The sequence below is a fragment of the Salmo trutta genome, chromosome 18, assembly GCF_901001165.1.
Source record: "Salmo trutta chromosome 18, fSalTru1.1, whole genome shotgun sequence".
Lineage (NCBI taxonomy): Eukaryota > Metazoa > Chordata > Actinopteri > Salmoniformes > Salmonidae > Salmo > Salmo trutta.
This window is the reverse complement of record NC_042974.1, coordinates 17,842,984-17,914,606: the sequence shown is the minus strand read 5'-3', so window position 1 is coordinate 17,914,606 and position 71,623 is coordinate 17,842,984. Positions and strand designations below refer to the sequence as shown.

The window sequence follows — 71,623 nt, the reverse complement described above, 5'->3', positions numbered from 1 at the left end:
CTACAGTCCCTGGTTCGAATCCAGGCTGTATCAGATCCGGCCGTGATTGGGAGTCCCATAGGGCGGCGCACAATTGGCCCAGCGTCGTCCGGGTTTGGCCAGGGGTAAGCCGTCATTGTAAATAATAATTTGTTCTTAACTGACTTGCCTAGTTAAATAAAAAATTATAAAAGAAATAGCAAGGTGAACAGACCATGGCTCTGGTGGTTGATGTTCTTGATGATATTTTTGGCCTTCCTCTGACATCGGGTGCTGTAGGTGTCCTGGAGGGCAGGCAGTAGGCCCCCGGTGATGCGTTGGGCAGACCGCACCACCCGCGGTTGCAGGCGGTGCGATTGCTGTACCAGGCGAAGATGCAGCCCAACAGGATGCTCTCAATTGTGAATCTGTAAAAGTTTGTGAGGGTCTTAGGGGCCAAGCCGAATTTCTTCAGTCTCCTGTCTGTGTGGGTGGACCATTTCAGTTTGTCTGTGATGTGTACACCGAGGAACTTGAAGCTTTCCCCCTTCTCCACTGCGGTCCCGTCGAAGTGGATAGGGGCGTGCTCCCTCTGCTGTTTCCTGAAGTCCACAATCAGGTCCTTCATTTTGTTGACGTTTCCTGGCACTCTGCCAGGGCCCTCACCTCCTCCCTGTAGGCTGTCTCGTCATTGTTGGTAATCAGGCCTACTACAGTTGTGTCGTATGCGAAGTTGATGATTTGAGTTGAAGGTGTGCATGGCCACGCAGTCATGGGTTAACAGGGAGTACAGGAGGGGGCTAAGCATGCACCCTTGTGGGGCCCCTGTGTTGAGGATCAGCGAAGTGGAGGTGTTGTTTCCTACCTTCACCACTTGTGGCGGCCCATCAGGAAGTCCAGGACCTAGTTGCACAGGTCGGGGTTCAGACCCAGGGCCCAAAGCTTAATGAAGAGGTTGGAGGGTACTATGGTGTTGAAGGCTGAGCTATAGTCACTGAAAAGCATTCTTAAGTAGGGATTCCTCTTGTCCAGAAGGGATAGGGCATTGCGATTGCATCGTCTGTGGATCTATTGGGGCGGTAAGCAAATTGAAGTGGGTCTAGGGTGTCAGGTAAGATAGAGGTGATATGATCCTTAACTAGCCTCTCAAAGCACTTCATGATGACAGAAGTGAGTGCTACGAGCTGATAGTTATTTAGTTCAGTTACCTTTGCTTTCTTGGGTACAGGAACAATGGTGGATATCTTGAAGCAAGTGGGGACAGCAGACTGGGATAGGGAGAGATTGAATATGTCCATAAACACTCCAGCCAGCTGGTCTGCGCATGCTCTGTGGACGCGGCTAGGGATGCCATCTGGACCGGAAGCCTTGCGAAGGTTAATTAACACGCTTAAATGTCTTACTCACGTCAGCCACAGAGAACGAGAGCCCACAGTCCTTGGGAGCGGGCGGTGTCGGTGGCACTGTGTCATCCTCAAACGGGGCAAATAAGATGTTTAGCTTGTTTGGGAGCAAGACGTCGTTGTCCGACTTGGCTAGTTTTCCCTTTGTAATCCGTGATTGTCTGTAGACCCTGCCACGTACGTCTCGTGTCTGAGCTGTTGAATTGCGACTCCACTTTCTCTGTACTGATGTTTTGCCTGTTTGTTTGCTGTACGGAGGGAATAACTACACTGTTTATATTCAACAATATTTCCAGTCCCCTTGCCATGGTTAAATGCAGTGGTTTGCGCTTTCAGTTTGTGCAAATGCTGCCTTCTGTCCACAGTTTCTGGTTTGGGTAGGTTTTAATATTCACAGTGGGAACAACATCCCCTATACACTTCCTAATGAACTCAATCACAATGTCTGTGTATACATCAATGTTATTTTCAGAGACTACCCGGGAACCATTCCCAGTCTGCGTGATCAAACAATCTTGAAGCATGGATTCGAAGTGGTCAGACCAGCGTTGAATAGACCTAAGCACGGGTATCGGCTTGAGGGTGAATGTACACGGGAATCATGGGATGTTCTTTTGTATATTATTGCTGTGAGAGCGAGAGCTAGCATGCACTAATTGTAATGGTCACATTAGCTTCCTGCTAATTCACAGTTATTTCCATTCTAACAGACAAAAGACCAAACTACAGCCATCAACATCCTGTTGTCCTGCACATTTAATGTGCTTCCTTTCTTTAAAAACACAAGCCAAGATTAACGAAGTACGATCACATCTGTTCCACTGGTGCCCAGAACAGTCTCATCTTGTCTTCACTGGACAGTGGTTACACATGCCCATGACTGGCAGCAGACTCAACAACAGCGGTTGAATAGTTGTGAGAATCGGTTCATTGACAGAGAAATCAGATTGAAACCCTTGGCAGTGATTCACGGCAGGGCGGGGAATGTTGATACATTTCAGTGGAATGTGATGAGTCAGAGTCAGCTGAGTTTAGGGATGAACCACCTATCTTGTTTCAGCCATCCACATCCACACCAGATCAAATCAGTGTCTTTTTACACTGACCACTGTGTCTTATGTCACAACATTCAGGCAAACTGCTCATAGCTCAGACATGGGGAAAAGCATGTCCATCTACTTTCCAAGAACTACTGTACTCCACGCTAACCGAACTAAAACACAGAAATGTGTGAACGCACAGTGAAGTGAATGTGTGTGCGTGCAGCTTAAACACAGTGAAGTGAATGTGATAAGCCTCCTTTCTCACAGAGGGAGGGAGAGGGTGAAGCGGTCAGACGAGGGAGTGGGACACAAAGCTGGAGGGAAAGGGAAATGTGGGGGACATCCTTCCTTCTCACAATGACTGATTTAATATGATGACCTTAGACCTGATTATAGAGCAAGGCTGCTGGTCAGGACACCTCCCATCCCTCGCCATACAGGAACATTCATTCTACTGTACAATTTAATTCTTATCTGATTTGTATTTGAGATGTGTTGATACGTAGCACAGTGGAGATGTGTTGAGATGCGTAGCAAAGTGGAGATGTGTTGATACGTAGCACAGTGGAGATGTGTTGATACGTAACACAGTGGAGATGTGTTGATACGTAACACAGTGGAGATGTGTTGAGATGCGTAGCACAGTGGAGATGTGTTGAGATGCGGAGCACAGTGGAGATGTGTTGAGATGCGGAGCACAGTGGAGATGTGTTGAGATGCGGAGCACAGTGGAGATGTGTTGAGATGCGGAGCACAGTGGAGATGTGTTGAGATGCGGAGCACAGTGGAGATGTGTTGATACGTAACACAGTGGAGATGTGTTGAGATGCGTAGCACAGTGGAGATGTGTTGAGATGCGTAGCACAGTGGAGATGTGTTGAGATGCGTAGCACAGTGGAGATGTGTTGATACGTAACACAGTGGAGATGTGTTGAGATGCGTAGCACAGTGGAGATGTGTTGATACGTAACACAGTGGAGATGTGTTGAGATGCGTAGCACAGTGGAGATGTGTTGAGATGCGGAGCACAGTGGAGATGTGTTGATACGTAACACAGTGGAGATGTGTTGAGATGCGTAACACAGTGGAGATGTGTTGAGATGCGTAGCACAGTGGAGATGTGTTGATACGTAACACAGTGGAGATGTGTTGAGATGCGGAGCACAGTGGAGATGTGTTGAGATGCGGAGCACAGTGGAGATGTGTTGAGATGCGGAGCACAGTGGAGATGTGTTGAGATGCGGAGCACAGTGGAGATGTGTTGATACGTAACACAGTGGAGATGTGTTGAGATGCGGAGCACAGTGGAGATGTGTTGAGATGCGGAGCACAGTGGAGATGTGTTGAGATGCGGAGCACAGTGGAGATGTGTTGAGATGCGGAGCACAGTGGAGATGTGTTGAGATGCGGAGCACAGTGGAGATGTGTTGATGCGGAGCACAGTGGAGATGTGTTGAGATGCGGAGCACAGTGGAGATGTGTTGAGATGCGGAGCACAGTGGAGATGTGTTGAGATGCGGAGCACAGTGGAGATGTGTTGAGATGCGGAGCACAGTGGAGATGTGTTGAGATGCGGAGCACAGTGGAGATGTGTTGAGATGCGGAGCACAGTGGAGATGTGTTGAGATGCGGAGCACAGTGGAGATGTGTTGAGATGCGGAGCACAGTGGAGATGTGTTGAGATGCGGAGCACAGTGGAGATGTGTTGATACGTAGCACAGTGGAGATGTGTTGATACGTAACACAGTGGAGATGTGTTGAGATGCGTAGCACATTTGAGCAGGATGCATGACCGAACACTATGGTAAATGTTTATAGTTTAATTTCTTCTCACTGAAAGTGTCCTGGTTGCTGATTTTTATAATGCAACATCAAAGAATACTGCTGCTGGTTGATGAATGAATGTGCTTTCATTCTTCATACAACTCATTACAAAGGAAGTTTCTGACACAAACAGCCTTATAATCATGTACTTTCATTTGTAGGTCTATTTTCATTCAGGAAGCCTCACAGCAAGAGCCTCTGGGTTACACACACATTAGGGAAGCTTTTCTGACACCATCAGAGAAGAGACAGATATGGTTTATGACTATAATGGCATTATGAACTAACCAGGGATGGATACCTAGAGGGGATTTGTTAGAGGAAGAAAACATGGAGATGAGAAAAGTTAATTTACGATTCAAAGACAATATTTCCAGTACAGATTTACAGCACTGTTGAGCTTCAAAGTGTTGACACAGATGTATACAGCTTTCCAGGGGGCAGCAATGATATCGAGGAAGTGTGTGTGTTCTGCTAAGTGGGGGGCTTGGCTTGACAGGCTCATGGACTGACGGGTAATATCCTTTGGTTAGGTTTTGAATCATACAGTACACCAGTAAATCATGTACATTTATAATGGTTTACTCAAACATACACGTGAAAATACATCAGAAATCCTATACGACCTACACGACTGCTTAGTGAGTTCATTGTATAGATGCACCATATTTTTATGTGACCACATGTATTGATCTCTTAGAGACAATGTAAGTCAAGTAGAAAACAACACACACACACTCCCGACAAAAAAATAAAACATTCAGTCAGGCAACTGGTATCATATGAACACACAACCTACAGTAAGTAAGCTGGTATCATATGAACGCACATAACCCACAGTAAGCTGGTATCATAGGAACGCACATAACCCACAGTAAGTCATGGCAAAATGTGTAGATTTTTAGGAAATTAGCTTTAAAACTGCAAAATGTTCTCTCTGCCAACGAGGGGTGTGATCAGTTTGGGGTCCCAGAGGTTGCGAGGTGGGAGTTTGTTGCTACGCCGAGAAATTATGATGTCCATTCCGACCTTTTCCACCTAGGAAATGTTTCTGACCGGACGTTCTCAAATAGTACATGTGTAGTCCTGCTCCACAGTGCATTCTGAAAGTATTCAGACCCATTTGATTTGATTTGATTTATTCAGACCCATTCCCTTTTTCCACATTTTAATGTTACAACCTTATTCTAAAATGGATCAAATATGTATTTATTTTCATCAATCTACACACAGTTGACAGTGCATGTCAGAGCAAAAACCAAGCCTTAAAGTCGGAGGAAATGTCTGTAGAGATCCGAGACAGGATTGTGTCAAGGCACAGATCTGGGGAAGTGTACTAAAAAAATGTCTGCAGGATTGAAAGTCCCCAAGAACACCATCATCATTCTTAAATGGAAGCAGTTTAGAACCACCAAGACTCTTCCTAGAGCTAGCCGCCCAGCCAAACTGAGCAATCGGTGGAGAAGGGCCTTGGTCAGGGAGGTGACCAAGAACCCAATGGTCACCCTGACAGAGCTCCAGAGTTCTTCTGTGGAGATGGTTGTCCTTCTGGAAGGTTCTCCCATCTCTGCAGCACTCCACCAATCAGGCCTTTATGGTAGAGTGGCCAGACGGAAGACACTCCTCAGTAAAAGGCTTGGAGTTTGCCAAAAGGCACCTGAAGGACTCTCAGACCATGAGAAACAAGATTCAATGGTTTGATGAAACCAAGATTGAACTCCTTGGCCTGAATGCCAAGCGTCACATTTGGAGGAAACCTGCCACCATCCCTACGGTAAAGCATGGTGGTGGCAGCATCATGCTGTGGGGATGTTTTTCAGCGGCAGGGACTGGGAATCTAGTCATGATCGAGGGAAAGAAGAATGGAGCAAAGTAAAGAAAGATCCTTGACGAAAACCTGCTCCAGAGCGCTCAGGACCTTAAACTGGGGCGACGCTTCACCTTCCAACAGGACAACGACCCTAAGCACATAGCCAAGACAACACAGGAGTGGCTTCAGGACAAGTCTCTGAATGTCCTTGAGTAGAACAGCCAGAGCCCAGACTTGAACACGATCGAACATCTCTGGAGAGACCTGAAAATAGCTATGCAGCAACGCTCTCCATCCAAACTGACAGAAATTGAGAGGATCTGCAGAGAAGAATGGGAGAAAAAAAATAAAAAATACAGGTGTGCCAAGTTTGTGGCATCATACCCAAGAAGACTCGAGGTTGTAATTGCTGCCAAGGTGCTTCAACAAAGTAAAGGGTCTGAATACTTATGTAAATGTGATATTTCTAAACTGTTTTTGCTTTGTTATTATGGAGTAATATGTATAGATTGATGGAGGGGGGGAAAAATCCGTTTTAGAATAAGGCTGTAACGTAGCAAAAAGTCAAGGGGTCTGAGTACTTTCCAAATGCACTGTATATGAAGGCTCCAGTTGAGCTCAGCTGTTGGTGGAGCTTACAATCCAGTTCTGCTTCAAAACACTTAGAGGAAAGGAAACGCATGAGAGCAATAATATGACCCTCCATCAACTAAATTAAAGCATGACAGAGGGTTCTGTTATCCTACAGAATATCAAAACAATGTCATGTTCCATGACTTCCTATTTAACATACTCTGGAGTCCATCAGATTGTTCCATTGACTCCTCCAGCATTTTAAAATGTCCTTTAGGCATGGTGTCAATTACATGATGATTCCCCACAGATGGGTGATCAGGCTGTTATGCAAATGCCCTTTGCGTTATGATGGCGGTCCATTGAGAGATGATTCAGAGACATCATTGGAAACATAATTACCCGGTCTCAAAAACACTCAAATCCTGAGCTTGGAGAGAGAGAGAGAGAGAGACGGAGCTATTTCCATTCATTAACTTAGATCATTTCCACGCTGCTGTTATGTACCGTGAGAAGGAGACTCCATAAGTTGTGCATTTGCTCTACTTTCTATAGCTCTAGCAGAACATTAGCATCTGGGCAATACTGTCGTGCAGTGGTAGGCAACCCTGTTCCTGGAGTGTCTCAGGTACTGCAGGATTTTGTTCCAACTAGGCCCTTAACCAGGGATGTGTTCAGTTCACTTGAAAGTTTGCTACGTTGCAGAACGGTTTGTACTGAACAATGCATTTTCCCAAAATGTTCTTGAACAGACTTTGAGATACGTTTGCTCCATTCAGTTGAAAACGAGTGACATATTTAAAGGGCTGCGATGCATTTTGAACCCACAACCCAACCCTTCCCCGTTTTTTTTTCAACTGGTTTTCAGTGCAGCATTGTTTCCGTTCAATTGAACGTTCTATTAAGTTATGTACTGAACGCAGCCCTGACCAACTGAGCTAAATGATCAGTTCAGTGATTTGCCTAAATTCAACACACCTGGTCTTCCAGGTTGGTTAAATCCAAAACATGAAGTGCCTATAGCACTCCAGCACCAGGGTTGCCGACCCCTGCTTTAGGTTATGTGATCTCATTCATGCTCTCTCTCTTCTCCCTGATATGCATGCCCTATATTCAGTAGCTTTCCATAGCTTTGTCAATAATTCTGAATCAGAATCACCTTTATTCACCAAGTACATTTACAAAAACCCAGAATTTAACTTACCCAGAATTTAACTTGGTGATATGGTGCTGCTAGCAATACAACATGTAGATGCAGAAATAGACAGAAGAATTTACAAAAAGTTTACATACATTATATACAAAATCAGGGCCACAACTTTTACTGGGGACATTCTGAAATTGCATTTTTCACCCCACCAGTTTTAGCATTGGAATGTGATCAAAAAACGAGGCAACAGTGTGCTTTAGGACCATGCGGACACCTCCGAGCAGTCAGGTAGGCTGTTTGGAGTGTTTTTCTGACTGGATAAAAAATATAAAAATAATAATACAATTACACCCCCCCACTTCTAAAACCAAAGTTGTGTCCCTGTACAAAATAGATAAGTCGTCAAAGAACTGTAGAGTATGAGGGAATTTTCAGTGAGGAATATACAGTATAAATAAGCGGTAGGGAGGCTCTGTGATGTAGTGCATCTAACAGGTCTTCCTGAAAAAAAAGTGACTAACCCACTAATTCACTTCAAACTCCACATGTCCACACAATGACTCTTTGAGCATCTTCCATGTCTCCAACGCTCCACATTTTCCATTTGCACACATCTGTGTGCTACTGCTGGCCCCTAGTCTCTGTGACGAGCATGTTTATACTGCATTAATCCCTTTCCTCTGCTTTTATCCACTACTGTTGTTGTTTATGCTATGAATGTGTCTTTCCCTTCAAAATCCCCCAATAGCATAATCCTTCTTGCTCTATTCTGGGATGAGGGGTATAAATACATAGGGATCAGGGTTTGAGTTACCATGGAGACACTGATTAATTAACAATGAAGACACTTTAATAGTTTTGCTGATGAAATGAGAAGGATGAAGGAAGGGAAAGGGGAAAGAGAGCGAGAACTCAATTACATGGCATTTTTTTGCCTTTACCTCCCTTATCTCACATCGTTTGCTCACATTGTATATAGTCTTATTTTTTTCTACTGTATTATTGACTGTATGTTGTTTACTCCATGTGTAACTCTGTGTTGTTGTATGTTGTCGAACTGCTTTGCTTTATCTTGGCCAGGTCGCAATTGTAAATGAGAACTTGTTCTCAACTTGCCTACCTGGTTAAATAAAGGTGAAATAAATAAATAAATCATCTTAACTGGTTTTATTCTGTTTTTGTTCGGATGTTTTGGATCTGCAGACAATCTGTGTCATGCCGGGGAGCAGGTAGCCTAGCAAGTACCCTTGCTGGTTAAGAACATTGGGCCAGTAACCAAAAGGTCACTGGTTCGAATCCACAAGCAAATGGGTGAAAAATCTGTCTGTCTCCTATTGAGCAAGGCACTTAACCCTAAGTTGCTCTGGATAAGAGCATCTGTCAAATGCCAACTTAGATAAGATGCTGTAATGTGGATAAACACATACTTTTTTTAAGGATAAAACACGGGACAACCATGACAAAGTCCCCGGATGAATGAAATCATAAGACCCTAAGTATTGACTGACTGTCTTGTCTCATGATGCCTGCCTCTCTGAAATGGTGCACCACCTTGGAGCGACTTTACAATATTCAGCTGATGAGGGAATACTGCCCTCTAATGTTCAGAAACTGAAAGTGGCTGTAGAAATGTTCTACTTGCCGCTAGGTGGCGTCGCTTGACAGCTCTTTGAAAATTCCTTTATCCAATCTACGGTAAACGGAAATGACTTGTATGGAATGGGAGCTACAGCTTCCGTTGTCTGAGGGCGTTTTTTCAAGCTTAACACCAGAGATTTTTGGGGTGGTGGCTGCTTGGTTTACAAGTTTGGAGTTCCACCAAGTTCTTTGAAGACACTGATTTGAAGGAATTTTCCTAATTTCTAAACTATCGCAACTTGGGCCCTCCAATCGAGGCTTCAAACCTTGTTTTTCACCTTTTTGGGAAAACAAGTTCACGCATCAAAAGAGTGGTTTACCAGCTGACCAATAACCTACAATTTGAGCTAGCTACTGTAGCTTGATAGCTGAGAAAGGCGTCGATGCAGGCCATCAAGTGTGTTGTAGTGGGGGACGGGTAAGTTAAACCTACATTTATGTAGCTAGTTAGGTATGTTTATAAAATGACGTCTTACAATATAAGTTATGATCTAGAATATAGGTTGTCAAAGTGAATTGTTTCTAGTAGCCCACAGTTTGAGCGTTAGCTTACTAATTGGTGAGAACTGTCAGTTTCCAACACTAACGTTAACTAATTAGCGTTAGCTAAGTTAGCTTGCTAACATCAGACTGCAAACTTGTTGTGGCATACTAACTAATTGTTACTTGACGGTAACTGTTATGTATTCTCGTTTGCTGTTAGGACCACACGTTTCTTGTTAGGTTAAAATGAGTAGTGGCTAGCGAGTGAGACAAAGCCCACTGTATGCACTGTAGTTATTATAAATGATCCATTCCCAGCAACACTTTAGTGTCCGTCCTATCATTTAACTCACTACTTGTTACCGCCTTGTATTATAAGTGACAATTTGCTACACCATTGCGTTTTAGATCATGTACGTCCCTTTGCTTTATTGAGAACTTATTATAAAGACTTGAGAAGATGACCCACAATCTAGCAGATATTTATCAGAACCTCTTAGTTTGTCTTTAGAAAGCTTCACACTATTTATTATGGCCCTTTAATTTAAATATGTCTGGGAAGGAGTAGTTAACGGTCTGCTGCATGTTAATGAGCTCCACCATCAACCTTATTTAGGACATAGGGACATGGTACTATGTCCTAAATAAGGTTGATGGTGGAACTCATTAACAACAGGCAGCAGACAGTTAAACTACTCTTTCCCAGACATATTTAAATTAAAGGGCCATAATAAATAGTGTGAAGCTTTCTAAAGACAAACTAAGAGGTTCTGATAAATATCTGCTAGATTGTGGGTCATCTTCTCAAGTCTTTATAATATGTCCCAATTGTAGAGCGAAACCTCAACATTGGAACACTACTGGATAACAGATGCACGATATATCGGTGAACATATCGGAATCGGACGATATTAGCTAAAAATGCCAACATCGGTATCGGCCGATGTCTAGTTTAATGCCGAGGTGCAAAACCGATGTCAAAGCTGACGTGCATACCAATATGACGTAATGACGCCACATAAAATTTGCGCATTATGCTATAACACAGCATTCCTAACCTAACCCACAATGTCTGCTGTGTGGATCGAGCAGTCATTTGAAAGAGTAACACAATTTCAGAGAGACAACTCAAAGGCAAAATCCATTAAAGCCAAGATAATGGAATTCATTGCCCTTGACAATCAACCATTCTCTGTCGTGGGTGATGTTGGCTTTCGCCGATTGGTTGAGCACCGATACACACTACCAAGTGTGCTATTTTTCAGATGTTGCCCTACCGGAGTTGCACAGTAATAGCATCACTGCTATTAGCTTCACAACATACATACTATGGAACACCATTTGGGTCTTTGCGTGTCAAAAAAGATACAGTAGCATTGTCAAAGCTGTACAAAAGTCTGCAAACACCGGCCACGAACGATGTGTTTACAATACTGCATTGGTAATAAAGCATAATTTGTTCGACCGCACCTTCTGAGGTAGCTAGCTTTAGTTTGGTACCTAGCTAGCACCAATACAACCAGCCTGAAAAAAATGACCAGTAGAAACTGCAGTCATTTTCATTTTTAGCAATGATCTAGGTTGCCTCATGTTGTTCGCCTATTGAACTTCAGTTCATGAAAATAAATGGCTAGCTAGCTACTTAACCCTGTTGCCCAAAGCTAATGTTATAAGCAGCCATCTAGCTTCATCTGGCTAGTGATGCTCGACCAGACCGGGTTATGTGCTGTGAAGCTAGCCACCATAAGGATTAGGCACAATGGTGGAATTTGCAGGTTGCCTTCAAAATAGAAGTCTGTAATTGACAGTGACGCTAATTAATACAAATAGTAGAATTATGCCATACTTTTATTTTTAAGGCTATCCGCGTAGTCCACTATTGTGGCTAGCTTTACATAGATGGGTCAGACCATTAATCAAATAAGAACTGTCTTATTAATGATTATTATTTTAGATGACACCTAGCTATGTAGTTAGCTAGCTAACTATAGCTACTGAAACAGATTGTCGTTTTGCTATGTTTTTGGGGAAGAACATTGTTTGCGTCCATGAGCTAGCCAGCTCTTTCTTTTTAATGACCAGCACTGTAGGTGCGCGAGACAACATTACCAGCATCATAGCATATGTATCGATGAATCGTTGTGACATATGAAATGAGTGAGTGTAATGAATGTGTTATATTTATTATGTGACATGCAGTCATATTCAAGTCCTGATTGGTCAACAAGCTTATTTCAAATCAAAGTTTATTTGTCACGTGTGCCGAATACAACGGGTGTAGACCTTACAGTGAAATGCTTACTTACAAGCTCTAACCAATAGTGCAAAAAAGGTATTAGGTGAACAATGAGTAGGTAAAGAAATACAACAACAGTAAAAAGACAGGCTATATACAGTAGCGAGGCCACATACAGACACCAGTTAGTCAGGCTGATTGAGGTAGTATGTACATGTAGATATGGTTAAAGTGACTATGCATATATGATGAACAGAGAGTAGCAGTAGCGTTGACACATTAAATAGTGTCTTTTCTGACACGGAAAGACCCAAACAGCGTTCCGTAGAAATCCTGTTTGAGAATGAAACGACTGAACAAATGAACACGGGCGATGCCTGGCCAATTGTGCGCCGCCCTAAGGGACTCCCAATCACGGCCGGATGTGATACAGCCTGGATTCGACTAGGGACTGTAGTGACGCCTCTTGCACTGAGATGCAGTGACTTAGACCACTACGCGTGTGTGTGTGTGATAACCAATATTTTTGCGAGTGAAGTTAAATAGTTATCGGTTTTATTGGCAAGGAAAATATCGGTATCGGACAAAAATGTCATATCGGTGCATCACTACTTGATAATGCAGACATTTATTCATAGTTTAACTCATTGTCTCAAGTTGGCCACTTAAACCCCTCCAACTTCTCCTTTCAGTTTTGAAATTGACATAAACAAAACTAAAGTTGTTTATTTCTCCTCATCTCTCCTTTTCTCCTCCAGAGCTGTGGGTAAAACATGCCTGCTCATCAGCTACACCACCAATGCGTTCCCCGGGGAATATATACCCACAGTGTAAGCTCTCTCTCTCTCTCTCCCATTACAGCAGGTGTCTTACGAATGGCATGGAGAGTTTTGTCAGCAAAATAAATGCCGTGCCAGGGTCTAAGTTATAATGCTTAACCCTTCTCCCCTACACTTGAAACATAGTGCTGAATGTTCATGTTAGCATTCTATGTTTACATTTTATAAGAGGTGTGGTTGTAAAAGTTTTTCCTGATGAATCAGGAAATGATATATTTAGCCTGTAGAATCATTGACATTTACTGGTTGATATTATTTCCTGTTTGTGTGCTAATCACTTCCCTGATGATGTCATTGTGGCGTAACAACATGCATCTCTCCCTGCAGCTTTGACAACTACTCTGCCAATGTGATGGTCGATGGGAAACCAGTGAATCTGGGTCTATGGGATACAGCAGGACAGGAAGACTACGACAGACTCCGACCACTGTCCTATCCACAGACGGTAAAACAACAGGAGAAATGCACTGTTGTCACTAGTGTCATAATTAGTGATATTCTTCATTTCTATCAGTGCATTGCTGTCAGCGGGGCATAAAGCATCAATTCATACAACTGGTAGGCAACTAGATTCAGCCACGGGTTGATTTTAGTTGCAGTGACTGGTCGGGGGGCCAGAACATAACTTTAGTAATTTCTACACTGAAAATTGACCAAGACTAAGCCCAAAGAGTGTGTTTCAAAGTAACAATTTCATACCTTGATTTACATTGAGACACAATCACTTCTCTTTTATTCGTGGGAATACTTGGGAACAGACTGCCTAAATTTGTCATTTTTAGCTGAATTCTTGGTGTTAGCTGAATATCCCCCTCAAAAAAAATTTTGCGTTCCGTTTTCGATAACATAAGTTATTCAGGGCGTTAGGGAAAGGCATATTGCGTTGTTGCCAACATTGAGCATTTATTATGTCAGTCTGCATGTATGGGGAAGAGAGTACAGTTCTCTGCCCATAGTACCTAAACAATGTCTGGAGCAGGCATTAAGTGAAAGAGTGCTCTGTCTGCCCCTTTGTCTGCCCTCATTCTGGGCTCTGACTCCACCCACCAATTGACAGTGGTCAGTGTTCAGGGAAACTTTGTCCTAGATTGTGGACTGGTTCATGAACTCTGTCTGTGTGGATGATTCATGTATCTCCATGAATTGCAACTCAGTTTTTCCTGGTGGATCTTGTATAAATTATGCAGTTTGTTTCCTCCCAACAGGATGTGTTCTTGATTTGCTTCTCCCTCGTGAGTCCTGCCTCCTTTGAAAACGTCCGTGCCAAGGTGAGCCATAGCCTCGGCTTTGTTTCTATCTAGTTCTGTGTTAACTTAATGCTTTATCATCAAGGTCATTGCTTGAAAGGGTGGATTTTATCCACATACTCAAAACAACTGATGTATAGACCTGATAGGTAGGCCTCTAGTTTACAGTAACATCCTGATCCTATCCTGACTGTCTTGTCCCTGTCCTCCGTAGTGGTACCCAGAGGTGAGACACCACTGCCCCAACACCCCCATCATCCTGGTGGGCACTAAGCTGGATCTGAGAGACGACAAGGACACCATCGAGAAGCTGAAGGAGAAGAAACTCACCCCCATCACCTACCCCCAGGGCTTGGCCATGGCCAAAGAGATTGGTTAGTTTACTAATGGTACTTAGTCCTGTCCAGGGGGTGTATTGGTACATCAAGGTGCCTCAGTACAGAAACAGGAGAGGGGCTAGTGTCCTGTCCAGGGGGTGTATTGGTACATCAAGGTGCCTCAGTACAGAAACAGGAGAGGGGCTAGTGTCCTGTCCAGGGTGGGTACTGTACATCAAGGTGCCTCAGTACAGAAACAGGAGAGGGGCTAGTGTCCTGTCCAGGGGGTGTATTGGTACATCAAGGTGCCTCAGTACAGAAACAGGAGGGCTAGTGTCCTGTCCAGGGTGGGTACTGTACATCAAGGTGCCTCAGTACAGAAACAGGAGAGGGGCTAGTGTCCTGTCCAGGGGGTGTATTGGTACATCAAGGTGCCTCAGTACAGAAACAGGAGAGGGGCTAGTGTCCTGTCCAGGGTGGGTACTGTACATCAAGGTGCCTCAGTACAGAAACAGGAGAGGGGCTGTTCTGGCTTGGACAAGGCTTACTTAGTTCTTAGTAGTACTTTAGGGGCCGGTTTCCTGGACGTAGAGTAAGCCTATTACTGGACTCTACACAGCGATGTCAATGCAGTTTCTCCATAGCTTAACCTGGCTCCACTCAGGGTAGTCATAGCTATTAGTCTATTTAGGATTTTAATGAATGAAATCCCTATTTGCTGTCCTGTCTCTCTACAGGAGCAGTAAAGTACCTGGAATGCTCAGCCTTGACACAGCGCGGCCTTAAGACAGTATTTGACGAAGCCATCCGGGCGGTCCTGTGTCCCCCACCCGTCAAGAAGAGGAAGAGGAAGTGCTCACTACTCTAAATTCCGCAGACAGGAAGTCACGCTGCAGTCTGAGCTCACCTATTGGTTGGGGGAATGAATAAGAGGGCGGGGGAGTGTCTTAGGAGGAGGGGGGAGGATTCTACAAAAACCATATGTATCCAGATATAATTTTTTTTCTCTTTCATATTGTAATTGGTACATACTACTTAAATATGATTGATTTTATTATACGAAGCTTAGAATTAACTCTTTAGCTCTAGGAAGAAGGGGGTTGGACAAGCCCTACATGTTTCCCCTACACTAAGAAATTCCTGCTGCCTTCAAAAATGTTCCTTTTTTTATGTTCCTGGAAGGTAATACTAATTGCGCTTTTCAATTTCGGTCTCTTTCCACTCTTCTCGAGTCCATATTGTTTGTTTACAGACTTCAATGAATTGTGTAGAATTGAGGTGTTGCCAAAATTCCTACTTCATATAACGGTCATCACTTTCTAGGAGCTCCGTGTACACTAAATGTCATTTCTTGTTTTTTCTCTTCTGTACAATGTTTGCGACCATAATTTTCTTAATCTTGACAAAACGGTTTATAGCTCAAGAGAAATCTAAATAAACAAAAAAATTCTAAGCATTGTACTAGCTGTTAAGTTCTATAATCATACTCTATGTAGATTTAGATCAATCATTTCTCCTCGGGTGCTTTGAATACATTGTCAAAACAACTGATGTCAGTCATGGATAATAGCTATCGCTTTATACCTAGGTGGATTTAAATACATATTAGATCAATCTAAATATCTACTTGTTGTACTTGGTGCTCCCCCTTGGTCTGAGAAAAGATCCAGTATTTTACATTCTAAAGGTGTCTAGACTAGGAATGCACCTGACCAGGTGTATAGGAGAACCTATTGGTCAGAAAGAGGATGGAGAATGGTTATTTTTATCAGACCAATTTAGATGGATCCCTCTTGTTGGATTAAACAACAGTTTCAAACCATGAGTGTTACTGTACAAAAATACATCCATTGTACGAGTATTGTCAGTAATGGAACTGTACTGTGTAGTCCGCCAGCTTTACACTCCAGACACCTGGTGCATCATGACCTTTTTCTTATAGGCCTTGTTTGTTTTATGGTAGAATCTAGGCCTGTATTTGACGTTATTTCCTTTTAACGGGTTCTGTCAGCAGTTGCCATCTATCCAGTCCTTTAAAAAAGTATCATACAAGTGTGAAGAATCTGGAGTTTGTTTGCTACTCGAAAGGTTGTCATTGACATGATGCTATGTAAACGTTACTATTACTGTATCACTAAACTATTTTAATAGCATTCAGAAGAAGTCGTAACTGACCATGTCTTTGGTTTACAGTAGCTTCTAATGGCTGTATTTACAATATACAGTAGTTCAGTGATATTCAGTTCAGTGCTCTTTATTTTTGACTGAGAGGCTGTTGCTCTGAGGTATTACCAGTGTACTAATGAATGGCACAATGAAAGAGAACTCAATTTTTGTTCTGCTTTTATTTGGACATGATAGTGGTTAATCTGCTGAAAGTTTAAAAAAAGCAAATAAATTCATTTAAAATCTCTGCCTGTTGTCAGCTTTTTAAGTTCTATTGTGCGGCTGTAGTAATGTTTAAAGATCTTTCCACCACTCCCTTAACAGAACTGAAGGGTATACTAAAACAAGTAGTTAGCCAGCTGACTTAACTAAATATTCTGAAATCACTTGTTTTTTTGATGAGTTTAAAAAGGGGCATGGTCTACTTAACTCCACAACTAAAAACATATCTACGTTTAGCTTTCTTTTATGAACCAGAAAATAAACTATTTCTGGTTGTTTATCAAGGTTAGCTGGCTAACTAATTGATCCTGCTTTGTAGTATACCCCCCCCCAGGTAGGGGTACAGTGTATTCCGAAAGTATTCAGATCCCTTCACTTTTTCCACATTTTGTTACGTTACAGCCTTATTCTAAAATGAATTAAATTTGTTTTTTAAATTGTAGCCAATAAATAAAGTACAATTAATACCTTATTTACATAAGTAAATTAGACTTGAAATTGAACTCATGTGCATCCTGTTTCCATTGATCATCCTTGAGATGTTTCTACAACTTGATTGGAGTCCACCTGTGGTAAATTCAATTGATTGGACATGATTTGGAAAGGCACACACCTGTCTATATAAGGTCCCACAGTTAACAGTGCATGTCAGAACAAAAACCAATCTGAGGTTGAAGGAAATGTTTTTAGAGCGCGAGACAGGAGTGTGTCACAGCACAGATCTGGGGAAGAGTACCAACAAAAATTCTGCAGCATTGACGGTCCCCAAGAACACAGTGGCCTCATTCTTAAATGGAAGAAGTTTGGAACCACCAAGACTCTTCCTAGAGCTGGCCACCCAGCCAAACTGAGCTTTGGTCAGGGCGGTGCCCAAGAACCTGATGGCCACGAAGTTCCTCTGTGGCAATGGGAGAATCTTACAAAATGACAACCATCTCTGCACCAATCCACCAATCAGGCCTTTATTGTAGAGTGGCCAGATGAAAGCCACTCCTCAGTAAAAGGTACATGACAGTTCACTTGGGAGTTTGCCTAAAGGATTCTCAGACCACGAGAAACGGGATTCTCTTGTCTGATGAAATCAAGATTGAACTCCTTGGCCTGAATGCCAAGTGTCACATTGAGGAAACCTGGCACCATCCCTACAGTGAAGCATGGTGGTGGCAGCATCATGCTGTTGGGATGTTTTTCAGCGGCAGGGACTGGGAGACTAGTCAGGATTGAGGGAAAGATGCTTGATGAAAACCTGCTTCAGAGCGCTCAGACTGGGGCGACGGTTCACTTTCCAACAGGACAATGACCCTAAGCACACAGCAAAGACAATGCAGGAGTGGCTTTGGGACAAGTCTCTGAATGTTGAGTGGCCCAGCCAGAGCCTGGACTTGAACCTGATTTTGAACATCTCTGGAGAGCTCTGAAAATAGCTGTGCAGCGACGCTCTCCATCCAAACTGACAGAGCTTGAGAGGCTCTGTAGAGAAGAATGGGAGAAGCTCCCCAAATACAGGTGTGCCAAACATGTAGTGTCATTGTCTCTACCTTGCCCTTTGTGCTGTTGTCTGTGCCCAATGTTTTGTGCTGCTACCGTGCTGTCCTATATTTTTAATCCCCCGTCCCCGCAGGAGGCTTTTTTGCCTTTTGGGAGGCTGTCATTGTAAATAAGAATTTAACGGACTTGCCTTGTTAAATAAAAATACCCAAAATGATGAGGCTGTAATCGCTGCCAAAGGTGCTTCAAAGTACCGAGTGAAGGGTGTAATTTTTTATAAATTAGCAAACATTTCTAAAAACCTGTTTGTGCTTTGACATTATGGGTTATTGTGTAATTTCTGGGATCCTTTATTTCAGCTCATGAAAACACTTGACATGTTGCGTTCTATATTTTCACACATATCTTAAGTCAAGGCATAGTACTGTTTTCAGTCAGTCTCCTCACCTGCCTTTACCCACTGGTTCACTGGCCCGTCGGTGACTGACGTCTGCCCCCCTTCACTAACCGACAGTGTAACAGGACCCTGGGCGGACTGGGTAAAACGCTTTCCTTCTCCACGCACAAATCCAATGTGATCCCTCTGGTCTTCCATATTGTCTCATGATCCACAAGATATTTCTAACCAGAACCCATTATGTCTGGAGGTAGGTTTGAGTTTATTTTGAGTTTATTTTATTTTTACAGGGACAGTGCACATTAATCAACGTTTCAGTAAAAGTGCCGGTTTTAGCCAGCCGGCTAATTTTCAACCGCAGTCCCTGGGCAGGTTATTAAAAACAATTACAATATAGACAATCATAGAACAGTGAGCACACGCAGAGTAACATAGGACAAGCAAGACATAGCATACAGACAGTGCAACATAGAACAAAAAGCAACAAGACAAAATCCATAAAAACAACAAAGTGTTTCCACACCTCACAAGCTACAGACAACAGACAACATGGAAAGCGGCAATACACAGCTAGGGATTATGTTCACAAATCTGATTGACCTTTAGCCATGTCTTCATGCATTTTGTGAAAGTGTGATATGTGGTGCAGTTATGTGTGTCTGATGGCAGTGTATTCCAGACATGGGACGCTCTCACAGAGAAAGCGGATTTACTAAAGGTGCTTTTCCTTAAGGGAACTATACAGTCACCTCTCATGACAGACCTTGTGGATCTGCTGCCATATGTTTGGGTTTTCTGTTTAACAAAAATACTGAGTGGAGGGGGAGCTAGGCCATTTAGGATCTTGAATACAAGACATGCGTCGGTGTATTGCACCAGATTTTCTCAACTCAGGAGCTCATGCTTTCTGAGGATGTAACAGTGATGATGGCTATTGGGCTTCCTATCGAGCACTTTGAGAGCCTGTTTGTAGACAGACTGAATAGGTTTTAATGTTGTATAGCAAGCTTGGGTCCAACTAGTCAAGCAGTATGTTAAGTGGGGGAGTATCATCGATTTGAAGTACAGTCTTGCTACCTCTGTGGTCAAACAGTTTCGTATAAATCGGAAATTAGCTAGGTTGAATTTGGTTATTTGAATTACCTTTTTCACATGCTTTTTAAAAGAGAGGTTGGAATCAAGTATGATTCCAAGGTACTTAAAATCAGATACCACCTGGAGCTTCTCCCCTGACACAGACATCTGGCTCAGTAGCATTTGTTGCCCTCTTTGTGAAGAACATGCAAACAGTTTTTTTCACATTGAGATGCAAACACGAGTCACTGAGCCACTTTGTAACCTGGACCATTACAGTAGAGTTCTTGTGCAGCTTGTTGTTTGCTCTTTGCATGCACATATATTACTGTATCATCTGCATACATTTGAACTTCAGACCCAGTGCAGACGGAAGGCAGATCATTAATGTACAGGCTGAACAAGAGGGGCCCCAGTATTGACCCTTGGGGCACGCCGACATCATAGCTAAGAGTGGGCGACAGCTCATTGCTCACTCTGACACACTGAGTTCTGCCTTCAAGGTATGATTTCATCCATCTCAAGGCATCGGGGGAAAAGTTGAACTTGGACAATTTTGTGATGAGAATCTCATGGTTAACAGTATCGAAAGCCTTCCTTAGGTCCAGAAACACAGCCCCAACAACGCCCCCTTTGTCCATCTTGGACTTCACATTTTCCAGAAGAAAGCAGTTGGCCGTTTCTGTGGTGTTTCGCTCTGAAGCCAAACTGCATGGAGTGTAATGTGAAGGGGCTGTTGTTGAGGTGGGAAATCAGTTGTTCTGCTACACACTTTTCAACAACCTTCGACACTACAGGTAGTATACTAATGGGCCTGTAGTTACTCACGTCAGCAGGGTCGCCCGATTTAAAGATGGCTGTTATTATGGCTGACTTCCATACCCTTGGAAACACCCCCAGACCAATAGATGTGTTGGTGACCTTAGTAATGGGGCCAATTAGTGACTCTTTGTAGTTTTTAAGAAAGGTAGAGTCCAGCCCAAACACATCTTTGGATTTAGAGTTCTTTAGTGAGCTAATCACCTTGTTCACCTTTGACTCAGAAACCTCCCTTATGATGAAGACAGGTTGAGCGTCATTCACTAGCACTGAGCCCAAGAAACCAGTGGAGGGGTTCTGTGTCAGTACCTTGACAGAGTCAATAAAGTAGGAATTGAAGGCTATTGCTATTTCGACTGCATCCTGTGTTAGATTGTTATTCACCATGATTTCTAGTCTTTTTGCAGTGTTACTATGGTCTTTCCCTGTTAACTTTTTTAGATTCTCCCAGATCAATTTAGAATTTCCCTTTGCCTCACCAATTATGTTAATAAAAAAGTTTGCCTTGGCCTGTCTGATTTCTTTCATCACCTTATTTCTCAACATGGTAAACCTACGTCTGTCATGCTCTAATTTGGATTTTAGGGCTGTTTTTAGAGCATAATCTCGTTCTTTCATCAATTTCCAAATTTCTCCATTTAGCCAAGGAAGAGTGCTCTTTTGGCCAGGTTTGGATTTTATTTTCTTTAGGAAACCATTTATTGTAGCCTGGATTGTGGATAGAAAAACCTCACTCTCAGCTTCCACGTCTGTATAGGACAAGAGATCATTCCAGTTAATTCCATTAATTGTGTTTTCAAAATAGTTTAATTCACTCTTAGGTATTCTTAGTTGATCCGTCTTTCTAACAGTAGAGAGGGTAAACCTGCTCTTAGAAAGCTTTCTGGCTATAAGTGTCAGATTATGATCAGACAGCCCAGTAACCATATTGAATGATTTAGTCACTCTCTCTGGTTTATTACTGAACACCAAATCAATCTGTGTTTTAGAGCAACAAGTCACCCTGGTTGGGCCTTTAACCAGCTGTGTAAGGTCAAAGGTATTAGTGATCCGTTTGAGGGTTTTCCTACAAGACTTGTCTTCATAATTAATATTAAAATCTCCCATTAAGATGACCTCCTTCCCAAAATCACATTCCCTAAGCATGTTATTAAACTGATCAAAAAACACTTTTGGTGGAAGGTGGTCTATACATTCCAATAAGGGTAAAAGACATTTGGGGAGACAGTGTAATGTTCAGGCCAATACATTCTAGTTCATTATCACATGACCACTCAATTTGTTTACATCGTATATGTTCTTTAATGTAAACCATCAGACCCCCTCCTCTTCCTTCAATCCTGTCTCTCCTGAAAATATTGTAGCCAGGCACAATCAAAGCAGCATATAGAGAGTTTTTTTGGAGCCATGTCTCTGAGAGGCAGAGGAAGTCAAGGTTGGAGTCTGTGAGTAGATGTTGAATTTGATCACTTTTTGGAATGACACTACGAATGTTCAAGTGCCCCCCTAGTAGTCCCTTGGGCTTAGCCCGTGGGTCCCAGATGACTCGAGAGTGATTGACACATTGAAAAAAGTTACATTTTCTGTGTTTTCTGACAGCTGGGTTTAGGCCCTTTTGTTTAGTTTTGATTAGGGGCAGTTCGGTAGCGGAATTAACAATCCCTCCCGCTTGCACTGGATGTGGGGAACTAATTAAAACAGCTTGAGTACCAGAAGCAAAGTCAGGGATCACATATAGCAGCTTGAGTATGTTTGAAGAGTCAAAATCTATCCTGGAGCCGGGTGAATCGAGAGAAACCATGGGACGATAGCACTCACCCACTTCCACAGCGGCGATGATCTGTGGACGAGGCCATCCCCTGCTTTCCACTCCGGTGAGTATCGCTGGCTCGGTGATGTTAGGCCCAGGATTAAGTTGCACATCCCCAGAGAGCAGCAGGGTAGTGAACAGGTAGTTTAACAGTTTCCGATAAATGTTGGACTTGTGTTTGTCACGCCTAAGCGGTTCAGTGGAATAGGGAGCGAGGTAGACTTGGCCATTATTCAGAACATTATGGTATGCTGTGTATAGTCCGCTCCGGTGGATCGGTGAATCAATGTGTTTGGTGTTGATATTCTCCGGCAGTAGATTTGTGTCATCCCAGCAAGGACGCACTGAGATTATCAGTAGAGCAGCTACATAACTGACAATCATGGCAAAGTACATGTTTTACCGGAGAGACACGTTCCCGGTAAAAAAAACTCCTTTGTTGTAAACTGTTAAAATGTTAGGTAAAATGTTAGGTATGTAGCTACAATACCAGTGGGTCTGTAACCCATTCAGAAACGCTGAATCACCATGGTTTCTGTGAAGATGTGATTGAGGGCCTTATGTCCAGCATCAAACATTCCAACGTTAGAAAAGTTGACATAGCAAGTAAGTGTTTGCATGCACTCCGTGGCTGGAACAGGAATGTTATTTTTAACAGGACCTTACTACAAACGGGCTGGATCACTTCTGCACTGTCCCATTTGGATTACTTCCCATGCTACTTCAAAGCAACGTAACAATCCTTAAACCTCCGTGCTGTATAATAATAAGTGGCTCAGCCACGGTGGCCAAAACATTTGCTCAACAAGGGTGCAGACAGTTTACATTTAGCTTTTGGACTCTCACGTTGGTGATAATCTCACTGTAAACTGATTCCTGCTTCGAGGCTGCGTTCAAGACAACAAATGGTTGCGTAGAAACGCTCTACAGACTTCAATGGGCACATTTAAATTCTGCCAAGACAGTTTGAGGGCCCCCTAAAAAAAAGTATCCTCTACTTGGTTCATCCCTCCATCTCAGGTTCTCAACCATACTCTTGCATACAGTATTATACTGTACTAGTCTGACACAATGGAAGAACACATTAAGCAAAAGAAACTCATGTTAATGTTTTATCACAAAACAAGAGTGAATGTCATAGCACATGGACATTAATAATTTTCTTTGCATGTCCCTGACAAAAGTAAAATAGATACATGTACACAAAATGTCTCTTCCAAAGACAAAACATAATCCATCTCCCTGATAGTCTCTCAGACTATCCAATACAAACAGAGCAGAGAAGTAACCAGATCAGACCAGCAGTCTCTCAATGGCCATCTGGGTAGACTGGATCTGGGGCTTCAGCTGAGAACCCTCTTTGATGGTGACCGAGGTGGCAATGACCGGGCGGGAGACCCCACAGGCGCGCCCCAGGGCCTGCTTGGAGCGCACAAACACGTAGGGGACATTCTTGTCCTCGCAGAGCAGTGGCAGGTGGAGGATGATCTCCAGTGGCTCAGCATCAGCAGCCATCACAATGAACTCGGAGATACCACGGTTCAATGTCTTGGTGGCTGGAAGAGGATAGACAAGATTCAAGGATTAATGACATGTCTTTGATAGATTATAGTGCAGAATGAGACCCCCATAGATAACGTGTAGTGATTACGGTCGTAATCGGAGCAGGATTTGAAACATCTAATCAGTGGTCTGAGACCAAGCACACAACCTCCTGTACCAACCTGGATTCAGGGGTAGACGCAACATAGTAAACAAAAATCTGGGACACTTAAATTAGTTTGATATGCTACGTTGGTATGGTATGTATTCATTTGTGGATGTCCATCCATTTCATACGATATATTACGAATTTGTAATGCATATGTTACAAATTCCAATGAGTTGTGGCTAACGTTAGCCAGGCTAAGGGTAACTGTTATGGTTAAGGCTAGGAGTTAGGTTAGAGTTAACCCAGTACTGGACTAAAGGAGAGCACGGTAATACTTAAGGCCTTCCCATCTGAAACAGTTCATAACATTTTGTGCATATGACAATATTTCGTAAAATTAGTTTGTTTTGGCTTCCAGCAAGAAGTTTGGAAGTCTATACCCAGTCGTCGGTGATTGGTCAACAGAAGGGATTCGTCAATGAAGTGTTGTTATTTAGCGATATAAAATGTGCATATAAACAAGTCTAGCTTGAGAAATACTGCACCAAACACCTTAGTTTGATGTAAAATTACATGACCAAGATCTCTGCGAAAAATGTCAAAATGAATGAAGATTTGAATTTTGATTAATTCCATTTTGAGGAAGTGTATACTGGCTAAGGCATCTCAAGATGGACAAACAGTACCATTGTCACTCAGTTATAGCGAAAGTTGAAGATATGCAAGCACACTCGTTCAGTTCACATAACTGAGTTTGCCTAGGTGCCAGCCGAACCGAAGCATGCGGAAGCTTTTAGTCCAAGGATCTTACATTTTCAGTTTAAAGGACGAATTGGCTCTGGAAGCCAAAACAGCCAAATACTCCATCTAAACGTTAATCTGTTCTCAATTACTGTACGATTCTAGAAATATACATCCCTCTTTCATATCACAACAAAATAATTTCACAAACGCTAAATACATAATTACTGTACACCGCTTTAACAGTTGCAGCCGACAGTAGTTTGTGTCGCCCCCCCCCCCCCCCCAGAAAAGTTGTCCATCTTCCATTTACACAGGTGTTCGGAGACACAGATAGCTAATTTGCATAGGTAGTTGACTAGGTGCTGTCTGTTTTCCGTAAACAAGTGCTGCAACATAGCCTAGTGGCGGCAGGTAGCCTAGTGGTTAGAGCGTTGGACCGAAATGTTGCTAGATCAAATCCCCGAGCTGACAAGGTAAAACTATGTCGTTCTGCCCCTGAACAAGGCAGTTAACCCACTGTTCCTAGGCCGTCAATTTAAATAAGAGTTTGTTCTTAACTGACTTGCCTAGTTAAATAAAGGTTAAATAAAATAAATACAATTGAAATATGGCAGAGTGGTAACTCTAACCCTATAAATAGGTGTGCATTAATTTATTTTATTTTCCAGACAATATTTAAGATAACGTCCTTATGCTTCCAAAACCATCCCACAAGCGATGCGTGTTAATGTTCAGACCTGAGCGTCACGGCTGTTAACAAAACTCTCCCCTAGAGTCATGATCAAGGGCTAGGTTAGGGTTAGCCATCATGCTAAGTAGATGCAAAGTAGCTAAAATGGTAGTAAGTAGTTGCTAAATACCTAAAGTTGTCAGCAATGCGATTCAAACACACAATCTTTGGGTTGTTTCAAGTTTCAAATGTCACATGCACAAGTACAGTGGCATGCCTTTCATGCAAGTTCTAAACCCAACAATGCAGTAATCAATAACAATGTAAAACTCAAAATAACGTAAGGTATAACAAGCTGGACTTTCACGTTGTGCCCACCCATCCACCCTCCTTTCAAAATGTTGCTTTAAGTAACGGGTCTTACATAACCATACTAAACATATACATATTTTCGTGTACTGTGTTACGTCTAGTCTATGAGACCAGCTTGCCTGTACCATAGAGCCAGATGTCTTGGAAGTTAGTATAATGCTTCTCGCAGAAAGAATAGGGTACATTTATTATCGATATATTACACATTTGGTATTACTCATTGTGTCAGATTCCCTCACCCTCATTGGCCCCTTTCCTCAACTGTTTGTAGTTGGAGGCTTGCTGAACGAGGTCCAGGATGGTTTTGGACAGCGTGGCGTCGGCCAGGGGGTAGGCCTTGGGATTCACTTCGGCTTCAGTCTGAAAAAACACACAAAAACAGTTAGATGTGGAAAGTGACTAGCAGAGAACGAAACAACGCTATCCTTATCAATTATCTAGCTACGATACTACCAGTATCCAGCTTATGTTAGTTAGCTAGCAATGCTAACCGAAGCAGTTTATTCAAACACTCACCATGATTACTTTTGTTTATTTCTGATATTTGTCCTCTCGGCGAACGCTTCACGGAGGACTATATCGCCTGCGATTGAGGTTTCGGGAAATCCAAAAATAATTATTTCTGTTGATACGTCCGTTTGTGTTCTCAAAAGCTCGATGAACTTCTACATGCAACTAATTTGTAACAATAATAGCACAGTGGTAACAACACGTGTGTGAGATTGAGTGTGGAACGCATGCGTATACGAGGGCTCTGCTCGCTGAACTGGACAGGAAGTGCGTTGTTTGAGCCCAAATTGTCCCGCCCATGTTCTTTTTGCTTTGGTTTTGTTTCCGCAGCCAGTAACCACAGTTATTTTCAATGTAATTAAATATGCATGTTGTGCATTTTCACGAAATGTGGAAAACATTTGTAGAACCCTGCAGAACAGATAAAGAGTTGTTTAGTGCATCAACAGCATTCGTTAGTGCACAAAAAAAATTCGAGGAAAAATGTGTCGCGCTGGGAACTCTGGGTAGGACTTCTTAGGTCAGCCATATTTAATCGTCCTGGCTGAAGGATAGAGGGGAGATGAAGGGGATTCGGGAAATAAGTAAGCTGTCGGTAAGAACTCCTTTAACATTGTCATAAGTCGGAGACGGCTTTTGGTTTCCGATAGTTTCCGATAGTACTAAGAGATTGTATGGCTTGTTTGGCGAGAAAGGTGCCTGCTCTACAAGCTGTGTGATAGCACTAGCTAGCATGCTAGCGAGGTCGCCAGCTAACATTAGCACGACCAGTTAGATACATGGCCTGCTGATGATGAACCCAGCCTCAACGTTTGGCAGTGGGTTAAAAGTTGTGGTTCAATATTAGAAGAAGACATCTACTCTTCCCGTTGCTGTCAACGTGTTGTCAAATTCGTCTATCGGTCTGACCAATCAAAAGATCAGATCATGATCATGCAGATGATAACGGTTCAGTTATTGATCTGTCTCACTTCCTGTTTAACAGCCCTTGGATGTGTCGACAAGCCTTTTGATTCTCCATCTAAAGTCAAATGTAGTTCATAGACGATGGTCATGTGCCCTCGACCGTGCACTATAATGCAAATAGCTGGCACGCACTGTCTTGGGTCAATTCATCAGGACATAACGTTACAACCAAGTTTATCCTTGCTCAAGCTTTATCCTGCTCCAACATCGTGCATAGTTCTATTCTTTGGTTTAGCACTTGCCATGACTCTCCTCCTCAATCCTCCAAAAACAAATGAGTGGCAGGGCTGCACCGTTGAATGGAAACAGAACCTACGGAATGTGCCTTTTTTATTAAACATTACAACATTTGAATATTATTATGCCGGTGTGCACCCATAAGGTCCATCCACATCTGTCCAGCCAGCATTCAACCATCGTTCTCTGTCTATGATTCTTAATAATCACATAGGTTCTCTCTATCCAGAGTCCAGACCCACCATAACACCCTAGTAGGATATGAAGTCACCTTGTATCTTTTCTGCATTACAGACAAGGCTTTATGCAGCCCAGGCTGCCCGTAAATTGGATATCTCCGCGGAGCACGTAAAGTTTCAGCCGCAGGAGGTGCAGGTCAGTGGGTGTTGACATGTCTCTCTCTCCTCACAGAGACGCTTCTATGCGGCTACCCGAACAGAGCAGCCCTTGACTCAGCCTCTGTCAGGCATCAAGGTCTCCACAGGGGCTGCCCATTAATACCAGGATGTCCATGTATGTGGTGATTTAGGGGGTGGAGATTGTGTCCTCTGCCCAGCGCTATCTCCTGTGTGTTTACATGGACCTTTGTTCCTTTGAGATATTATTCAACATAGAATATCTCTGTAGTGTTACAAACTCCCAGTCAAATTTCATGCTGATTACATTTGTAATAGTTGAAGTAAAACTAGGTTAAAAGGTGTTTGGGATTTGATGCTTTGCTTCCCACCCATTTGTTGCCTTGTATGTGGACATGCCATAACAGAAGTTGGAGCTAAAATATGTTATACTACACTGCTCTGTTAACATTTTCTGACATCTTAAATGCATAAAACACACCAAGGTGTGATGCTAACTGATATTTCTCTTGCAGGTGACCAAACTGCCCAGCGGTCTGATGATAGCCTCGTTGGACAACTACTCCCCAGCTTCCAGGATCGGTGTGTTTGTGAAAGCTGGCTGTCGCTATGAGTCCCCGGAGAACCAGGGAGTCACCCACCTGCTCCGTCTGGCTGCCAACCTGGTACGCCTGGTTCTGGTTCATCAACATGATGTAGACAGGAGCTTCAACATACTCAATACTGTGTAGGAACTAGTGATGTGGTTCACCCCGATCTTTGGTGCTCTTTTCTAGACTACCAAAGGTGCTTCAGCCTTCAGGATCTGTCGTGGTGTGGAGGCAGTGGGAGGCAGTCTAGGGTCAGTAGTCTTCAGAGCCTGTGAATGAGTGTTTACATCCTCACAAGAGCCGAAAGACAACTAGACACATCTTTGATATCTATTGTTTGGGATACTTAACATATTTTCTGACTGACTGTACCACTGTCATGGATGACATAGTGTTTATCTTTGTGTTTTCTATGCAGCGTGACGTCATCCAGAGAGAACATGATCTACTCGGTTGACTGTCTCAGAGACCACATGTAAGTGATGCTTGCTTAAAGAGTATTATGGCTGGGACCATACCAGTATCACGATACTCCTTAGTGTCGTGGCAGGGAAACAAAACACAAAGTGGATTTAACTTCTTTATGAGAACAGACCTAATGTTGGAAACAAATATCATTGTTGTCATCCAGAGTCACATGTATTTATTTTCCCAGCTATATCACACAATATTTTACATACAGCAGGTTTTTTAAAAGACCAAAAAGTGTTTTTGGTCTTTTATACTGCTACACTGGTATTGTCACAGCCCTACTATGTGTACACAAAGAATGACAGCAATTTATTCACCATATTCAGATCTGTTTGTGTACGCATAGTAGGGCTGTGACAATACCAGTATCGCAATATAAAATACCAAATAAATTGCTGTCATTCTAATTTCTGTGTTGTCTAATGCAGTGACACGGTGATGGAGTATCTGATCAATGTGACCACAGCCCCAGAGTTCAGGCCGTGGGAGGTGTCAGACCTCACCCCCAGGGTCAAGATGGACAAGGCCCTAGCCGCGCAGACCCCCCAGATGGGTGAGAACACACACTGTGGTTGTTTGATTATTTGAATGCGCTTTCTGTTAACATCTCTGGATAATAGTATAAGGCTACATGTTAAAAGATTGCAAATTGTCACCATCACACTGCGGCTGAAGCATGTTGTGGATCTGTTCCTCAGGTGTGATTGAGGGTCTACATGGAGCTGCTTACAAGAACGCCCTGTCCAACTCCCTCTACTGCCCAGACTACATGGTTGGCCAGGTCGATGCTGACCATGTAAGACACTCAACATCCTGGTCCCAGCATGTTCTACTGTACAGCACTATTCATTTGTTTGGGCTAATGCTATGGGTGTTCATCTTCCTCTCCAGATGAACATGCAGGGTTGTACTACTTCAGGAAGTGCAGCACTACGGTTGAATTTTTCATTAACCCTCTGATGTTTCTCTCCAGATGCACAATTTTATCCAGAACAATTTCACAAGTGCAAGAATGGCTCTGGTTGGGCTTGGTAAGTGTTTAATGTGTATTTCTAATAAAACATATTTTTAATCAAATGACTTGATGGTCATGTCTGTTAAGAGAATTTTGAAAAGGATATTGTGTTCTCATATACATTCTGTCTGTTCAGGTGTGGACCACAATGTTCTGAAGCAGGTGGGAGAGCAGTTCCTCAACATCCGCAGTGGGATGGGCACCGCTGGGACAAAGGCTCAGTACCGCGGTGGTAAGACCCTTATTCCAGAGGGGCTGAGATGACCACTGCTGCTAGAAGAGGGTTGGCTCCCCATGCATTAAATGTCCTTTTCCTGGGAAATTCCCTGAATTCTAATGAGGTTTCTCCCTGCTTCTATCTCTCTCCCTTTCTTTTTTCTCTAGGCGAGGTGCGGGTGCAGAACGGGTCCCGCCTGGTGCACTCTGTGGTGGTGTCTGAGGGGGCGGCGGTGGGCACCGACGAGGCTGTGGTCTTCTCTGTACTACAGCACGTCCTGGGGGCGGGGCCACACATCAAGAGAGGCTCCAACTCCACCTCCAAACTCTTCCAGGGCGTCGCTAAGGCTACTGCAGAACCCTTCGACGTGAGTGACATAATCAGCAGATCAGATTGTGTTTTTATAGCTGGGCATTCTACAAGAGGGAAATGCAGTATGTGGAGGAATCTTTGGGTAGAAGAGTTTTGTGCAGAATAGATTTGTCATGCAGTCATTCTCCTCTGGTGTCCCCTCCTTTTAGGCCTCTGCTTTCAATTCCAACTACTCTGACTCTGGCCTGTTTGGAGTCTACACCATCTCCCAGTCTGCAGCAGCTGGTGACGTGAGTATGATGTCTCTTACATTTCCACTGATAACATACATTTGTATAAGAATTTATAAAGATTCATTGAACCTCTTCACAACAGCTTTCTGAAGCCGTTACTAATTAGTCCTATGCACCCTGTGAGGGATAGTTGCTTTTACATAGAATGGAATGTAAGATCATTCATTTAGGATGAGGAAAGATCATAATGAAGATGAACTTTGACCTCCCATTGATTAATCGATTGACCTATCACTGTCCTCCTATCCAGGTGATCAAGGCAGCTATTAGCCAGGTGAAGGCTGTTACAGGAGGAGTCTCAGAAGCTGACCTGACCCGCGCCAAGTAAGCTATCTCACACACACAGACTTAGAAACTTGAATATAGAATTTGAGTAGATAAAATCAAGAAAAGTATTGCAATGGAAGGGACTTTGAAGATGTTGACTTAAGGTGTATCTGTTTTTGTAGGACCCAGCTGAAGGCTGAGTACCTGATGTCGTTGGAGAGCTCAGAGGGTTTGTTAGATGCCATGGGTTCACAGGCTCTGTCCGGAGGGGTCTACCACTCCCCCGAGGCCATCGCACAGAAGATCGACTCCGTCTCCGCAACTGATGTCGCCAGCGTAGGTTTATTCACTTTGGGGCGAATATTATCTTCCACTTAAGTAGAATTTTCACTTAGTCTTCAATTGACATCAATGCATGACTAAGTGAAAATTCAAGTGGAAGTTAATATATTTCTATATTAGTCTTTGCTGCAGCTCACTCTCGACTTGTACAGTACATTATGAGTGTTTTCCTTGTTTGTTAGTTTTTCTGCTTAGATGGTCCCGTGTGGCTCAGTTGATAGCGCATGGTGCTTGCAACGCCAGGGTTCTGGGTTCAATTCCCACGGGGGACCAGTACAGGAAAAAAGTATGAAAAAATGTATGTAAGTCGCTGTGGATAAGAACGTCTACTAAATGTCAAATGTAATGTGTTTTCTTTGTTCTCTCAGGCTGCAAATAAGTTTGTGTCGGGCAAGAAGTCCATGGCTTCCAGTGGAAACCTCATCAAGACGCCCTTCGTTGACGAGATCTAAAGCCTTTCAACTGTATTTCACCTGTGATTTTAAGTCACAACAAAGCCCTCTGTCCATTCAAACAAACTGAAACGGTCATTATCCTAATTGCGTCATTGTTCTTTTGAGGAAGTTATGTTGTAATCACACCAACCGCCAATATTTATAGTTGTTGCTATTTTTATGTGGATCTTGAACTGTATAGCTCATGTAAATTAATGAATAAAGAATATCTACCTTAAATGTGGAATAAGTCGTTTTTTTTCCTCTCGTAAATAGACCTAATGTCTTACCAGGTGATAAATGAAACCTTATGATCCATGAAAAAGTTTTGCTGCATTGTCTAACAGTGTGAAATTATATTTCTCCTAATCTGTTCGGACCAAAAATGTCTGTACATGTCGCTTTCATGAAAAAGTGTTTGATTACATCTGACCATGTTGAACAAAATAACATAGTTGATATGTTATTTGTTCCCGGAAATACAAGTGTGTTTTCCAATGAGAAAAGCAATACTACGTGAGCAAAAGTATGTGGACACCTGCTCATCAAACATCTCATTCCAAAACCATGGGCAATAATATGGAGTTGGTCCCCCCTTTGCTGCTATAACAACCTCTACTCTTCTGGGAAGGCTTTCCATTAGATGTTGGAACATTACTGTGGTGATTTGCTCCCATTCAGCCACGAGCATTAGTTAGGTTGGGCGATTAGGCCTGGCTCGCAGTCTGCGTTCCAATTCATCCCAAAGGTGTAAGATGGGGTTGAGGTCAGGGCTCTGCATGCTAGTCAGGTTCTTCCACACTGATCTCAACAAACCATTTCTGTATGGACCTCGCTTTGTGCACAGAGGCTTTGTCATGCTGAAACAGGAAAGGGCCTTCTTCAAACTGATGGTGAAGCGTGATTCATCACTCCAGAGAACGTTTCCACTGCTCCAAAGTCCAGTGGCGGCAAGCTTTATACCACTCCAGGTATGCTTGTGCGGTTGCTCGGCCATGTAAACCCATTTCATGAAGCTCCCAACAAACAGTTATTGTGCCAACGTTGCTTCCAGAGGCAGTTTTGAACACTGAGTGTTGCAACCGAGGACAGACAATTTTTACATGCTACGCGGTCCTGTTCTGTGAGCTTGTATGGCTTACCACTTTGCGGCTGATCCGTTGTTGCTCCTAGACGTTTCCACTTTACAATAACAGCACTTACAGTTGACCGGGACAGCTCTAGCAGGGCAGAAATTTGAAGAACTGATTTGTTAGAAATGTGGCATTCTATGATGGTGCCACGTTGAAAGTCATTGAGCTCTTCAGTAAGGCCAATCTACTGCCAATGTTTGTCTATGGTGATTGCATGGCTGTGTGCTCCATTTTATACACCTGTCAGCAACGGGTGTGGCAGGAATAGCGGAATCCACTCATTTGAAGGGGTGTCCACATACTTTTGGAGGACAATACAGTGGGTCTATGTTAATGTATATATTTAATCATACCAGATTATTTTTTCAGTAGATTGAAGTTCATTTGGGTTATGGGTATACTTTATCAAGATGATCTTACAGATGATTTTACCATGACCGTTAGCCTTTACATATGCTTAAATCAGTGATTTTGACTAAAACATTTAATTTGGTTATTTCAGGGGGAATTGGCAATGTGTAGACCTTTAAACTCAGTTAGTGTAATAACGTATATACTTAATGTCAGTAGTTTTGTTCAGTGTCTTTTGCACAAGTGTAGACCTGGTTTATGTGAGTTTTACTAAATAGTTACAAGGGCAGACCTGTTTTTATTAACGTATTGTACACAGCCACAGGTGTAAACCAGGTTCGCATGAGTATATTATGGCAGAAGTGCAGGTTTGTAGGCCTGGTTTATATGAATGTTGAGGTTTGGACACGAGGGTAAACCTGTTTTATGAGTATTAAGCTTTATACCCATGAATTTACCAGATTTATTTGAGTAATAAGATGTACCAGGCTAATACAGGTAATGGGTCTGAATGGATGTCAATTGTCCCTTCAAATCCTTTCTGGCAGTGATGTAGTCAAGGCACTAAACCTCAGCTCTAAGTTGAGTCCCAAGTCACTTGGCAGTGCTAAAAGCTGTGGCCCAATAATCTTTGAAGCTATATTTAGTAAGGTAAAAAGCTAAGTAAGGCAAGACTGCTAATACAGTAGCTATGTAACATTTGCTGTTGTAGCTAGCATGTTGAATTATGCAAGAGAGAAAGACTCAGTCTGTCGAGTCAGAGTTAGAGTCGAGTCACAAAAACCGTAACTTGAATCAGAGTTGTTACGAACCGGCTCATAGCCCGGTAAAGAAATCAAACATATTTATTAAATAAAGTAAACTATATCCAAGTAACAATGGTGTGTGTAGTCAGTAGTGTAAGTGAGTGGATGCGTGCATAGATGGTGATAATGAGGGGTGTTGAGGTGCCAAAACAAACACAAAGAAGCCCCAAAATGCCACAACCAAAAACAGGAGTGTGTCTGTGTGGAGAGAGTCTCCTCGATGTATAGGGGGGGAAGGTGTATTTATCCTGGGACACACCCAAGCCCAGGTTTGTCCCATTTCACTGACCCTCCCGGCTCCGCCTACCGACATCCTATTAAGGAAAACAAGAGCAAAGAGAAAGAATTCGGCAGACAGAGTGGGAGGGTTGTCACAGTGAAGTCCGAGTCCTTGACTCGAGTACTACAACACCGCTTTCTGGTAACAAGTTTGTGATAGAAAAAAAGTGAATGAGCCTGAGGCACATGAGTGATACCTCTGTTCCATGATTTTATCTGTGAATTGGTTAAGGTACACAGGTCAGACATCACAGGACTAAGACAAGGAACTAGCAAGGTTGGGTGTGCAGGGGATAGTTGGATATAGGTAAATGTTGGTGGCTTGGGAGAATACAGGTGTTGAAAAACGGGGTAACGGCTGAGATGGAACTGGAGTCTATGGGTAACAAATAGGGCTTTATAGGGCTAGGGTATGGGCGTAGTAGGACATTAGGGCTAGGAAATGGGTGTATTGGGACTTTAGGGCTTATAGGGCTAGGATATGGGTGTATCAGGACTTGATTGAATCAATATTAGGGTATTGGCATGTGGGTGTTGGGGGTTAGGGTATTGGACTGGGGTGTGTGGGTAATTGGGTTTAGGTGTGTTGGTAAGTGGGCTGAGGTACATACATTACCTGTCAAAAGTTTTAGAACACCTACTCATTCAAGTGTTGTTCTTTATTTTTACTATTTTCTACATTGTAGAATAAAAGTAAAGACATCAAAACTATGAAATAACACATATGGAATCATGTAGTAACCAAAAAAGTGTTAATCAAATCAAAATATATTTTATATTTGAGATTCTTAAAATAGCCACCCTGTGACTTGATGACAGCTTTGCACACTCTTGGCATTCTTTCAACCAGCTTCACCTGGAATGCTTTTCCAACAGTCTTGAAAGTGTTCCCACATATGATGAGCACTTGTTGACTGCTTTTCCTTCACTCTGCGGTCCGACTCATCCCAAACCATCTCAATTTTGTTGAGGTCGGGGGATTGTGGAGGCCAGGTCATCTGATGCAGCACTCCATCACTCTCCTTCTTTGTAAAATAGCATTTGCACAGCCTGGATGTGTGTTGGGTCATTGTCCTGTTGAAAAACAAATGATAGTCCCACTAAACACAAACCAGATGGGATGGTGTATCGCTGCAGAATGCTGTGGTAGCCATGCTGGTTAAACGTGCCTTGAATTCTAAATAAATCACAGACAGTGTCAGCAGCAAAGCACCCTGACACCATAACACCTCCTCCATGCTTTACGGTTGGCAATACACATGCGGAGATCATCTGTTCATCACACCACGTCTCACAAAGACACGGCGGTTGGAACCAAAAGTCTCACATTTGGACTCCAGACCAAAGGTCTAATTTTCATTGCTCGTATTTCTTGGCCCAAACAAGTCTCTTCGTCTTATTGGTGTCCATTAGTAGTGGTTTCTTTGCAGCAATTCGACCATGAAGGCCTGATTCACACAGTCTCCTCTGAACAGTTGATGTTGAGATGTGTCTGTTACTTGAACTCTGTGAAGCATTTATTTGGGCTGCAATTTCTGAGGCTGGTAACTCTAATGAACTTATCCTTTGCAGCAGAGGTAACTCTGGGTCTTCCTTTCCTGTGGCAGTCCTCATGAGAGCCAGTTTCATCATAGCGCTTGATGGTTTTTTGCGACTGCACTCTAAGAAACTTTCAAAGTTCTTCACATGTTCTGTATTGACTGACCCTCATGTCTTAAAGTAATGATGGACTGTCATTTGCCTTTGCTGATTTGAGCTGTTCTTGCCATAATATGGACTTGGTCTTTTACCAAATAGGGCTATCTTCTGTATACACCCCCCCCCCAAAGACACAACTGATTGGCTCAAACACATTAAGCTGGAAAGAAATTCCATGAATTAACTTTTAAGTAGGCACACCTGTTAATTGAAATGCATTCCAGGTGACTACCTCATGAAGCTAGTTGAGAGAATGCCAAGAGTGTGCAAAGCTGTCATCAAGGCAAAGGTTGGCTATTTAAAGAATCTCAAATCTCAAAAATATTTTGATTTGTTTAACACTTTTTTGGTTACTACATAATCCCATATTTGTTATTTCATAGTTGTTATTTCATAGTTATTGCAATGTAGAAAATAGTACAAATAAAGAAAAACCCTTGAATGAGTACTTGTTCTAAAACTTTTGACCGGTAGTGTACACTACATGATGTGGACACCTGCTCATTCCAAAATCATGAACATTAATATGGAGTCGGTACCCCCTTTGCTGCTATAACATCCTCCACTCTCCTGGGAAGGCTTTCCACTAAATATTGGAACATTACTGAGGGGACTTTCTTCCATTCAGCCACAAGAGCATTAGTGAGGTCGGGCACTTATGTTGGGCGATAAGGCCTGGCTCGCAGTCTGTGTTCCAATTCTTCCCAAAAGTGTTCGATGGGGTTGAGGTCAGGGCTGTGTGCAGGCCAGTCATATTCTTCCGCATTGATCTCTGCAAACAATTTCTGTATGGACCTTGCTTTGTGCAGAAGGGCATTGCAATGCTGAAACAGTAAAGGGCCTTCCCTAAACTGTTGCCAGAAAGTTAGAACAGTTTTACAATACCAATGCTTACAGTTAACCCAGGCAGCACAAGCAGGGCAGAAATTTGATGAACTGACTTGTTTGAAAGGCGGAATCCTATGACGGTGCCATATTGAAAGTCACTGAGCTTTTCAGTAAGGCCATTCTATTGCCAATGTTTGTCTATGGAGATTGCATGGCGGTGTTCTCAATTTTATACACCTGTCAGCAATGTGTGTGGCTGAAATAGCCAAATCCACTCATTTGAAAGGGTGTCCACATACTTTTGTATATACAGTTGAAGTCAGAAGTTTACATACACCTTAGCCAAATACATTTAAACTCAGTTTTTCACAATTCCTGACATTTAATCCTAGTAAAAATTCCCTGTCTTAGGTCAGTTAGGATCACCACTTTATTTTAAGAATGCGAAATGTCAGAATAATAGTAGAGAGAATGATTTATTTCACCTTTTATTTCTTCGTCACATTCCCAGTGGGTCAGAAGTTTACATACACTCAATTAGTATTTGGTAGCATTGCCTTTAAATTGTTTAACTTGGGTCAAACGTTTCGGGTAGCCTTCCACAAGCTTCCCACAATATGTTGGGTGAATTTTGGCCCATTCCTCCTGACAGTTGGTGTAACTGAGTCAGGTTTGTAGGCCTCCTTGCTCGCACACTCCTTTTCAGTTCTGCCCACAAATGTTCTATAGGATTGAGGTCAGGGCTTTGTGATGGCCAATCCAATACCTTGACTTTGTTGTCCTTAAGCCATTTTGCCACAACTTTGGAAGTATGGTTGGGGTCATTGTCCATTTGGAAGACCCATTTGTGACCAAGCTTTAACTTCCTGACTGAAGATGTCTTGAGATGTTGCTTCAATATATCCACATAATTTTCCTGCCTCATGCTACCATCTATTTTGTGAAGTGCACCAGTCCCTCTTGCAGCAAAGCACCTCCACAACATGATGCTGTCAGCCCTGTGCTTCACGGTTGGGATGGTGTTCTTCGGCTTGCAAGCATCCCCCTTTTTCCTCCAAACATAACAATGGTCATTATGGCCAAACAGTTCTATTTTTGTTTCATCAGACCAGAGGACATTTCTACAAAAAGTTTGATCTTTGTCCACATGTGCAGTTGCAAACCGTAGTCTGGCCTTTTTATGGCAGTTTTGGAGCAGTGGCTTCTTCTTTGCTGAGCGGCCTTTCAGATTATGTCGACATAGGACTCGTTTTACTGTGGAAATAGATACTTCTGTACCTGTTTCCTCCAGCATCTTCACAAGGTCCTTTGCTGTTGTTCTGGGATTGATTTGCACTTTACGCCCCAAAATACGTTCATCTCTAGGAGACAGAACGCATCTCCTTCCTGAGCGGTATGACGGGTGCGTGGTCCCATGGTGTTTATACTTGCGTACTGTTGTTTGTACAGATGAACGTGGTACCTTCAGGCGTTTGAAAATTGCTCCTAAGGATGAACCAGACTTGTGGAGGTCTAAAAAGAAAATTTCTGAGGTCTTGGCTGATTTCTTCAGATTTTCCCATGATGTCAAGCAAAGAGGCACTGAGTTTGAAGGTAGGCCTTGAAATACATCCACAGGTACACCTCCAATTAACTCAAATGATGTCAATTAGCCTATCAGAAGCTTCTAAATCCGTGGCATCCTTTTCTGGAATTTTCCAAGCTGTTTAAAGGCACAGTCAACTTAGTGTATGTTAACTTCTGACCCACTGGAATTGTGATACAGTGAATTATAAGTGAAATAATCTGTCTGTAAACAATTGTTGTAAAAATTACTTGTGTCACCTTAACCGACTTGCCAAAACTATAGTTTGTTAACAAGATATTTGTGGAGTGGTTGAAAAACGAGTTTTAATGACTCCAACATAAGTGTATGTAAACTTCCGACTTCAACTGTATAGTGTACATACTGAGGCTGGGGAATAGGGGTAAATGATTGTTAATTGTATTATTGGCAGAGCAATGCTTGTTCTCATCGGCCATTGTGACTGAAAATGAAACATACTTTTTTACATTCTGCTCACTTTTTTTAAATAATATGGATTACATGTAAGACTTACTAATGGCATATGATTTGTATAGTGGCATGTCTGGGAAATGTTTTGGAGCAAATGGGCTCCACCAGCCTGTACTGTTGACACCAGGCAGGATGGGACCATGGACTCATGCTGCTTGCATCCTGTAGCTCTAACTCCAAAAAGTTTTGGGACACTGTAAAGTCCATGGAAAATAAGAGCACCTCCTCCCAGCTGCCTACTGCCCTGAGGCTAGGAAACACTGTCACCATCGATAAATCCACGATAATCGAGAATTCCAATAAGCATTTCTCTACGGCTGGCCATGCTTTCATCCTGGCTACCCCAACCCCAACCCCAGCCAACAGCTCTGCACTCCCCGCAGCTACTTCCCCAAGCCTCCCCAGCTTCTCCTTCACCCAAATCCAGATAGCAGATGTTCTGAAAGAGCTGCAAAATCTGGACTCATAAAAATCAGCTGGGCTAGACAATCTGGACCCTCTCTTTCTAAAATTATCTGCAGCTATTGTTGCAACCTCTATTACTGTTACACCGTACCTTCTCCGCTATGCTATCCGCTTTCCGAGCTGGTCACGGGTGCACCTCAGCCACGCTCAAGGTACTAAACGATATCATAACAACCATTGATAAAAGACAGTACTGTGCAGCCGTCTTCATCAACCTGGCCAAGGCTTTCGACTCGGTCAATCACCATATTCTTATCGGCAGACTGAACAGCCTTGGTTTCTCAAATGACTGCCTCGCCTGGTTCACCAACTACTTCTCAGATAGAGTTCAGTGTGTCAAATCGGAGGGCCTGTTGTCCGGACCTCTGGCAGTCTCTATGGGTACCACAGGGTTCAATTCTCGGGCCGACTCTTTCCTCTGTATATATCAATGATGTCGCTCTTGCTGCTGGTGATTCCTTGAACCACCTCTACGCAGACGACGCCATTCTGTATACATCTGGCACTTCATTGGACACTGTGTTAACAAACCTCCAAACAAGCTTCAATGCCATACAACACTGCCATCAACCGATCGCTGCCCGTCCGACTAGCATCACTACAACTACAAATACCTAGATGTCTGGCTGGACTGTAAACTCTCCTTCCAGACTCACATTAAGCATCTCCAATCCAAAATGAAATCTAGAATCGGCTTCCTATTTCGCAACAATGCCTCCTTCACTCACGCTGCCAAACATACCCTCGTAAAACTGACTATCCTACCGATCCTCGACTTCGGTGATGTCATTTACAAAATAGCCTCCAACACTCTACTCAGCAAACTGGATGCAGTCTATCACAGTGCCATCCATTTTGTCACCAAAGCTTAAGGTCCAGGGCAGAACGTTGGGACAGGACAGCCCCCACTCTGACATCCGAAGCATCGTCCTCCACCACAAACTGACGGGAAGGGTCAGGATGAACCAAGATGGGAGCAGTGGTGAAGCGGTGTTTGAGGTCCCGGAACGCCCGGTCAGCGGCAGATGGCCATGTGAATCGAACCTTTGTAGAGGTGAGTGCAGACAGGGGGGAAGCCAGGGTGCTGTATCCCGAGATAAATCACAGATAAAAGTTGGCAAACCCCAGGAAACGTTGCAGCTGCACCCTGGACGTAGGCTGAGGTGCAATCCACCACCACTCTCACTTTCCCGGGATCCATCTGGACACTCCCAGCAGAGATGATGTAACCCAGAAAGGGAATGGTGGAGTAATGGAACGCGCACTTCTCAGCTTTCACAAACAGCTGATTCTCCAGAAGACATTGAAGAACCTGCCGGATGTGGAGCACGTTTTCTTGGGGGGAGTGGGAGAAGACGAGGATGTCATCAATGTAGATGAAGATGAACCGGTTCAACATGTTGCAGAGAACATAATTTAGCAGAGCCTGGAACACCGCAGGGGCGTTGGTGAGGCCAAAAGGCATGACCAGATACTCGTAGTGGCCGATGGCCATGTTGAAGGCGGTCTTCCACTTGTCCCCCTCTCGTATCTGCACCAGGTGGTAGGCATTCCGTAGATCCAGCATGGAAAACACAATGGCCCCATGGAGCGGCTCGAAGGCCGAGAAAATGAGTGGTAGTGGGTAACGGTTCTTAACAGTAATGTCATTGAGTCCCCGGTAGTCAATGCACAGGCGCCGGGTCTTGTCCTTTTTCTCCACGAAGAAGAACCCTGCACTGGCGGGAGAGGAAGAGGGATGGATAAATCCTGCAGCCTGGGAGTTCCCAATGTAGGTCTCCATAGCCTTGGTCTCCGGTCCTGACAGAGAGTACAGACGTCCCGGGGCGGCGTGGTGTTTGGAAGAAGGTCAATCCCGCAGTCATAGGGTCGGTGTGGCAGAAGCGAAGTGGCCCGGGCCTCGCTGAACACCTCCCGGAAGTCCTGGTACTCCACAGGGATAGCAGAGAGGTCCGGGGCACCTTCCGAGCCCCCATGAAGACATCCCGGGGAAGGTTGCGATGACTTCAGACAGTGTGTGTGGCAGAACGGACTCCAGCCCATGATGGCACCCGTAGACCACTGATGAGGGGATTGTGTTGCTGGAGCCAGGAGAATCCCAAAACCATGGGAATCTGAGGAGATATGAGCAGAAATGGAATAGTCTCGCTGTGATTCCCTGACACCCGTAGGTTGATGGGAGTGGTAATATGAGTCACCTGGCCTATAGAGCACCCGTCCAGTGCCCTAACATCCATGGGAATGGAGAGGGACTGAGTGGGGATGTTCAGCTCGGAAGCCAGGGTAGCGTCCAAAAAGCTTTCATCGGCCCCAGAGTCAATGAGAATCCGGAGAGACTTAGACTGGTTTCCCCAAAGCAGAATGGCATGAAAAGGGGTGCGAGCAAGGGAAGCAGAAAAGTTCTCCATATGGCCCACCAGAGTACTCGATCCTACCGGTTAGCCTGGTCTTTTAAAGTACAAGAGGACACAAAATGACCAAGAGTCCCACAATACAGACAACTCTTCGTGTTGATCCTGTATTGCTGTTCCGCTGGCAACAGCCCAGCACTGCCTTGTTGCATAGGCCCGGGAAGCGGTGACTCGGCTGTCTTTTGCGACTCTCGGAGGAGGTCAAGAAGCCTTGGGTTCTCTTGGCAACGGGACCGTCGGGGACTTCTGGGATGACTCGGAGGCAAGGTGGAATCCCAGGACATGCGAGCGACATCGAATTTCCTCTCCCTCCGTCATTCCCGTAATTGCCGATCGATACGGATGGTCAACACAACGAGGGAATCGAGATCCGTAGGTAACTTCCGAGCTGCAAGTTCGTCCTTAACCTCCTCCGAGACGCCATGCAGGAACATATCGAACAACGCTTCCTGGTTCCAAGCACTCTCCGCTGCCAACGTGCGGAAATCCACCGCATAGGCTGCCACACTGCGGGAGTCCTGCCGAAGCTGGAATTAGCTTCCGGGCAGCTTCTCTCCCGGAGAACGGGGCATCAAAAACCTTCTTCACCTCTCACACGAACCCCTCCAGACTAATGCATATGGCCGGCTGTTGTTCCCATACAGCAGTAGACCAGGTGACAGCCCTGCCAGACATCAGCGTGATGAGGTAGGCTATCTTGGAGCGATCCGAGGGGAAGGAGGAGGGCTGAAGCTTGAAGATGAGGGCACACTGAGCTAGAAATATCCGACAGGTGCTCGGCTCTCCATTGAAGTGTTCCGGGGGAGGTTAGCGGGTCTCCCGAGAAGGTGGAGTGACTGATGAGAAGGGGGTGCTAACAGCTGAGTTACTGTGGGGATGTGGGGTTACCACCGTGGTAGGCTGCTTCCCAGACAACCCACGGAATTGTTCCAACAAAATGTCCAACGCCCGGTCATGGTGTTCATTCAACGTTTGGAACCCCTCCATAAGGCCCTGAAGCAATCCCTCGTGCCTACCGATGGTGGCTCCTTGACAGGAGATGGCGTTGCGCAGCTGGCCCGGGTCTGCTGGGTCAGTCATGGCCAGTTTGTACCATCACGTTTCAGGTAAGACCCAGATGCAGACAATGTCGAAGTAACAACAGTTTATTAATCCAACAGGGGCAGGCAAAAGACAGGTCAAGGGCAGGCAGAGGTCAGTAATCCAGATAGTTGGGGCAAAGGTACAGGACGGCAGGCAGGCTCAGGGCAGTTAGAAAAGGTCAACACCGGGAAAACAGGAATAATCGAGAGACAGGAACAGAAGGAAAAACGCTGGTAGGCTTTTATAAATATGGTATTATCGCCTGGTATAAATACACAGGGGATAATGGGGAAGATGGGCGACACCTGGAGGGTTGTGGAAACAATCACAAAGACAGGTGAAACCAATCAGGGTGTGACAGGGAGTAGGCTGCATGCAGCTATTTATGGTTGGTTTTGCAAATACGGGCACTTTAGGATGTTAAAAGTTTTGAAAAATGAAACCTCTTGAAACTGCTTTTTATTTATCTGAATATTTTCTTCACTCTGTCTGGGAACAGGATCTTATAGTGGCTGAGACCATACTATTTAAGAATATAATTTTTTAAATCGGTTTCCCCAAATACCTGAGGGGAAATGTCATTACCACCACGTCATAAAATGTGCTATTTTAGTAGAAAAGGAAATTACTGTCACGTCCTGACCAGTATAAGGGGTTATTTGTTATTGTAGTTTGGTCAGGGCGTGGCAGGGGTGTGTTTGTTTTGTGTTGTCGGGGTTTTGGGGTATTGTTCTATGTTTTGTATTTCTATGTTCTTTCTATGTTGTGTATTTCTTTGTGTTGGCCTGGTATGGCTCTCAATCAGGGACAGCTGTACATCGTTGTTGCTGATTGGGAGCCATACTTAGGTAGCCCTTTTTCCACCTGTCTTTTGTGGGAAGTTGTTTTTGCACTGCTGTGGTTTGCCTGCAAACTGTCTAGCTGTCGTTTGTTTTTACTTGTTTTGTGTAGTGTTAAGATGAGCATTCACATACCCGCTGCATTTTGGTCCAATCACTACGACGGCCGTGACAATTACAGAAACTGTGCCTAAGGTATTTTATGTAATATTTCACATAAATTGTATTTTTTCACTTTTTTTTTTACAATTTGGAAATTTTCTTAATTACATGTATTCACATCATTGACATGTCTAAATGTCCATATATGCCTTGATGATTCTCAGAAACATGTATTTACCACATCAACAGCTTAATATTTTACATTACTTTTGAAATTATCTTAAGAACAAGCATTTAAGGTTCACATATGGGAAAAATCCTCAACATCAATTGTAATTGAATAAACCTTATCCTCAAAAATATGTTCCGTGATGGTAATGACTTAGCGTTGTGGTAATTACATTTCATATAAAACAACTGATGAAAAATACCATTAAACATTTTAATGTCACAGTAGTACATGTTTCATTTTATTGAAGATATAGAACAGACCATTTGTTCCAATTCATTCCAAAGGTGTTCGATGGAGTTGAGGTCAGGGCTCTGAACAGGCCAGTCAAGTTTTTCCACACCAATCTCGACAAACCATTTTTGTATGGACCTCGCTTTGTGCACGGGGGCATTGACATGCTGAAACAGGAAATGACCTTCCCCAAAACTGTTGCCACAAAGTTGGAAGGACAGAATCATGTAGAATGTCATTGTATGCTGTAGCGTTAATATTTCCCTTCACTGGAACTAACAGTCCTAGCCCAAACCATGAAAAATAGCCCCAGAACATTATTCCTCCTCCACCAAAATGTACAGTTGGCACTCTGCATTGGGGCAGGTAGCATTCTCCTGGCATCCGCCACACCCAGATTCGTCCGTCAGACTGCCAGATGGTGAAGCGTGATTCATAACTCCAGAGAACACGTTTCCACAGCACCAGAGTCCAATGGCGGCTAGCTTTACACCACTCCAGCCGACGCTTGGTATTGTGCATGGTGATCTTATACTTGTGTGTGGCTGCTCGGCCATGGAAACCCGTTTCAAGAAGCTCCCGACGAACAGTTATTTTGCTGACGTTGCTTCCAGAGGCAGTTTGGAAATCGGTAGTAAGTGTTACAACATAACTACGCGCTTTAGCATTTGGCAGTTACGTTCTGTGAGCTTGCGTAGCCTACCACTTTGCGGATGAGCCGTTGTTGCTTCTAGACATTTCCACTTCACAATAACAGCACTTACAGTTGATCAGGGCAGCTTTAACAGGGCAGACATTTGACGAACTGACTTGTTGGAAAGGTGGTATCCTATCATGGTGCCACGTTGAAAGTCACTGAGCTCTTCAATATGGACCATTCTACTGCCAATGTTTGTCTATAGAGATTGCATGGCTGTGTGCTCGATTTTATACACCTTTCAGCAACGGCTGTGGTTAAAATCGGCGAATTCACTAATTTCATCCACTAATTTCAAGGGGTGTCCACATACTTTTGTATATATATAGTGTATGTCCTTGTCCTCTCCCTGGTTGATTTAGGGGGCATTATATATTTTTTTTATTAAATAAATAATTAAAGTCAGTAATAACCATAGTGTGTCACATAAATAGATAATCCTAACATAATACAACATGTAAGGGGCTTATTTAGCAAATAAGTGTTCAATTTTAACTTAACCATGATCATTTATGTAATTTGTTTGTCTTATCAGGTCTTAAGGTAAGTAAAAATGAATGAACTAATACATTGTGTCATTACCACCAGATTCTGTCCTTACCATCACAGTTCATTATGTGGTGGTAATGAGGTGTGGTGGGAATTACATTTTTACGATATTTGGTCATAAATAGCAGGGATTCTAGCATGCTAACTCCAGTTGAACAGCTAGCATACAATGTATCCTAAATACACATAATTAAAACATCATTTCAAAAATCTAACATAATTTGATGAAATTATAGCCTATTTGGTAATGAGGTACAATAAAAAATATTATCTTCTCAAGTCATATTTACATTTATTTTTCTATAATTTCATGGCATCAAAATTGGAATTCCCCTCCATGACACCCATGTGCTCCACTGCCACTTTTCATATCTATGGTAACCATGTACAGAAACTTTTGAAAAAAGGTTATTATCATGTAATTTGCTTGTCATGGTGGTAATGACAAAATACTGTATTTTGGGTAAAAAACAGTATCACATGGTTTATGCACATCTAATATGTATATAGTTTCCATTTTTTTGACTTTTTTTTTAAACAGGTGCATTAAATATTTTGTAATTATCAAGACTTTTGTAAGTGTAATACATAAAAGAATGTCAAAAGTATGCGTGAGACAGGACAAAAACAGTGCAAAACAGTGACATCCAGACATGAAACGCTTTAGAAAAACAAATTCAAAACATTTTGAAAGCTGAAAATGAGAGTTTAACGTTATTTTAGTATTTCATTAATGGATGTGAAATAAACAAATCTAAATGAACATTTTATCTTAAAAATCGAACCCTGAGACACATGTTTTACAAACATACATTGTCGACGTGTACTTTGTTGTCAGTAGCTAGGTTTCAATCCAATTGGCGACAGGTTTTCATGCGAATATTCAAAAATCTGCATGAAAACAATATGCTCATTTTCCCACCAGAGATGTTTCCATCAAATTGACTTGTTGCAGTTAAAATACTGTGTGTGCGATGACATAGTGTACATAAAATAACTTTTGTGGTTAAATACCCATGCACCGAATAAAATATACAAGTTAAATTGGTTTCCATCATATTTTCAACTCTACTGATGGTTTTCCCACCCCAAAAATATTGCTTTATATAGCGAATGTGCCCACTCTGGTATTGGCACGTGTGCTCTAGCAAGCAGCTCGCAAATACAGTGCGGGCAGGCCAGCCTACATTATGAGATTATTATAGACAAAAGAGCGAGATAATTTTTATTTGTCAAAGGGCAGCCACCAGAATAAGACCCTCGATATTTATTGGAAAGGAGCATCAAGCTCATCACGTTGCACTTTCACCACCCTCTGAAGCGCATCATAATTTATTTAATCTGTATCCTAATAAACATTATGCTTTCCCGATGCGTTGTAGTGGGATGACTAATGTACTTCTATATGATGGTTATTATATCAATATTTCCGCGCACGACATTTCTCGCATAATTCATTTTACCTAGACAAAAAGATCCCACCTTGTCTAGCGTATTTTGTTTTGTCGTCATTTGGATAGTTTACCGAAAAATGTTCTGTTTCCATCAGGCCTGTCATGACATGTTTTATCCGACATGTAGGCTACTTCACGCTCAAAAAAAGGTTGGAAACCTGGTTGGTATAGCAGAAATATGAGGCAGAGATTTAGGGTGCGTTCGAGCAGATCACTTTTGTCAATTTGCATTATATAAAAATGTTCGACTGTAAGTTTCTGCAATTGCTCTTTACAAACTTCATCCTGCAGCCATCACCTGCATTGTGGGAGGCTCTATTGTCAACCAATCATTAGGGTGTTTTTGTTTGGCCCAAAGACGTGACTGAAACAGGAACCATGTGCAGCCTACAGTGAATGAATCAAGGTGATTGAGGCTCTATCTCACTAATTGATTGTATATTGTACACAGATATAATTTCAGTTTGTGAGTAGATGTAGGAGACACGTTTTTTTCCTCGAAATTATAAAGAAAACCTTGGCAACACTGCCATGCTGATCTGAGCCTTGCTGTTGGAAAACCACATTAGTGTACGACCTTCTGCTTTTGCAGATGCACCTCCCCCGACTTTCGTCGACAGTCAGTTGCTTTAGCCTTACTACTCAAACGCGCCCAATCACTTGGTTCTCTGTTTGACAGAGTTGTACAGAATCTCGCGAGAGTTGACGTCTGCTAAAAATACTTGAGAGAACAACGATTTTTTTTTTTACCACTGATTCCTACCTCGAATGCATTCATCTGACGGGCATTTCAAGAGGGACAAATACCGTTATTTCTGTTTCAGGGAATATTGGCATATTATATGAAATCAGAGAATTGCGCTCAAGATATGTATTTTATGGAATTTGTTTGCAACGAAGAAATATCAGATGGAGAAGAGAAAGGAACACAGGAAATAAGCGGTATAGTGTGCACGCTTGCAAGAATCGCTTAATGTCCTAATAACAGCGAAATGGTCGCAAAACTTTCGAATTTTCCTTCCACTCATCTTTCAAATATATTTTTTCCCAGACACCATAAGCTACCAGGTTGCATTACTGGGCGAATGGGTGAAACAGCGGGCGTTCATAGCCAGGGCCATGGTCGATATTTATAAGTCAATGGGAAGGCAGTTTGCAAAGGCAACTTTTCACATAACGGAAACGTCTTTGCATTAACTCCTACACCAGGACTGCTGCGTATGCGCCGCAAAGATGAGAGGCTTTGCCCTTCTCCCCCAAGAGGACTACGACAATGCTTCCACTGGGCAAGACCAAAACATTGCTATTGGACGTTGAAATCAATGCCTGAGTCTCTTCAGACCTATTTGCCTTCGTAGGGCGAGATAAAGGAGACTTTCCTTATTGACTCAATGTAAAGGAGAAGAGAAGAGTGCATCCGCGTCAGAGAAATGGATAAACTCACCGTCATATCAGGATGCCTCTTTCTAGCGGCAGATATCTTTGCCATCGCCAGTATTGCTAATCCAGACTGGATCAACACAGGAGATGCAACTGGTAAGTTAGGTGAGGGCATTTAACTTCATTTATATATTTCCACACGTTATCTGTCTAGTGTCTATCATCTGGCTGTAGGCTGCTACAGCTGGCTATCGCCCTGTGTGGCCCCCAAGGGGCTTTGTTGACAATGATCAATAATGTGCGTTATAAACCGGGTGGTTCATCACAGAATGCTGATTGACTGACAGCCGTATACCACGGGTATAAACATTTATTTTTACTGCTCTAATTACGTTGGCAACCAGTTTTTATAATAGCAATAAGGAACCTTGGGGGTTTGTGTTAAATGGCCAATATACCATGGCTAAGGCCTGTATCCAGGCACTCTGCAATGCGTAGCCATAGTATATTGGCCATATACCACACCACCTCAGGCCTTATTGCTTAATTAACCCCTTTGACACACTATTCTTCTAGGATTTCAGTTCACGTAACCCAATGTTTTTGAATCATTCTCTTTCCATTCTACTGCATCAGCCACACTACACCACCACCCTCTTCCAAATATAACACTTTGGCATTCTGGTGACCTTTCTCTTGAGCTTCACAATCTTATAATGTGGCATCATCTAAGACCTACATTTTCTGTTACACTTTATACAAGCAGTCCTGCCCTCTTTCTCCCCACATCCACCCTCTCCCCACATCCACCCTCTCCCCACATCCACCCTCTCCCCACATCCACCCCATCCCTCCAAAATACAGTGAGCTACTTTGGCATCTTCTCTCGCTCTCGTCCTCTCGGGGCTTGGCCTCTCGGGGCTTGTCCTCAAACCACCAATCAGGATCCTCCACAGCTGGTAATAAATGAACTGCCCTCTACTGTTTCACCCCAACATCCCCTGATACCCCATGTCCCTTCAAGGCATATAAGCTACCCTGTACTAGTGTAACAGTATAGCTTCCGTCCCTCTCCTCGCCCCAACCTGGGCTCGAACCAGGGACCCTCTGCACACAACAACTGCCCCCACAAAGCATCGTTACCCATCGCGCCACAAAAGCCGCGGCCCTTGCAGAGCAAGGGGAACAACTACTTCAGGTCTCAGAGCAAGTGACGTCACCCAATTGAAACGCTATTAGCGCGCACCACCGCTAACTAACTAGCCATTTCACATCGGTTACACTAGCTATCAACTCACCTCCCGAGTGGTGCAGTGGTCTAAGAGCAGGCTGACCGTTGACAAATAGTGTGTCAGACTCAGTGGTGAAGTGAGGGCCACATATCCGGCTATGTCCTTGGAGGTCTGTTCAGCTCTCCACTCACTCTCTGTATGTTATATGCATCTGACACAGACAGACTGGGGCATTTGTAGTTCATCTACAGTACCCAGTCTGAGGACATGGTAAAATGAAGTGCAACAATAAAGGCTACGACTAAACGATGGGTCATTTAGAATGAGCTAATGCCTTTTAGCTACAGCTGTAGCCAGCAGATTGTAGTTCCATGCTGTGGCCTACTGCATAAACAACCGGGATAGGTGACATTTTCCCCTTGTCATTGTGAGGTAGGAGCCAGGATGGAAAAGCAAACTTTTGAGTCCTATGTTTAGATTTTAATGGTCTCATTCGTGATCATTCTTTTCTTTTTTTATACAAAGAATGAAAACATAGGAGAGACCAAACCAGACATAAAATCCCACTTTCCTCCCACAAGTCCTCCCTGGCCACCAACATCACAGACTAACCCCTAGACTAACCCCTGGCCACCAACGTCACACACTAACCCCTGGCCACCAACGTCACACACTAACCCCTGGCCACCAACGTCACACACTAACCCCTGGCCACCAACGTCACACACTAACCCCTAGCCACCAACATCACACACTAACCCCTGGCCACCAACGTCACACACTAACCCCTGGCCACCAACGTCACACACTAACCCCTAGCCACCAACATCACACACTAATCCCTGGCCACCAACGTCACACACTAGCCCCTGGCCACCGGCCACCAACATCACACACTAACCCCTGGCCACCAACGTCACACACTAACCCCTGGCCACAAACATCACACACTTACCCCTGGCCACCAACGTCACACACTAACCCCTGGCCACCAACATCACACACTTACCCCTGGCCACAAACATCACACACTTACCCCTGGCCACCAACGTCACACACTTACCCCTGGCCACCAACGTCACACACTTACCCCTGGCCACCAACGTCACACACTAGCCCCTGGCCACCGGCCACCAACATCACACACTAACCCCTGGCCACCAACATCACACACTAACTCCTGGCCACCGGCCACCAACATCACACACTAACCCCAGACCACCAACATCACAGACTAACCCCAGACCACCAACATCACACACTAACCCCAGACCACCAACATCACACACTAAACCCAGACCACCAACATCACACACTAACCCCAGACCACCAACATCACACACTAAACCCAGACCACCAACATCACACACTAACCCCAGACCACCAACATCACACACAAACCCCAGACCACCAACATCACACACTAACCCCAGACCACCAACATCACACACTAACCCCAGACCACCAACATCACACACTAACCCCAGACCACCAACATCACACGCTAACCCCTGGTCACCAATGTCACACGCTAACCCCTGGCCAACAACATCACTTAATAAATCTAAGGTGACATGGTTATAATCATGTTATATCTCTTATTATATGCTCAGCACTTTGAGAATTAATTGTAACCTGAAAATGTACATATTAATGACAATTTATAGCCTCCATTACACTGTTACAGCACAGTCCAGGAGCGTTCAGGTAGAACACACCTCCATTACCCTGTTACAGCACAGTCCAGGAGCGTTCAGGTAGAACATACCTCCATTACACTGTTACAGCACAGTCCAGGAGCGTTCAGGTAGAACATATCTCCATTACACTGTTACAGCACAGTCCAGGAGCGTTCAGGTAGAACATACCTCCATTACACTGTTACAGCACAGTCCAGGAGCGTTCAGGTAAAACACACCTCCATTACACTGTTACAGCACAGTCCAGGAGCGTTCAGGTAGAACATACCTCCATTACACTGTTACAGCACAGTCCAGGAGCGTTCAGGTAGAACATACCTCCATTACACTGTTACAGCACAGTCCAGGAGCGTTCAGGTAGAACACACCTCCATTACACTGTTACAGCACAGTCCAGGAGCGTTCAGGTAGAACACACCTCCATTACACTGTTACAGCACAGTCCAGGAGCGTTCAGGTAGAACATACCTCCATTACACTGTTACAGCACAGTCCAGGAGCGTTCAGGTAGAACATACCTCCATTACACTGTTACAGCACAGTCCAGGAGCGTTCAGGTAGAACATACCTCCATTACACTGTTACAGCACAGTCCAGGAGCGTTCAGGTAGAACACACCTCCATTACACTGTTACAGCACAGTCCAGGAGCGTTCAGGTAGAACACACCTCCATTACACTGTTACAGCACAGTCCAGGAGCGTTCAGGTAGAACACACCTCCATTACACTGTTACAGCACAGTCCAGGAGCGTTCAGGTAGAACACACCTCCATTACACTGTTACAGCACAGTCCAGGAGCGTTCAGGTAGAACACACCTCCATTACACTGTTACAGCACAGTCCAGGAGCGTTCAGGTAGAACATACCTCCATTACACTGTTACAGCACAGTCCAGGAGCGTTCAGGTAGAACATACCTCCATTACACTGTTACAGCACAGTCCAGGAGCGTTCAGGTAGAACATACCTCCATTACACTGTTACAGCACAGTCCAGGAGCGTTCAGGTAGAACACACCTCCATTACACTGTTACAGCACAGTCCAGGAGCGTTCAGGTAGAACATACCTCCATTACACTGTTACAGCACAGTCCAGGAGCGTTCAGGTAGAACATACCTCCATTACACTGTTACAGCACAGTCCAGGAGCGTTCAGGTAGAACATACCTCCATTACACTGTTACAGCACAGTCCAGGAGCGTTCAGGTAGAACATACCTCCATTACACTGTTACAGCACAGTCCAGGAGCGTTCAGGTAGAACATACCTCCATTACACTGTTACAGCACAGTCCAGAAGCGTTCAGGTAGAACACACCTCCATTACACTGTTACAGCACAGTCCAGGAGCGTTCAGGTAGAACATACCTCCATTACACTGTTACAGCACAGTCCAGGAGCGTTCAGGTAGAACATACCTCCATTACACTGTTACAGCACAGTCCAGGAGCGTTCAGGTAGAACATACCTCCATTACACTGTTACAGCACAGTCCAGGAGCGTTCAGGTAGAACACACCTCCATTACACTGTTACAGCACAGTCCAGGAGCGTTCAGGTAGAACATACCATACAAAGAAGGAACAGAAACAGGCTTGAGGTCCACCCATATTGTGTTTTCAGTCATTACTAGCCAGACTTCCCTTGTGAGACTTCCCCTCTCATCCCACACAGAGAAGGTATGAAATCAAGCAGGGTTAAAAGCCTTTTGTTCCAGCCTAATAGTAATTACCAGGTGGAGAGAAGCATTGTTTGTAAATGGTAATGTGTGGAGTCTTTCCTGATGAGGTCTGCTGGGAGGGAGAATTATTTCAGATGAAGCACTCACAGGTTAATTATCAAGGAAATTACCTTGACTGGAAGGCCCTGTTTGTGTATCTGAAGTCCAAACATATTGTTTTGTCAAGGTGAAATAGATAAATGCTTAGACCTACACTCTTAGAAAAAAGGTTTCCAAAAGGGTTATTCGGCTATCCCAATAGGAGAATCCCTTTTGGTTCCTGGTAGAAACCTTTTGGGTTCTGTGTATAACCCTCTATGTAAAGGGTTCCACATAGAACTCAAAAGGTTTCTACCTGGAACCAAAAATGGGTTCTTCAAACGGTTGTCCTATGGGGACAACTGAAGAACCATTTTAGGTTCTAGAATGGCACCTTTTTTTCCTATGAGTGTAGTTGTTCCTGCCAATGAAGTTAACTTGCCGGTCTAACTTATGCTCTTTCCTATGGTATCAGTATTTTGGCAGCACCAGATGATGCTTATTGCTCACAGATAAACAGATGTTGACAATGACTCCATCAGATTGGCAGATGTTGTTATAAACACAAATGTCTCTCACCAACTGAAGTTTAGCCTGGAAAGGAATCATTATGGTTTATTTGTTTACAGCAAACCTCTCTGTAGTTATCCAGGAAGTGAAGCTTTATACAAGTTTATAGAGGTGTGTGTGTGTCTTAGACTAGCTAATTTCCTGCTTGTTACGCAGGTATTCTGTAGTGAAGTCGGAAGCAGCAGGGGACTGACTGGGGCTGTGTTTACTAACTACAGACATTGGCCCACACACACACACACACACACACACACACACACACACACACACACACACACACACACACACACACACACACACACACACACACACACACACACACACACACACACACACCCCTCTGTCTCAATGCCCTGGCTATCAGACAAGCTTGATGTCTGATGTGTTGCACACTTAAAACAGCTGCTGAACAGTCCCACGAAGTAGAAATGTTCCCCCAAGAGTCCCATAGAACAAAAAGTACAATTTACATGACAAGCTATGGAATGGGTGTGTAAGCTTGCTTAAGAGAGAGAAATATTGTGTCATGATAGGATATACTATGTCACTTTTTTAACATTGAATCAGTATCTTTGATTCTTTGACAGTGGAATATGTGATACTATGCTTCTGAGGCAGGACCTTTTCACTAAGGATATGAAGTGGTTGGGATGTGAAGTCCTGGTAGCCTACGCCTATTTATGTTGTGCTCTTCACTTAGATAAAATAATGTATAGGGAAGGAACAGGATATCCTGTGTAGAAAATGGAGGGGCTCAGAGATCATGGAATCAATATAGTATGCATGCAGTACGTTCCACTTCAGACTCATACAACCATTCATAGGTATGCTACCTCATAGTTGACACATCTATTCTACTGTATATCTATCTAAACTGTTGAAGGGGTATAGCCTCAAAATAATCAGCTGAAGTAAGTAAACCCTGTTGAAGGGAAGTTTTCCACTCAGATCTGTCTGGTAACATGATCTGTATCAGGGTTGGTAGTGTAACTTACTACCAGTCATTTGGGATTCTGGTAATTGGGAAGCAAATGTGATCACTGTAATGGATGAGGAAACAGGACACAGCAGTTTGGTTTAGTAATGAGTATTACATTAGGGTGCCATGTCACTAGCCACGACATAACAGCTGTGATCAGCATTAGATCCACATACAGTAGGTCTACATGTGTCATCACATCAATGGGATCCTGAGTGGCGCAGCGGTCTAAGGAAGTGCTAGAGGCGTACCTACAGCCCCGGGTTTGATCCCGGGCAAGATCACAACCAGCCATGATCGGGGGTCCCATAGGGCGGCGCACAATTGACCCAGCGTTATCCGGGTTAGGGGAGGGTTTGGCCGGGGTAGGCCGTCATTGTAAATAAGAATTTGTTCTTAGCTGACTTGCCTAGTTAAATAAAATAAATAAAGGTGGCTGGTGGCACCTCAGTTGGGGAGGACGGGCTCATAGTAATGGTTGGAACGGAATAAATGGAATGCTATTGAATACCATTCCATTTACTCTTTGTGGATGGCTGAGCTCGTCTCTTTATGTGGATGGCTGAGTGGATGGCTGAGCTCATCTCTTTATGTGGATGGCTGAGCTCATCTCTTTATGTGGATGGCTGAGCTCGTCTCTTTATGTGGATGGCTGAGCTCGTCTCTTTATGTGGATGGCTGAGGGGATGGCTGAGCTCATCTCTTTATGTGGATGGCTGAGCTCATCTCTATGTGGATGGCTGAGTGGCTGAGCTCGTCTCTTTATGTGGATGGCTGAGCTCATCTCTTTATGTGGATGGCTGAGGGGATGGCTGAGCTCGTCTCTTTATGTGGATGGCTGAGCTCATCTCTTTATGTGGATGGCTGAGTGGCTGAGCTCGTCTCTTTATGTGGATGGCTGAGCTCATCTCTTTATGTGGATGGCTGAGGGGATGGCTGAGCTCGTCTCTTTATGTGGATGGCTGAGGGGATGGCTGAGCTCGTCTCTTTATGTGGATGGCTGAGGGGATGGCTGAGCTCGTCTCTTTATGTGGATGGCTGAGCTCGTCTCTTTCTCGCCTTTGATTTAGCTAGCTAACTAACTAACAAATATATGCACTGTCAATCGATAATAGCTAAATCAAAGGCGAGAAAGAGACGAGCTCAGCCATTCACATAAAGAGATGAGCTCAGCCATCCCCTCAGCCATCCACATAAAGAGATGAGCTCAGCCATCCACATAAAGAGACGAGCTCAGCCACTCAGCCATCCACATAAAGAGATGAGCTCAGCCATCCACATAAAGAGACGAGCTCAGCCACTCAGCCATCCACATAAAGAGATGAGCTCAGCCATCCACATAAAGAGACGAGCTCAGCCACTCAGCCATCCACATAAAGAGATGAGCTCAGCCATCCACATAAAGAGACGAGCTCAGCCACTCAGCCATCCACATAAAGAGATGAGCTCAGCCATCCACTCAGCCATCCACTCAGCCATCCACTCAGCCATCCACATAAAGAGATGAGCTCAGCCATCCACATACAGAGATGAACTCAGCCATCCACTCAGCCATCCACTCAGCCATCCACTCAGCCATCCACATAAAGAGATGAGCTCAGCCATCCACATAAAGAGATGAACTCAACCATCCACATAGAGAGATGAGCTCAGCAATCCACTCAGCCATCCACATAAAGAGATGAGCTCAGCCATCCACTCAGCCACCCACTCAGCCATCCACATAAAGAGATGAGCTCAGCCATCCACATAAAGAGATGAGCTCAGCCATCCACTCAGCCATCCACTCAGCCATCCACATAAAGAGATGAGCTCAGCCATCCACATAAAGAGAGGCTTGTGCATTTATTGAACTGGGAACATTTTCACGCTGGGAGAAATTTTACAACATGTGGTCACAATCAGAACGATTGGGAACTATTTCACACTGGGAAGATTTTTACATGACCAAGGGCAGTGTACTATATGTCCTTTTGAGGGAGCAGGGCTCATCATATTGGCCCATACTCCTTCCCTCCCTCCCACCTCAGTGATGTATGTTCTTGTCTCAGAACCATAATGGGGTATTTGTAAATCTCTGTCCATCTCTCTAATCCAATAGACTAAATATGGTTGTGTCTTGCCTAGGGTTGGGTGGTATCCAGATGTTCATACCGTTTCTGTACCATACCGGGGTATACGGTATTACCGAATGTGCACACAAGGGCCGCGGACGCACAAAACACTTGAGGCAACAGGGATCTGGATCCAGGAAGGGGTAGAATGTCTCTGATCCAACCAAGAAGCTTAATCTTGACATGTAGCCACGTAGATAGCAAGTTAGCAAACCAAATGCAATTCTGGATATCATTTATTTGACTCATTTTACATTTCTTATAGTTGTACTTAACTTATAGTTATGAGCAGTGGCATAGCACGCAGCCCCTGCAAGTTGGTGGTGCCCCGACCCCCAAAAATGAAAACAGTATTGAAAATCATAACATCAGTATTTTGAAATAGCCGGTATAGAGTATATCGCACAAGCCTTGCCCGCTATTCATCTCTCCTCTCTGTCTCCAGCTTCTGGAAGACACAAAGTGCTGGCTCAGGGATAACTCCTCGTCTCGTGACAGAGAAGGGGATGAAAGGGGTCGGAGGATTTAATTTCACATTTCTCTCATTCAAATCTATACCGATGAATTGTCTTTTGTAGCTGGATGGACGAGGGGGTTGAGTGTTGCTGAGTTGGCTCGTTCTGTGTTGGGTTAGGGAGGGTGGGGTTCATATGCTCTTATTGTTGTTGGAAGAGTTATGTGTTCAGCAGGCCTAGCTTGCTGACATAATTGGACCCACCAGACTTTTGGGCAGGAGAGGAGAGGCTCTTTGACAGTGAGTGACTTTCTGATGTGAATTCTTATCTCCTCCCTCTCTCTTTTTTCCTCCCTCTCCTTTATCTCATCTCTCCTCTCTGGTGTCAGGGGCTCTGGGTCCTCCCTCTGCTTTCTTTATCCTTCCATCCCTCTCTCTCTCTCCCCCTCTTCCCTCCAGCTCTCTTCTTCTCTGTGGTTTCAGAGGCTCTGGGTCCTCCCTCTGCTTTCTTTATCCTTCCATCCCTCTCTCTGTCCCCCCCTCTTCCCTCCAGCTCTCTTCCTCTCTGTGGTTTCAGAGGCTCTGGGTCCTCCCTCTGCTTTCTTTATCCTTCCATCCCTCTCTCTCTCTCCCCCTCTTCCCTCCAGCTCTCTTCCTCTCTCTGGTGTCAGGGGCTCTGGTCCTGAGCCATCCAAATCAAATCAAATGTATTTGTCACATACACATGGTTAGCAGGTGTTAATGCAAGTGTAGCGAAATGCTTGTGCTTCTAGTTCCGACCATGCAGTAATATCTAACAAGTAATATAACCTAACAATTTCACAACAACTACCTTATACACACAAGTGTAAAGGAATGAATACGAACATGTACATAAAAATATATAAATGAGTGATGGCTGAACGGCATAGGCAAGATGTAATAGATGGTATGGAGTACAGTATATACATATGAGATGAGCAATGTAGGGTATGAAAACATATAAAGCAGCATTGTTTAAGGTGGCTAGTTATACCTTACATCAGGATGGCAAGATGCAGTAGATGGTATAGAGTACAGTATATACATATGAGATGAGTATTGTAGGGTATGAAAACATATAAAGCAGCATTGTTTAAGGTGGCTAGTTATACCTTACATCAGGATGGCAAGATGCAGTAGATGGTATAGAGTACAGTATATACATATGAGATGAGTAATGCAGGGTATGAAAACATTATATAAAGTGGCATTGTTTAAAGTGGCTAGTGATACATCTGATTACATCAGATGGCAAGATGCAGTAGATGGTATAGCGTACAGTATATACATAAGAGATGAGCAATGTAGGGTAAGTAAACATATATATATATATATATATATATATAAGTGGCTAGTGATAAATTGATTACATCAATTGTTCCATTACTAAAGTGGCTGTTGTTGAGTCAGTATGTTGGCAGCAGCCACTCAATGTTAGTGATGGCTGTTTAACAGTCTGATGGCCTTGAGATAGAAGCTGTTTTTCAGGCTCTCGGTCCCAGTTTTGATGCACCTGTACTGACCTCGCCTTCTGGATGATAGCGGGGTGAACAGGTAGTGGCTCGGGTGGTTGTTGTCCTTGATGATCTTTTTGGCCTTCCTGTGACATCGGGTGGTGTAGGTGTCCTGGAGGGCAGGTAGTTTGCCCCCGGTGATGCGTTGTGCAGACCTCACTACCCTCTGGAGAGCCTTCCGGTTATGGGCGGAGCAGCTGCCGTACCAGGCGGTGATACAGCCCGACAGGATGCTCTCGATTGTGCATCTGTAAAGGTTTTTGGTGACAAGCCGAATTTCTTCAGCCTCCTGAGGTTGAAGAGGCGCTGCTGCGCCTTCTTCACCACGCTGTCTGTGTGGGTGGACCATTTCAGTTTGTCCGTGATGTGTACGCCGAGGAACTTAAAACTCTCCACCCTCTCCACTACTGTCCTGTCGACGTGGATAGGGGGGGTGTTCCCTCTGCTGTTTCCTGAAGTCCACGATCATCTCCTTTGTTTTACTGACATTGAGTGTGAGGTTATTTTCCTGACACCACACTCCGAGGGCCCTCACCTCCTCCCTGTAGGCCATCTCGTCGTTGTTGGTAATCAAGCCTACCACTGTATTGAAGTCTGCAAACTTGATAATTGAGTTGGATGCGTGCATGGCCACGCAGTCGTGGGTAAACAGGGAGTACAGGAGAGGGCTGAGAACACACCCTTGTGGGACCCCAGTGTTGAGGATTAGCGGGATGGAGATGTTGTTTTCTACCCTCACCAACTGGGGGTGGCCTGTCAGGAAGTCCAGGACCCAGTTGCACAGGGTGGGGTCGAGACCCAGCGTCTCGAGCTTAATGACGAGTTTGGAGGGTACTATGGTGTTAAATGCTGAGCTGTAATCGATGAACAGCGTTCTTACATAGGTATTCCTCTTGTCCAGATGGGTTAGGGCAGTGTGCAGTGTGATGGCGATTGCGTTGTCTGTGGACCTATTGGGGCGGGAAACAAATTGGAGTGGGGTGTCAGGTAGGGTAGAGGTGATATGGTCCTTGACTAGTCTCTCAAAGCACTTCATGATGACGGAAGTGAGTGCTACAGGGCGGTAGTCATTTAGCTCAGTTACCTTAGTCCAAGTCTTACGTCATTGATTGATTCCTCGGGGACCCCTGCCATTGGTCCAGGGCCTAAGCGTCCCACTCTTCAGCCTTGTTACCATACCAACCTTCCTTTAGCTCTACTTTGTGTGGTCACGGGGCACTGGAAGTGGAATCCAGTGTCACTAGGGAGGTCATTAGTCCAGATGTGATGTAATGCAATGATGCCTCATACAGATCTTAGCTTTTCTAATGGTGATACTGTCACAAGTTGAGGGATATTTTAGAACTGATGCAATCTACTGCTCTGGGTTATGTTGCTTCGAATAAAACAAGGTGTACCAGAAAATGAAAAGATTCTGCCGAAAAGTGACATGTTGTTGTGGTGTGTGAGAGCACAGTTGACCTGAACAGCGAGAGTATGCTCTGTGTGTGATGGAAGATATTCTCCCTCCGTGGGTGTATGTGATCAAGCACTCTGTCTGTAGCAGTGCAGGCTGCTGAGGGGAGGATGGCTTATAATGATGGCAGGAACGGAGCGAATGGAATGGCATCAAACACATGGAAACCATGTGTTTAATGTATTTGATACTATTCTACCTATTCCGCTCCAACCATCCCCAATTAAGGTGCCACCAACCTCCTGTGTTCTGTAGATGCTCTGACAGTGGGACTGCTGCTGTGTGGGATCTAACCCTGACTGATCTGTCTCTTCTCTCTCCCTCTCTCTAGGTTCCCTGACGGTAGGCCTGGTGCGGCAGTGCCAGACCATCCACGGTCGTGAATGGACCTGTATCCCCCCGCGGCTGCCCCCTGAGTGGGTCACCACCCTCTTCTTCATCATCCTGGGCATCATCTCCCTCACGGTGACCTGCGGCCTGTTGGTGGCATCACACTGGCACCGCGAGGCCACCCGTTACGCCCGCTGGATCGCCTTCACTGGGAGTACGTTTCATTTTGACTTATGGAACGGTTATTTAACCAGACAGGTCAATGGGGAACCAGTTCTCGTTTACAGTGACGGCCTGGCCAAGAGACCAAGACTGCAATACGATAAATACAGAAACATGGCCAACACTGTCACCATTTAAGTTATGAGTGGTGCCAGACAGAATCCTGTTAATCCCCTATTCTGGTTAAAGTAGTACAGTAGACTAGGGAACAGGCTGTGATTTGAGGGAAAGCCATTAGTTACAGCTTTGAAGCACCTTGAGATTCTTGTTATGTCACTAATGGATGTTAGCAAATTGATTTGAGTAAGCCGAGATGAATGTCACTTTGGTTTCATTTTAGTAAAAGCGTTTGTGTGGTAACTGTGTGGGCGGCAGGTAGCCTAAGAGTGGTAAAATCCCTCCTCCTGGTTTTAGCTCTGCTCATAGCGACCCAATTTACTGTAGGTGTTCAAGGAGCCACTCAGCACTGTTCCATTTGAACATTTAGCCCGTTTAGCAGATGCTCTTATCCAGAGCGACTTACAGGAGCAGTTAGGGTTAAGTGCTTTGCTCAAGGACACATCAAGAGATGTTTCACCTATTCGGCTTGGAGATTCGAAACGAGCGCCGTTTCCGTTACTGGTCCAAGGGATATGACGGAATAACATTCCTTTGTTATTATTATACTTCCAGAGGTCATTTTATCCTAATCATTATCGGGCTAGAATTACCTCTTGAGGTATAATAATAACCAAGTAATGACAATGTAATATGACAATGTAAATTGTTTTTTTTCAGATCTGTCAGGTTTCCACGACGATGAAAACGCAAATCTAGAATTTAGACTGAGATCATGTTGCTGCCTGCTCTTTAAATGTTGTAAGAGATGTTGCTCCCTAAATATGTTGTACTGTGAATAGTGTTTTTAAGAAGACTGTTTCTAAACTTTGTTTCCTCTCTCCTCCATAGTGATCCTGCTCTGTATGGCAGCTCTGATATTTCCTATAGGATTTTACATCGATGAGGTCGGGGGTCAACCTTATAAACTACCCAACAACACTGTGGTGGGGTCCTCATATGTACTCTTTGTCCTATCTATATTTTTCACTATAGTGGGACTACTGTTTGCAGGGAAGGTCTGCTTGCCTGGGTGACATATCGGGCACTTTGTTTTTTGTAAACATTCTTGCGTTTAGAGAAATGCCTTTGTAGAAGCATTTGCTAGGCCAGACATTTGAAAATGGCCAGCTGGAAGGGAAGGGAAGAAGAGGAACTGTGAGAAACACTCTTTCTCTCTGACGAACCTTTGGATGACAGGACTCTACGGCACCTAGCCCTGGGTCAATAGGACAGGTAGTAGGCACTAGTCTGTCTGTGTTCATAGATCTTGGAGGAATGGACACCTATCCAGCCCCCTCACAGATCAGTGAACACAGAAGTGTCCTTCCATAAATAGAGTGCCTTTTCGGGTAGTGTAACTTTCTTATTTCACCAAATTGGAACATTCTGTCAAAGAGCACATGTTTAACTTCATAACAAACATGTTTTCCCCATCCCCTCCTTTTGATATTTACATTTTTTTAAGGAATAATTTAACCATATTAAAATTCAGTTCAGTTCACCTAACTGGTTGACCTGAGGGACAAATGTAAATGAATCACTAATCACATGAGATAAATAATCACTTCCAGAAATGTCATTGTCAAAGCAACAAATTATATTACAATGATGGTGAAAACTTGGGGAAATTTGACGGTTAAGTTGGTTAAAATCTTCAAGTCGGACAAACATGACGTGGGACATGCCAAAATGTAAAACACACTACTATTGGATTTTTTTAATGTTTAGTTAGAGTGTAGATTTGTGATCCAATTGTTAAATTGAGTGTTTTATCAAAATGTGCACACAATGTCACCAGGACATAAAAGGCACTCTCTTCATGGATTGACCCAGAACGGGTAGTGGCCAGAGCCTGAAATAGACATGGATCATCAGGACAGGGAAGACTGTCACCCATGGTCATGACAACAGGAAGTCAAGTCACTCCGCCCCATAAGAAGCACAGTGGTAGAAAGGCTGGAGCAGGCAATAAGCCATCATTTTGTAGATGATGTGTATATGGTTGGAAGTTGAGTTAGACCTCAGAGCTGTTGTCTTGTGTCCTATGAGTGGAGCTGGCCTCTAGATTCATGATAAAACTGAAAAGCAGGAAGTCTGTTGGATCACATGATGATGGAAAGCAATTAGAACTAATTCAATACAATTGTAAAGTATATTTTTATGGTCAATGCACTGTATCATGGAATTCCTACATGTCTGTTTTCTTTGCTTTTATTTCTGTCAATTTGTTCTCATGACTGGCTGACTTGCTCATGTAGGCTACATAGACAGAATGGCTGTTGTTTGAGGAAGCACTGTGATATACATGAACTACTCTGGAAAACCATCTCATTAAAAGTTACACAACATGACAAATTATCTAATCTATTACTCTAGAATGGGGAGAACATTCTGTATCATATAAGCAATTACAGAGAACAAAAATATGAATGCAACATGCAACAATATCAAAGATTTTACTGAGTTACAGTTCATATAAGGAAATCTGTCAATTGAAATAAATGAATTAGGCCCTAATCTATGGATTTCACATGACTGGGAATACAGATATGCATCTGTTGGTCACAGATACCTTATTTTTAAAAAAAGTAGGGTCGTGGATGAGAAAACCAGTCAGTATCTGGTGTGACCATTTGCCTCATGCAGCGCCACGCATTTCCTTTGAATAGAGTTAATCAGGCTGTTGACTGTGGCGTGTGAAATGTTGTCCCACTCCTCTTTAATGGCTGCACGAAGTTGCTGGATATTGGCAGGAACTGGAACGCACTGTCGTACATGTCGATCCAGAGCATCCCAAACATGCTCAATGGGTGACATGTCTGGTGAGTATGCAGGCCATGGAAGAACTGGGACATTTTCAGCTTCCAGGAATTGTGTACAGATCCTTGCGACATGGAGCCATGCGTTACCATGCTGAAACATGAGGTAACAAGCAGGGAGCAGGTTTCGAACCCTCAACATTCTAGCCCAAAGTTCAGCATGCTATTGACTGCCCAAATGTATTAATTGGGGTTGGGGCCGGTTGTGGCGAAAAACCCTTTATCAATTGGAATCTTTAACATGTGGAAAGGGGGAAAAGTATTATTAGTTTTTCAGAAGTGTAGCAGGATGGGCTATTAGCTGAACAATAGACTATTCAACCTTTACTAAAGAATTGTCTAATAGCCGAGCTAGGTGTGAACCCCCTCAACTTGCAACAAATCATTTGTATCTATCTTTCCACATCTACCTACACACGTATCTACCTACACACGGTTAATGTTATAAAAAAAAAAATATATATCTATATTTATATATTGGTCATGGCTCCCGAGTGGCGCAGCGGTCTAAGGCACTGCATCTCGGTGCAAGAGGCTTTACTACAGTCCCTGGTTCAAATTCAGGCTGTATTACATCCGACCGTGATTGAGAGTGCCATAGGGCTGCGCACAATTGGCCCAGCGCCATCCGGGTTTTGCCGGGGTAGGCCTTCATTGTAAATAAGAATTTGTTCTTACCTGACTTGCCAAGTTAAATAAAGGTTCAATTTAAAAAACAACTGGCGGCAACCGCAGCTAAATAGCCCAGTACTGCACTACCGACCGTCACGTTGTACATCACCGTATTTTCCATTCCATCCTAATGGAAACCCTGAGGGTTTAGTTTTTTGCTTTTCTCTGAATAGAAACACCATAATATTAATCAAATTAATTAAGCCAAATTTCTTAAAATCAATCCCATATACTGTGTTATTACAAAAAAGGTTTTAAATTCTCTGGTAATGCCAATACGGAATACTATCAAATGCTTCTCAAAGATGCCCTCTGGTGGTCAAACTAGCAATAACTTGCAGTAACAGAAAAAATGGCTGACAATGAAATTACTTGCCACAGAATGCTGCGGCAGCACGCAAGGTGAGCCGCAGTATGACACAACTTTTAAAGGAGGAACCACTGTATCTCTGTGCATTGAAATTGCCATCACCAGTAACTGAAAGGTTGCTAGATCGAATCCCTGAGCTGACAAGGTAAAAATCAGTAGTTCTGTCCTGAATAAGGCAGTTAACCCGTTGTTCCTAGGCCGTCATTGTAAATAAGAATTTGTTCTTAACTGACTTGCCTAGTTAAATAAAGGTTAAATATAAAATACAAAAATGCAATTGTGTTCATTGTCGGTAGCTTATGCCTGCCCATATCATAACCCCACCGTCACCAAGGGGGACTCTGTTCACAACATTGACATCAGCAAACCGCTGCTGTCTGCCATCTGCCCGGTACAGTTGAAACCGGGATTCATCTGTGTTGAGCACACTTCTCCACCATGCCAGTGGCCATCGAAGGTGGGTGTTTACCCACTTAAGTCAGTTACAACCAATGTTCCGTCAAATTCTTTGGGCACTGAGCACATTTTAGGTCTTCCGAGTGGAAACTTGAACCTTGTTAGAATTTTATGCAACTTCCGGCTAAGGCTGTACTCTTACAGATTTAGACAGTAGTCAATAGGCTATTGTGGCTATTTTAGCATAATGTAGGCCTACCAACAAAACCAATGGAGCAAATCCCATAACGTTTTCACATGGAAATAGCTTTTGATTTCTATGCTATAGCCTACAGTATCCTGCAGGCACACATTGCATGACACTTTTAATAACGTTTTTACATGATGACATTAATGAATAATTTTTTTACTTGGTTTGTAACACCAGGGGTGTTACTGTAAATTGCATTGTATTGTGTTGTATGATGCAAGAAACCACTTTACAAAATAAAAGTTATTATTACCATATAGAAAATTAGACAATGTAGGCTACCCCTCTGCCTATTGGCTTATTTGCACACTCAAGTTTGTCTCAAAATACAACACTGCCACTTTTAATTAAGACATAAGCTTTTTACCAGACTGACTTTTCAAAGCCAGCTTGAAATGTAGCCTACACTTTTTGCGCTCTTGTAGGAAGCAGTAACTTCCCATTGCTGACCTATACTTATCCAAAACTGGGCTATTAACTCGATAACTAGCAAAGAATATCAACAAATGTGCACACGCTCGGCACTGATCTGAAAAGCGCATTCACTCGCGGGTGATTGAAAGACCACTTGTAAACTACCCCAGCCAGTAGAATTCTACTCCGTTGCGCTCTGGCTCTGCCTACAACAAAATCCCAGACTCAATCTTGCAAAGTTAGATCTGTTTTGGTTTGTTGCATTGAAAAGGGATTGATATAATGTTGAATCGATCACAGAAGAAACGTTGATCTATTTAGTGCAAACTAAAGGGGTGAACTCAGTGAAGTTCAATCTCTTGCATGGCATTTCTTCTGCACCGCAGTCCTGGAGGAGGTGCGCGGCCGCGCACGCCTGCAGTTTAGAGGGAACATTGGTCATGATTCCCGAACTGCAGCTTCCCTGAGACGGTTTCTGACAGTTGGTGCAAAAATTCTTTGGTTGTGCAAACCCACAGTTTCATCAGGTGTTATGCTCCCTCAAAACATGAGACATCTATGGCATTGTGTGGTGTTGTGTTACAAAACTGCACACTTATAGAGTGGTCTTTTATTGTCCCCAGCACAACGCGCACCTGTGTAATGATCATGCTGTTTAATCAGTTCATTGATATGCCGCACCTGTCAGGTAGATGGATTATCTTGGCAAAGGAGAAATGCACAAATTAGTGCCAATATGTTGCGTTTTATTACAAAGTAAAAAGTAGGCTATGCTCTGTTGTTTTGGATATTATTTACCAAACTGGTGGCAAAAGACCCTGGACAAGTTCACAGAACAAGCACAATAACACGTTACCATGGATACCAGAACGAAAATGCATTTGTTGTGTGTTTTTTATTTTATTTTGGGACCACACAGCATGTTGAGCAGCAAATCACAGCTCACAGCCAGCTACTGGCAGGCAAGGACACAGTTGGGCTGCTGACAAGGTCAACTCTCTCAACCACTGGCCCATTGTTGATAAAGGTCAATCAGCAGTCATTATAAAGCCTTGCTGCTCTGACCTTCCTTCCCTCCCTCCCTCCCTCCCTCCCTCCCTCCCTCCCTCCCTCCCCCACACACCACAACCACTGCTATTGTCATCCCTGTGGAACACTTAAAGCTTGTGTATAGGCTGCTGTGTCCTTGCCCAAGTTTCAATCCGATTGCTGTTTGTCAGCTATGCACCTTTTTAAAAGCAATTTTATTTCAGAGTCCACGGAGACCACGTTCATGGTAAACGTGGCATGTCTGCTCAATGAGAAATGACCTTTTAAATGTCAAGTGTGCTATAACGCAGATATACACTACCATTCAAAAGTTTGGGGTCACTTAGAATTGTCCTTGTTTTCCATGAAAACATACATGAAATTTGTTGCAAAATGAATAGGAAATATAGTCAAGATGTTGACAAGGTTATAAATAATGATTTTTAATTGAAATAACAATTGTGTCCTTTGCCTTCGTCAAGGAATTCTCAATTTGCAGCAATTACAGCCTTGCAGACCTTTGGCATTGTAGTTGTCAATTTGTTGAGGTAATCTGAAGAGATTTCACCCCATGCTTCCCGAAGCACCTCCCACAAATTGGATGGCTTGATGGGCACTTCTCACGTACCGTACGGTCAAGCTGCTCCCACAAACAGCTCAATAGGGTTGAGATCCGGTGACTGTGCTGGCCACTCCATTATAGACAGAATACCAGCTGACTGCTTCTTCCATAAATAGTTATTGCATAGTTTGGAGCTGTGCTTTTGGTCATTGGCCTGTTGTAGGAAGAAATTGGCTCCACTTAAGTGCCGTCCACAGGGTATGGCATGGCGTTGCAAAATGGAGTGATAGCCTTCCTTCTTCAAGATCCCTTTTACCCTGTACAAATCTCCCACTTTACCACCACCAAAGTACCCCCAGACCATCACATTTCCTCCACCATGTTTGACAGATGGTGTCAAGCATTCCTCCAGCATAATTTCATTTTTTCTGCGTCTCACAAATGTTCTTCTTTGTGTTCCGAACTCCTCAAACTTAGATTCATCTGTCCATAACACTTTTTTCCAATCTTCCTCTGTCCAGTGTCTGTGTTCTTTTGCCCATCTTAATCTTTTATTTTTATTGGCCAGTCTGGGATATGGCTTTTTCTTTGCAACTCTGCCTAGAAGGCCAGCATCCCGGAGTCGCTTCTTTACTGTTGATGTTGAGACTGGTGTTTTGTGGGTACTATTTATGAAGCTGCCAGTTGAAGACTTGTGAGGCGTCTGTTTCTCAAACTAGACACTCTAATGCACTTGTCCTCTTGCTCAGTTGTGCGCCGGGGCCTCTCACTCTTCTTTCTATTCTGTTTAGACAGTTTGCGCTGTTCAGTGAAGGGAGTAATACACAGCGTTGTACAAGATCTTCAGTTTCTTGGCAATTACCAACAGTGTAATTTTTAAGTAAAAAATAAGTATTAGGTAAACAATAGATAAGTATACTTAATGTGGACAACAAGAATAGACTGATACTTTTCAGAAGAAAGTTGTTTGTTTCTGGCCATTTTGAGCCTGTAATCGAACCCACAAATGCTGATGCTTCAGATACTCAACTTGTCTAAAGGCCTGTTTTATTGCTTCTTTAATTAGCACAACACTTTTCATCTGTGCTAACATAATTGCAAAATAGTTTCTAATGAGCAATTAGCCTTTTAAAATGATAAACTTGGATTAGCTAACACAACGTGCCATTGGAACACAGGAGTGATGGTTGCTGATAATGGGCCTCTGTACGCCTATGTAGATATACCATAAAAGAAATTGCCATTTCCAGCTACAATAGTCATTTAAAACATTAACAATGTCTACACTGTATTTCTGATCAATTTGATGTTATTTTACTGGACAAAAAAATGAGCTTTTCTTTCAAAAACAAGGACATTTCTAAGTGACCCCAAACTTTTGAACGGTAGTGACTGCTGATTGGATTGAATCCAGGCCCTTGTCTTTTTATTTTCTCTTATGCGGGTGGATGTTGTGGTTTCCACAGTAACAACTGACCGTGACAAAATAAAATAAAGGGTCTTTAATTCTTGCCTCTTCAATCATCAGGTGAACACTAACGTCCACTGATATGTCCACTTCATTGCTCTCAACTACTTTCAATGTGCAGATCAGTGCAGATGAAGGACAGAGAGCCTCTTCAGACTATTGAGATGCACCTTCAGTCTGCTCTGGGCATTTCTACTATGGCTTTTGCTTTGAGGACATCTATTCATATAGCCCTTCACTTGCCAATGTTCTAAAAGGCAACCCCGTGACAGCTAACAGCCATTCAGAGTGACGTGGTTGAGGCCTGTAATTCTGGTGTTTCATTTCTCATCCCACATTATAGGACCACAATCAGCAATTTCGTATTTGAGGGCCTTTGTCAATTGAAATGTAGTGACTTATCAGACCACAAGATGGCATTAAATGACAGCTGTTTTACCCACAGACTATAAACCACATATTGCATTTAGGATGAAAAAACATGTAATAAAGAACTTTATTTCTCCAGAGGGAAATTAATTTGTGGTGCCAGACACGAGCGCATAAAAATAATTAGAAAATTGAAGGTACAGATCTTGTGACACTTCTGTAGGGCCTGGCTCTTGGGTTAGGACATAGAGGGCCAGCCGTGGCCCGGTGAGCCGCTCTGGAGGGTGGCGGGGTGGGCAGCCAGCAGCAGGCCAGTGAGGACCTCCAGGCAGAAGGAAAGCCAGGCCAGGCCCAGCTCGAATGAGGTGCTGACCACCTGGGCCAGACGCTCAGCCCCCACCAGACTCTCGGCCTCTGCCAGCGCCTGCTGGGAGTAGCTGATGTACAGGCTGACACCAGAGAGGGTCAGGACACCTGAGGAAACACACACACCATAAATAAACACACACACCAGCTGGGAGTAATTGATGTAGCTGGGGCTCACTTTGAGGCGTGTCAGCAACACCAGCTGGGAGTAGTTGATGCTCACTTTGAAGCTTGTCAACAACACCAGCTGGGAGTAAGTTGACTGAGAACACATTCTCATTTACAGCAACAACCTGGGGAATAGTTACAGGGGAGAGGAGGAATGAGCCAATTGTAAACTGGGGATGATTAGGTGGCCATGATGGTATGAAGGCCAGATTGGGAATTTAGCCAGGGACACCAGGGTTAACACCCCTACTGTTACAATAAGTGCCATGGGATCTTTAGTAACCACAAAGAGTCGTTTAACCCGTTTAACGTCCCAGCCGAAAGACAGCACCCTACACAGGGCAATGTCCCCAATCACTGCCCTGGGGAATTGGGATATTTTTTTTTAGACCAGAGGAAAGGGTGTCGCCTACTGGCCCTCCAACACCGCTTCCAGCAGCATCTGGTCTCCCATCCAGGGACTGACCAGGACCAACCCTGCTTTGCTTCAGAAGCAAGCCAGCAGTGGGATGCAGGGTGGTATGCTGCTGACAACATGTCAGCAAGCTCTTTGTTAAGTGTTGCAGTGATTGCACTCGCTGTAGTAACATGTGTATAGTGTTGAGTTATTACGTAAAGCCAGCGGCATATCATTAGTAAAGATTGAAAAAAGGGGCCTGGACAGCTGCCCTGGGGAATTCCTGATTCTACCTGGATTATGTTGGAGAGGCTTCCATTAAAGATCACCCTCTGTGTTCTGTTAGACAGGTAACTCTTTACCCACAATATAGCTGGGGGTGTAAAGCCATAACACATTTGTTTTTCCATCAGCAGGACTTTGATCGATATTGTCAAAAGCAGCACTGAAGTCTAACAAAACAGCTCCCACAATCTTTTTATCATACATTTTTCTAAGCCAATCATCAGTCATTTGTGTAAGTGAAGTGCTTGTTGATAGTCCTTCCCTATAAGCCTAATGAAAGTCTGTTAGGATTTTATCTGGTCAAACACCATTTTTTCCACAAAGGTTTACTAGGGGTTGGTAACAGACTGATTGGTCTGCTATTTGAGCCAGTAAAGGGGGCTTTAATATTCTTGGGTATCGGCATTACTTTTGCTTCCCTCCAGACCTGAGGGCACACACACACTTTCTATTAGGCTTAGATTGAAGACATGGCAAATAGGAGTGGCTATATTGTCCACTATTATCCTCAGTAATTTTCCATCCAAGTTGTCAGACCCCGGTGGCCTGTCATTGTTGATAGACAACAATACTTGCTTCACCTCTTCCACAATGCTTGTCATTCATAATTTGATCAGTTATATTTGGATGTGTAGTGTCAGCATTTGTTGCTGGCACGTCATGCCTAAATTAGCTAATCTTGCCAATGAAAACATAATTCAAGTAATTGTCAATATCAGTGGGTTTTGTGATGAATGAGCCATTTGATTCAATGAATGATGGAGCTGAGTTTGTCTTTTTACCATTTTACATTTAAGGTGCTCCAAAGCTTTTTACTATTGGTATTTTGGTATTTGTATTTTATTAAGATCCCCATTAGCTGTTGCAAAAGCAGCAGTTACTCTTCCTGGGGTCCACACAAAACATCAAACATAATACAGAATGACATAATACAGAACATCAACAGACAAGAACAGCTCAAAGACAGAACTACATACATGTTTTTAAAGATACACGTAGCCTACATATCAATACATACACACAAACTATCTAGGTCAAATAGGGGAGAGGCGTTGTGCTGCGAGGTGTTCC

General features: G+C 43.6%; 5 protein-coding genes across 6 annotated transcripts in view; 3 read left to right on the top strand and 2 right to left on the bottom strand.

Annotated features, from left to right (window-relative positions):
• Nucleotides 1-9,503: 9,503 nt before the first annotated feature.
• Nucleotides 9,504-16,934, top strand: LOC115152908 (ras-related C3 botulinum toxin substrate 1). The gene is made up of 6 exons (XM_029697836.1): nt 9,504-9,817; nt 12,877-12,948; nt 13,285-13,402; nt 14,163-14,225; nt 14,419-14,578; nt 15,259-16,934. The coding sequence occupies exons 1-6, from the start codon at nt 9,783-9,785 to the stop codon at nt 15,387-15,389; spliced, it is 579 nt and encodes a 192-aa protein (XP_029553696.1). The 5' UTR covers nt 9,504-9,782; the 3' UTR covers nt 15,390-16,934.
• A 6,664-nt stretch (nt 16,935-23,598) lies between these two features.
• Nucleotides 23,599-26,698, bottom strand: LOC115152912 (NHP2-like protein 1). The gene is made up of 3 exons (XM_029697843.1): nt 26,451-26,698; nt 26,174-26,294; nt 23,599-24,053 (listed from the first exon to the last, which is right to left on the bottom strand). The coding sequence occupies exons 1-3, from the start codon at nt 26,451-26,453 to the stop codon at nt 23,791-23,793; spliced, it is 387 nt and encodes a 128-aa protein (XP_029553703.1). The 5' UTR covers nt 26,454-26,698; the 3' UTR covers nt 23,599-23,790.
• A 54-nt stretch (nt 26,699-26,752) lies between these two features.
• Nucleotides 26,753-32,184, top strand: LOC115152902 (cytochrome b-c1 complex subunit 2, mitochondrial). The gene is made up of 14 exons (XM_029697822.1): nt 26,753-27,039; nt 27,942-28,022; nt 28,519-28,668; nt 28,780-28,844; nt 29,012-29,068; nt 29,493-29,617; nt 29,763-29,860; nt 30,038-30,095; nt 30,216-30,311; nt 30,464-30,663; nt 30,818-30,898; nt 31,152-31,225; nt 31,351-31,504; nt 31,879-32,184. Exons 1-14 carry the CDS (start codon nt 27,007-27,009, stop codon nt 31,960-31,962), a joined length of 1,356 nt encoding a protein of 451 aa, XP_029553682.1. The 5' UTR covers nt 26,753-27,006; the 3' UTR covers nt 31,963-32,184.
• A 15,666-nt stretch (nt 32,185-47,850) lies between these two features.
• LOC115152910 (uncharacterized protein C16orf52 homolog B) lies at nt 47,851-63,342 on the top strand. 2 transcript variants are annotated; one of them, XM_029697839.1, is made up of 3 exons: nt 47,851-48,703; nt 60,668-60,880; nt 61,837-63,342. In XM_029697839.1, exons 1-3 carry the CDS (start codon nt 48,589-48,591, stop codon nt 62,019-62,021), a joined length of 513 nt encoding a protein of 170 aa, XP_029553699.1. In that variant the 5' UTR covers nt 47,851-48,588; the 3' UTR covers nt 62,022-63,342. The 2 variants fall into 2 exon arrangements, with proteins under 2 accessions (XP_029553699.1, XP_029553700.1); XM_029697840.1 differs by having other exon boundaries at nt 47,854-48,694.
• A 6,090-nt stretch (nt 63,343-69,432) lies between these two features.
• Nucleotides 69,433-71,623, bottom strand: part of LOC115153648 (transmembrane protein 114-like) — a 15,453-nt gene continuing 13,262 nt past the window's right edge. The window contains exon 2 of the mRNA XM_029699280.1: nt 69,433-69,810. Coding sequence (XP_029555140.1) covers nt 69,575-69,810 — 236 coding nt within the window. The 3' untranslated portion in view covers nt 69,433-69,574. The remainder of the gene's footprint in view (nt 69,811-71,623) is intronic.

Coding starts and splice junctions, on each gene's coding strand:
- LOC115152908 (XM_029697836.1), top strand. CDS start 9,783: ATGCAGGCCATCAAGTGTGTTGTAGTGGGGGACGG. Junction 12,949..13,284: donor GGGGAATATATACCCACAGT/GTAAGCTCTCTC, acceptor CTCTCCCTGCAG/CTTTGACAACTACTCTGCCA. Junction 14,226..14,418: donor TTGAAAACGTCCGTGCCAAG/GTGAGCCATAGC, acceptor TGTCCTCCGTAG/TGGTACCCAGAGGTGAGACA.
- LOC115152902 (XM_029697822.1), top strand. CDS start 27,007: ATGAAGGGGATTCGGGAAATAAGTAAGCTGTCG. Junction 29,069..29,492: donor GACTGTCTCAGAGACCACAT/GTAAGTGATGCT, acceptor TGTCTAATGCAG/TGACACGGTGATGGAGTATC. Junction 30,899..31,151: donor AGTCTGCAGCAGCTGGTGAC/GTGAGTATGATG, acceptor CCTCCTATCCAG/GTGATCAAGGCAGCTATTAG.
- LOC115152912 (XM_029697843.1), bottom strand. Junction 24,054..26,173: donor GAGGAAAGGGGCCAATGAGG/GTGAGGGAATCT, acceptor ATCCTCTTCCAG/CCACCAAGACATTGAACCGT.
- LOC115152910 (XM_029697839.1), top strand. CDS start 48,589: ATGGATAAACTCACCGTCATATCAGGATGCCTCTTTCTAGCGGCAGAT. Junction 48,704..60,667: donor AGATGCAACTGGTAAGTTAG/GTGAGGGCATTT, acceptor CCCTCTCTCTAG/GTTCCCTGACGGTAGGCCTG. Junction 60,881..61,836: donor CTGGATCGCCTTCACTGGGA/GTACGTTTCATT, acceptor TCTCCTCCATAG/TGATCCTGCTCTGTATGGCA.